This window comes from Nicotiana tomentosiformis, chromosome 12 (assembly GCF_000390325.3).
Source record: "Nicotiana tomentosiformis chromosome 12, ASM39032v3, whole genome shotgun sequence".
Lineage (NCBI taxonomy): Eukaryota > Viridiplantae > Streptophyta > Magnoliopsida > Solanales > Solanaceae > Nicotiana > Nicotiana tomentosiformis.
Genome location: NC_090823.1, coordinates 98,127,190 through 98,199,278, shown reverse-complemented (window position 1 = coordinate 98,199,278; position 72,089 = coordinate 98,127,190). Strand labels below are relative to the sequence as shown.

The 72,089-nt window shown below is 38.0% G+C and overlaps 3 protein-coding genes across 3 annotated transcripts; all 3 read right to left on the bottom strand.

The window, feature by feature from the left end:
- Positions 1–19,739: 19,739 nt before the first annotated feature.
- On the bottom strand, positions 19,740–20,183 carry LOC138903095 (uncharacterized). The gene has a single exon (XM_070191009.1). It carries the CDS (start codon positions 20,181–20,183, stop codon positions 19,740–19,742), a length of 444 nt encoding a protein of 147 aa, XP_070047110.1.
- Positions 20,184–27,475: 7,292 nt separating this feature from the next.
- Positions 27,476–32,831, bottom strand: LOC104091128 (synaptotagmin-1-like). The gene is made up of 13 exons (XM_009596408.4): positions 32,587–32,831; positions 32,349–32,508; positions 30,857–30,955; positions 30,711–30,761; positions 30,511–30,634; positions 30,015–30,133; positions 29,808–29,909; positions 29,516–29,590; positions 29,374–29,450; positions 29,004–29,250; positions 28,552–28,902; positions 27,947–28,078; positions 27,476–27,830 (listed from the first exon to the last, which is right to left on the bottom strand). The coding sequence occupies exons 2-13, from the start codon at positions 32,457–32,459 to the stop codon at positions 27,699–27,701; spliced, it is 1,620 nt and encodes a 539-aa protein (XP_009594703.1). The 5' UTR covers positions 32,460–32,508; positions 32,587–32,831; the 3' UTR covers positions 27,476–27,698.
- A 2,653-nt stretch (positions 32,832–35,484) lies between these two features.
- LOC104091127 (vacuolar protein sorting-associated protein 35B-like) lies at positions 35,485–54,431 on the bottom strand. The gene is made up of 22 exons (XM_009596407.4): positions 54,225–54,431; positions 54,038–54,134; positions 52,982–53,105; positions 50,398–50,583; positions 50,009–50,096; positions 49,758–49,814; positions 49,572–49,661; positions 49,371–49,493; positions 44,037–44,111; positions 43,893–43,952; positions 43,598–43,714; positions 43,068–43,307; positions 42,916–42,981; positions 42,639–42,728; positions 40,705–40,794; positions 39,893–39,982; positions 39,398–39,466; positions 36,916–36,996; positions 36,705–36,812; positions 36,518–36,621; positions 36,202–36,315; positions 35,485–36,106 (listed from the first exon to the last, which is right to left on the bottom strand). Exons 1-22 carry the CDS (start codon positions 54,318–54,320, stop codon positions 35,896–35,898), a joined length of 2,376 nt encoding a protein of 791 aa, XP_009594702.1. The 5' UTR covers positions 54,321–54,431; the 3' UTR covers positions 35,485–35,895.
- Between the last annotated feature and the right edge of the window lie 17,658 nt (positions 54,432–72,089).

Genomic DNA, 72,089 nt, shown 5'->3' with positions numbered 1-72,089 from the left:
CTCCCTTGTCTTAGCACTGCTCGGGGTCTATTTGAGACCTTTGTGATCTCTGACACACTAGGATTTGGGGTCTTTTAGCCACTTTCTTTACTACTTAGACCTGAGCTATCTATGACACTCAGCTCTTTCTTCCTACTGTCTACTGAATATGTAAACCGGTTGGCTTAAGTGATTCAATGTTTGGGTAATATTGGTCAATCTATGGCTGTTTGGTTTGGCTTGAGTTCTCCTATGGCATCTGGGTTGTGCTGAGGAATATAGTTCCCTGTTGGGAATCTGGGTATGCTATGTGAGAGTTATTGAAGGCCCAGGCAATGCTGGGTATTTCCTTTTGGGCCCGCTGTGGCCTACTGTCATTTCTTGTATAATATTTTGTAATTACATTTATCATTGGGTCTGTAATAACTCTGTAATGAACAATCGGGGTGATAGTGAAACTAGGGAACGGGTATACTCTGATATTTGCATGCAAGGATAGAAAACATAACCATAGGATTCATGTGATTTACTTGTTATCCGACTTGCTGTTTATGCCATTTAAATTCTACTGGTAGAAATCATGCAATTAGGAAACTCACACACTCACATAACTTGTCTACCATCAAAGCACGTGTGTAAACCCTCTATTTATTCTACTGCTATGTGCTACTAGACAACATACAGGAAATAAATGCCAGTGAACTTTCTTTCGATTTGTATGATTATAGCATATTCATTAGATACCCTGCCTATAGGATCTCACTAGCTTATGTTCTATTTTCACCTAGAAATCATGCCTATAGTACCTTGACTAATCAATTAGCTACTGTTATTGTTATTGCTCTGCCTAGATAACCTGCTCATAGAGGTAAAGTGTTATAAAATCAAGGTTCGATTGTCAATTGTTAGAGATCTGGCCTATAGGATACTGTCATTCGCTTAATATTATTTATCCCCTTGTCAAGGCTGGGTTCCCAAAACTATTTTCATTTGCTTAACTATGCCACTATTAGATATCATGTTTGCAGTATAATGTCACCTTTCTAAAATTGGTATATAAAACCAGCGTTAACAGCAAATGGTTTACTGCTTCCTCGTCTAAGCCACTAGAAGCAGTAATGTCATATATGCACATTTGAATCATAGGTCACATAGAAACCATGTCTATAGGGCTTAATGATTTCTAATTGGCTTCAGTTCTGAAACTGTCCGATGCTCAATGTGAGGACCTATTTTACGTGCATTTGTTGTCTAAGTGTGGAGGCTAACTTGAGCTTTTAACTGCTCTCATTTGAAGTCCAATTTATTTTGTATGTCGCCTAGTTTTATCATTTTGAGAAGCCTAAGTTAAGTCTAGCACCACCCTAATTAGAGGTCCAAAGCCTCCTAGACCATAGGTATGGGACGAGTAATGCACGCATAGGGCACGACATAGAATTGGATTAGAGCGCTTAGGTAAACAACTTTAACATAGTAATCGGGTAGCAGGAGCTGATAGTCTGTGCCTGCTGAATAATATGAGTAACTCCCTACCTCAAGGGAGTTGCGAAGTATTATTTATGTTGCACGGGGTGATTCTTTAGGCTAAAAAACTTAGGACCTCCCTCCCCCTCTTTTATATGTAGTTATTAGATCCAAATAGTTGTATCCCTATATTCGTACTAAGATCTGTACTAATCATGTTGTAATGAAATTCTTTGACCTTAACATTCGCTTTGTTTATTTGATCACTTAGCCTAATTGTAATCCACATAATCTTAAGTTCAGCCGGGACCCACAGTTGTGGACCTCGAAGAGTGCCTAACACCTTCTCTTTGAGGTAATTTGAGCCCTTACCCGATCTTTGGTGACGCTGACTAGTCAAACAGAGTCATTTGCATAATAGGTGCCCTAACGCACCTTAAAAACCTTTTGGTGGCGACTCTTATTCTTTTAATACTTTACCTCCCACTCAAAAGAGTTGCATAATGTCGAAAGCTCGCTTTCGCAACAAAACGGGTCGCGACACGCCCTTTATTGCCTTATGTTTTGGAACACTCCTTTTGAGTCAGATTTCATCTCGGGAGATCAAACTTCCAGCATTCCTGCAATTTGCACAATTTTATTAGTTTCAGGAACACAATTCAATACTTTCGGACTAAAACAAAAGCTAATAAGTACTAATAAGCAGTCAAAATCCCCACTTATCAAATATGAGTCAACAAATAGTCAATATTGGTTGCCAGCATGTGACCAGTGTTGGATGAGCCCCAACGACAGATTAGCCGAAGACAAAGGTTCAAAGTATTGACACCGGGTAGCATACAATGAGCGATCGTTACAGAGAATATCTGTATTTATAACCAATTATTATGCAACCATCAATGACAGTTTTATTCTCATTCAAGATGAGCTTGATTTGGGAGTCTTGTCTCCCTAAATATAGTTATAAATAGGAGATTTCACATCCATTATAGACACGAAATATTATGTATAAAAATCTATACTCTGCTCTCATTTTATAATATTATTCTCAGTCTTTGTTCTTGAATATTATTCTCACTTTTGCCACCGGAAAGACTAAGTTCATAGCCAAGTTCATATTTTCTTTAATTTCATTTCATAATCTTATTTTTGTTCTTATTTATTTACTATTTTTGAGTCAAATCGATTCACTTTTCTATAAATCACGCTATAAATTCAACTGTACCGTTTTACGGGTAAATAGTTTGGCGCCCACATGGGGGATAGACAATTGTGTAATTTCTTTGATCCGTTCGTTTGTTACCAACCAGTTTTGATTCATTCCTTAGTAAATTTTTTTTAGATATGGCAGCTAATGATGTCAACAATGTCCACAATGTTGGAGCACACAATGAACGGGAAGATGACTTCCAGTGTGATGATTCAACTAGTGAAACCCGCAATGAAGGAGATGAGGTGACCCCAGTACGATTACTCGGGTATCGTACCACAGTTCGTACATCAACTGGGGCAACTCCCTACCTACTGGTTTATGGTACTGAAGTCGTTATTCCCGCCAAAGTGGAAATTCCTTCTTTAAGAATCATACAAGAAGCAGAGCTCAGTGATGCAGAATGGGTACGAAGTCGGTATGAACAACTAGCTCTCATTGATGGAAAAAGAATGAACGTGGTATGTCATGGTCAACTCTACCAGAACAAAATGGCAAGAGCTTTCAGCAAAAAGGTCAGGTCGAAGCAATTCACGTCGGGGCAGTTGGTACTAAAGCGAATCTTCCCACATCAAGACGAAGCAAAGGGGAAATTCTCACCCAACTGGAAAGGCCTTTACATGGTTCACCGGGTATTGATAGGAGCACTTATACTTGCAGAGATGGATGGAGAGATTTGGCCAAAACCTATCAATTCGAACGTAGTCAATAGATACTATGTTTAAGATTATGTTTGCACTTTCTATTTGATGTAACTAAACTACGCTTGACTTGATTCCCGTTTAAGAGGGGATACATAGGTAGCCATGTGGGTTGGTCACATCACAACAAAATCTTCATTTTCCCTATGGTCAGAAATTAGGGCAAGGCCCTAAGTTTGCCCGATCTCATCACGTTTGGAACCGCCAAGAAATATGTTGCCAGAAGTATGCGTTTAAACTGGGGCAGAATTTTGAGGAGGATCCTCAAAATTCCGAAGCAAGGAGGTTGCAACGTCTCAAAATGCATCACAGTCACCAGTTCATCAAAATCATTTGATCTTACATATTATCACATATTTCAAACAACTACATTTTCTGCAAATAATTTGTCAAATACATGCATGTGTTCGAAAATTTTGTTTCTATGGCAACCAGATGTTACCCAGGGTGACTCAAGCAGGGCCTCAAGGCAAAAGGCGAATCAAGGAAATCGAGAGCACGAACCAACCTTTTCCCCACAAAACTCATGACTTTTCTTTGGATGCAGGCATAATGAACATAATAGGAACGTCCGCAAATATATACATACAACAGGATCACTATCTTCACAACAACAAGAATTGCCAAACGCAAACACATCAAGCTAAGAAATGCTTTATCCTCTCTCACTTAGTCATTGCTTTTTCTCGCATAGGGCTAAGAGATGCCCTCATCATTGCATAAGGCTAAGCACTGGCTTTCTTTGCATGAGACTAAGTATTGTCTCTATACCTTGCATGAGGCTAAGCATTGCCTCCATTATTGCATAAGGCTAAGCACTGCCTTTCTTTGCATAAGACTAAGCATTGTCTTCATACTTTGCATGAGTCTAAGCATTGCCTCCATTACTACATAAGGCTAAGCAATGCCTTTCTTTGCATGAGATTAAGCATTGTCTCTATACCTTGCATGAGGCTAAGCATTGCCTCCATTACTGCATAAGGCTAAGCACTGCCTTTCTTTTCATGAGACTAAGCATTGTCTCTATACCTTGCATGAGGCTAAGCATTGCCTCCATTACTGCATAAGGCTAAGCACTGCCTTTCTTTGCATGAGACTAAGCATTGTCTACATACCTTGCATGAGGCTAAGCATTGCCTCCATTATTGCATGAGGCTAAGCATTGCCTCCATTGTTGCATAAGGCTAAGCACTGCCTTTCCTTGCATAAGACTATGCACTGTCTCCATTCTTTGCATGAGACTAAGCACTGTCTCCACTATTGCATACGGCTAAACATTGCCTTCTTTGCATGAGACTAAACATTGTCTCCATCCTTTGCATGAGACAAAACATTGTTTACATCCTCTGCATGAGACTAAGCATTGTCTCCACATTGTATATGGCTAAGAACTACCTTTCTTTGCATGAAACTAAACACTGTCTCCACTACACTGCATAAGACTAAGCACTGTCTCCCTTCTTCGCATAGGGCTAAGCACTGCCCTCATCTCATACAAGACTACGCCTTGTCTTGTCTCGTCCTTGCATATGACTAAGAATCACCTGTTTTCTCCATCAAATGATCGATATCGCCACATCATTGCATTTCATGGGCAGAAACATCGCCACATTATCCGAAGGCGTCATAGTCTAAAGGCACCATCCTCATAGCCTGAAGACACCATTCCATGGCCTGAGGACCTCTCGAAACTGCACATCATTATTCAAAGGCGTCATAGTCTGGAGGCATCATCCTCATAGCCCGAGGATACCATTTTATGGCCTATGAATCCCTTATCATACGCTTCATAGCCCAAGACAGTATGGTCTAAGGACATCATCCTCATCGTCCGAAGACAACCCTCATGGTCCGAAGGAAATTTGCATCATGTTTAAATTTTTGCAACAACCTATATATATATTTGCGGGCATCGTGTTTTAAGTTTTGTAGTAACTCAGGAGGTAACTGTTCTACAAACAGGAGCAATTTTTGCTCTGCTTTCCGTTCATAACGTTCACATCCCTGACTATCTCAAATGTAACCGATGATCAGCAATTGATTACCTTTTGTCCTATAACCATTCAAATATTGGCCTTATACATCCGTAATATTCAAATTGCATCCATAGCTCCACCTAAAACTATTCGTTACCTGCAACACTACCCTCTTGTAATAACTCCATCGATTTCGTTCGCCGTTGGATCCAAAACTACACACGCCCTGATTCCCGTAACACCAGGGATATGTAGGCAACTCAAGAACCAGGGTCTCCCCCCCCCCCCCCCACATTTTCAAAACATATCATTCCTCACTCATTTCGGACAAAATTGGTCATCATTTTCTTTACCCGATAACTCTTTCATCATTCTCGGGTAAAGAGGGGCAAGTGTTGATACCCAATTTTGCCCTCATATTTTTTTAAAATAGTATATATACTTTCAAAACATCATTTTTCATCATTACCTAATTTACAAGGGTTATATAAGTATTTTCTATAATTTTTAAAGCTTTAAAAATTGATTTTTTCTTGCATTTTAATTTTTCAAATTATTTATTACTACTTCAAATTATTTTGTGATGACTTAATCATCCAAATCTATTATTTACACCCATGTGTATGTTTTAAAATATTTTTACTTTATTTCACATAATTATATTTGTATTTTTGAGCTATTTACGTAATTTTGTAATAACAACCTATATTCTATACATGATCGTATTTATAATATTATTTATACTAAAATAGTATTTCTTATATTTTTATAATATTAAGCTATTATTTTTAAGTATTTTACTACATAAATAATATTTTTTAATATCTACTAATCATTTTTTATAATTTAATTTTGGATGAATTTCGTGTATTTAATTTGTAGCCCAATTTTGAGCTAATTTTCGAACCAAACAAACCCAAATCACTGGCACATAGATCCCAAATCCATGGCCCAATACCTTTAGCCCAAAACTAAACGACCCTTTTAACCTAACCCGATTGCGACCCGCTAAACTAACCCGCCCCGCTCGATTTTTAATCTTGGCCGTTGATCTCTCAAAATCAACGGCCCACAACTACCCTACCACTTTTAATTACCCAACCCCAAACCTTAATCCTCATTTTCCTAAGATCGTCACCCCTGTTTCCCTCGTCTCTCCTCCTCCCTCCTTCACAAACCCTAGCCGCCTTCACCAACCTTCTCTGAATCCGATTAATTCTTGGATTCCTACCAAGATTCACTTACCTTTTAAGGATTATCTCATTGTTTCTTACAAGACTATGGTATTACATAGTACTTGCCCTATTTTTGGTAAGTACCAATCTTCCGAATCAAGAGAAATCAAACTCGCTCCTCAAGATTCAGACGATTTTTCGTCTATATACATTCATGGCAAGACTATATGGTTTTGATTTACCAAGATTCTTCAGCCAATCTGAGATTCTGGGCAGAACTAGGGTTTGCCCAATTTTTCTCCTAAATCGACTCTAAATCGATTCTGCATGCTCTCCTTTCCTTATTTTGTGTTTGATTGATTATGTTTCCATGTTTGTTCGTTTAATTTTGCTACTATATAAACCCTTCCCCAATCCCCCTAAAACGGACCTCATTACTGCGATTACTCTCACTATTCTTCTCTTTCACTCACTCACTTACTCCGTTATACTCGAATATTTTCTAAAATTGTTGAATTCTTGGGCGGCTGAAAGCCAAGGCCATAATACCATTAAACGACCTCCTCCGGTGCAAGCACTACTCGGAGCCCTTCTCGAGGCTCTTGTGAACTCTGAAGCATCGGGGATTTGGGGTTTCATTGTCCTCTTTCAATTATTGCTACTAAATCACTACTGATATTCTAAGTTTCTCACTCTTTTGCTCGCTTAACTTTGCTACTGGTTAGTGTCCCAAACTCTTATAATTTTAACTGTTTCCCTTTCTATTTGTCTATGAAATGTGTGTTCTATGTGCCAACACTGTTTGAACTTTTAGACAAGCATGCCATAAGCTTCTTTGTTATTTGAGAATTCCCAGCACTTTATTGTAGTATGCTTTCTGTAATTCTATTATCTCAATGATATTCTGCATTTCCATGTTCTCTAGTATCGAACATGATAGGTTTCAACATGTGTAGTATACCTTCACTCTGTGTAATTAATTCAAATGGTTTATGGCCTGCTTAGGTTCTATCTGATTGGTCATGCTCATGTTAGCCTTGATGTCGTGTTTTTGGCTTGTTATGAGTTCACATTCATGCCTTGGATTTCTGGGAATTTGTAGAAACTGCCTGCTTATAGTCTGCTTTAATGAACCTCTTCCTACTAGATCCTTCATGTGTAATTTTTTGTTTCATGCGAACTGATCCTTGACTCTCCCATATTATAGCATGGTCTTGATTTCTAGCCAAGCATGTTGGTTTGCGATTTGTAACTCTGATAATTGTGTTCTTTGACCTGTCAATCCTGCATTCTTAGCATTTGATTCTAGAATAAATACCAATGTGTAGTTTTTATCTCATGTAGGGTTGACTGGCATGAAGTCTGCTTGTCCTGTTAGCCTATAATTGACATGTGAGTTCTTTAGAATCTTTGTGCTATAGTTAATGTCCATCATGTTAAGTTTCATGATCAACTAAGTGATATGTTTGCCAAATTGTGCCCACTAGCATGTTGTTATGCTGTTTGCCACCACATTATCTCAAGGTTTTCATGTTAAAACCTTACTATAGAGACCGCACTACACCTGCTTCCTATTCATGATTTTGTTAAACTATCACCTAAAGGTCCTTAGATTGTTTCTGGTTCATGCTTTACTTTGAAACTCTTTGAAATGGTTTACAGTACTATGATGGTCAATCTTATCACTATCAAACTCTGTTTCTGGAATTACAAAATATAAGTTTGCCTCATATGTATCTTGTGTGCTTTTTCATTTAGTATGATCCCATTTATATGTCTTGGCTAGATGGTTAAAGCTTTTAAAAGCCAAGTGTTTAGGTTTTTTTATGAGTATTGTGTCACTTGCATAGCTCAATTTAGCATCCGTTTGGGTAAGTAAGTTATCCATTGGGCCTAGAAATGGGCCATGTGTGTTGTTGAACCTGGGGCACTGGATTCAGGTGCACTCTGATTGACTTGTGAGCCTGTGGTTTGGGCCTGTTGTTTGTCCGGAGAGTAAGACTATTGATGGCCTAGGATAACCCTGGTTTACTTTTGTGTTAGGCCTGTAATTGCAATTTAGTGGGCCTGTATTCGTTCCATCCCATGTTTTGTCATTTTCCAGTCAGTATTATTTCATTCTTGGGCATGTAATAATTTGTAAACAAGCAATTAAGGTACTAGAGAAATTGGGAAAATAGGTATATTCTAATATTTGCATTAAAAGGGTAGAAAACCTGCCTATAGGGTCTATGTATTATGTGTGGTTGTTTCGTTCAGCATGCTTTGTTTGTTATTTTGTTTGGTATGTGATACACTCATAGAAATCATGCCTATAGGAAATCACATACTTCACTTAACTTGTCTAATACTTGTACACCACTCAAAGCATGTTAGTTTAAGCATTTGATGTACTTGTTTCTCATTGCGCACATTTAGACAACATGCTTATAGGAGGTATAACGTATGCTTTGATGATCTAGATACTATAACTATAGGACTTTAAATAATCAATTGGTCAATTGCTTCCATTACTTTCAAGTGTACTGCCCATCTAGAAATCAAGACTATAGGATTCTAATCTTTTAATCAATTATTTTTGTTGATCTTATTATACTGCCACACTTAGACGACATGCCTATAGGGATAAAGTATATAAAATCAATTTCAATTGTCTAGAAATCCTGCCTATAGGACACTATCATCTACCTGTAAAACATGTCTATAAAATCAGTGTCTTAAACCCTGAGTTTTCGAACAGCCTTGCTGCATCATCGCAGGAACAATGTACATGTCATGCCTATAGATTGGTAATATCTTTAATCTGCCCATACGATAGTCCAAAAACTGCAGCACTACCTGTATAATGCTGGGGTCCAGAATCACATTGAAATCATGCTTATAGGACTTAACGGCTATAATGCATCTTAATCCTGAAAATTGTCTATTGCTGAATCTGCCCACGTGCATTTGTTGTTTATGTGTGGAGGCTAACTTGGGCCTCTAATTGTCTTTATGTAAAGTCTTGATTGTTTTGAATGTCGCCTAGTTTTTTATCATGTTGAGCAACCTAGGAGAAGTCTAGAACCACCCAAAATAGAGGTCCAAAGCCTCCTGGACCATAGGTATGGGACGGGTAGTGCACGCATAGGGTACGACCTAGAATTAAATTAGAGCGCCTTTAGGTAAACAACTTTAACATAGTATTTGGGTAGCAGGAGATGATAGTTTGTGCCCGCCGAATAATATGAACAACCCCTACCTAAAAGGAGTTGCGAAGTATTATTTATGTTACACGGGGTGATCCTTTAGGCTAAAAAACTTAGGACCCCCCTCCCGTTTCTTTATTTGTTATTTACACTTAGTCATTTAACACAGATCAATGTAGTTGTATCTGTATAGTCATTAAGATTTGTGTCGATTCTCACATGCCCTAATAAGACTCTTCGATTTTTAAATTTTCCTTTATTTATTTGATCACCTGGTCTAATTACATAATCCACATAGTTTAAACTTCGGTCGGGACCCACAGTTGTGGACCTCGAAGAGTGCCTAACACCTTCTCTTTGAGGTAATTTGAGCCCTTATCAGATCTTTGGTGACACGGACTAGACAAACAGAGTTATTTGCAAATAGGTGCCCTAACGCACCTCAAAATCATTAGGTGGCGACTCTTCTATTTTAACACCCATTTAAAAGAGTTGTCATACGTCAAAACCCGCTTTCGCGAGAAAATAGAGTGCGACAGTAATAAAGGATTCCGGTCATCAGATAGGTTCAGTTCCGATCATTACAGGAGTAGCAGATCATTACAGGAGAAAGAGGTGTCGGGTTCCCGAGATTCACCGTATCCCAGTTTGTCCGATTACACTTTTAATATCAGCCTGGTGGAATTAGTGTCGGGCATGAGAAATATTAAAGAAGATAGGTTCCCGAAACTATTCAATCCAATACTATCCAAAGGGATCCTAATCTATGGTGTTAATTCCATGGAATCCATAGCCACAGGACTAGGGACTGTCGACATCTTCGAGAAGAGGTGGCAAAGTTATTGAAAAATGGTCACCTCAGAGATTTTTTAAGCGATCGCGCCAAGAACAACTCTCGGAGAAACTGGTATAATGTAGAATAATCAAATCCAGTAGTAGGGTCACCTTGGATGACAATCAACATGATCTTCATAGGAGACGAGGTAAATGGGGTGACATTTTCGGCAGCAAAGAAGATGAAGATATCAGTAACTCATGGCGAGAGGATCCGAGAGATCTTAGAAGATGACATCACCTTCACAGAAGAGGAGGCTCATGGACTTCTTCTACCACATAATGATGCTTTGTTAATTTTTCGTAATAATTTAGATTTTAAAATTAAACATGTGTTGGTGGATCGAGGAAGCTCAGCCACATCATACAATGGAGAGCTTTGGAGCAAGCGAAGCTGATCAAAAACATAGTTCCGGCAACAAATCTCTTGGCCGGGTTCAACTTAACAAGTGCTGCAATCTAGGAGAAATTTTGATGCCTGCACATGCCGAAAGATTAATGAATACCGCTTTGTTCGAAGTGGTAAATGGCGACATGAGCTATAATGTAATCCTTGGAAGGCCATGGATACATGAGATGAAAGTTGTACCCTCAACCTACCACCAAATGTTAAAATTTCCAACACTAGAAGGGATCAAGCGGATCAGAGAAGATCAACCGGCTGCAAGGGAGATGAATGCAGTAACTGTTTCTAGTAGGAAAGGAACAGAAACTAGCAAATAGCAACTGCAGGAACCGATTCCCTCTTCCATCTCAATTGAAGATGATAAAGACGAGAAGTCATCAGAATTATATCAGGTACCGAGGTCTTTTCAGGTACCAAAAGAGACGGATGCGACCAAGTCAACCGCATACGATCTCGAGCAAGTGGCCTTGTTTGAAGAGTTTTTGGAAAGAAAATTCCACTAGGAACAGGGTTAAGTCCCGAACTCAGGTTAAAATTTATGGATTTTCTTAAATCTAACGTTGATTGTTTTGCATGGTCGCATTTAGATATGACAAGTATTCCATTGGAGGTGGCGGTCCACAAACTGAGTCTGGATCCTAACTTCCCTCCAGTAAGGCAGAAGAAACGGCCGACAGCAGAGGTCAGAAACATGTTATGTTAATGAAGAGATAACTCGGTTACTTAATATAGGTTCAATTCGGGAGGTAAGTTACCCCGATTGGCTAGCTAACGTAGTGGTAGTACCTAAAAAAATTTAAGAAGTGTGTAGATTATAAAGATTTAAATAAGGCATGCCCTAAAGACTATTTGTCATTGCCAAACATTGATAAAATGATTGATGCTACGGCCAGGCATGAGTTAATGAGTTTTCTTGATGCTTATTCTAGGTATAATCAAATTAGGATGGACCCGAAAGATCAAGAAAAGACTTATTTTATCACAAATTTTGGCACATAATTCTATAATGTGATGCCTTTTGGGCTTAAAAATGCCGGAGCCACTTATCAGAGTCTTGTTAATAAGATGTTTGAAAAAATAGATAGGTAATACAATGAAAGTTTATATTGACGACATGTTAGCTAAGTCTCTTAATGTAGGGAGATCATCTGAAACATCTCCAAGAGACGTTTGACATTCTGAGAAAGTACAACATGAAGTTCAACCCGGAGAAGTGTGCCTTCGGAGTGGGTTCCGGAAAGTTCTTTGGGTTTCTGGTCTCTCAAAGAAGAATCGAAGTTAACCCCGATAAGATCAAAGCCATCGAGGATATCCTGGATCAGTTGACAAGCGTGAAGGAAGTACATAGGTTGACCAGTAGATTGGCGGCTCTAAGCAGGTTCATCTTGAGCTTTTCGAAAAAGTGACATCACTTCTTTTCACTTTTGAAAAAGAAGAACAATTTCGTATGGACTCCGGAATGCCAACAGGCACTGAAGGACCAAAAAGGTACTTGTCTAGCCCTCCGTTGTTGTAAAAACCGGGAGAAGGTAAGCAACTGTTGATTTATCTGGCGGTCTCGGAAGTAGCGATGTTTTGGTCCGGGAAGAAGTAGGTACGCAATTTCCCATTTGTTATGTTTCGGAAGCATAGACACGATATCCGCACCTTGAAAAGCTGGCCTTAGCTCTCGTAGTTGCCTCTCGAAAGTTTAGGTCTTAATTTCAATGTCATCCAACAGTCGTTGTGACAACCTTTCCCTTAAGGAATGTCCTTCATAAGTGTGAATTGTCTGGTCATTTGGCTAAGTGGGCAGTCAAAGTTAGTGAATTTGACATTGAATACAAGCCCAGGACTGCAATCAAGTCACAAGTTTTGGCCAACTTCGTGGCCGATTTCAGTCCGAGATTAATTCGTTTAGCTGCTAAAGAAGCGGTGTTGGTGTCGGGAACGGTATCAAGAATTTGGACCTTGTTTACAAATGGAGCTTCCAACATAAAAGGGTATGGTCTTGGGGTAGTATTAATCATTCATTCGAGGAAAACCCTGAGACAGGCTATTAGAACTGTGCCATGAACTAACAATGAAGTCGAGTATGAGAATTTGGTTGCAAGAATCGAACTAGCCCGGGGACTAGGTTCCGAGATCAACAAAGTAAAGTACGACTCCCAGCTGGTGGTAAATAAAGTATACGGAATTTTTGACACCAAGGAGGAGCATGCAACAATACTTGAATAAGTTTCATGTATTATTTTCACGGTTCAAAGAGTGGTCAATCATCCACATTCCAAGGGAGAAAAATGTGGAGGCAGCCGCATTAGCCAATTTAGGTTCATCCACGAAAATGAAAGAATCTGATTCCGGTGCAGTAGTTCAATTGCTGCATTCGGTGTTGGATGTGGACGGAAACTGTGAAGTTAATTCAACCAACTTGACCTAGGATTGGAGGAACGAGTTTATTGAGTATTTAAGGCATGGAAAATTGCTTGAATACCCGAAAGAATCTTGGGCACTACGGACCAAGGCGGCCCGTTATTGTCTTATTGACGGACAGTTATATAGGAGGTCTTTCCAAAGACCATTGGCTTGGTGTTTAGGGAAATTGGAGGCTAACTACGTGATAAGGGAAGTTCATGAAGGGGTATGCGAGAACCATTCTGGTGCAGACTCATTGTTTCTCAAGTTAGCCAGAGCTGGCTACTATTGGCCCCGGATTGAGCAAGACGCAAAGAGATTTGTACAAAAGTGTGATAAATGTCAACGTCTTGCATAGTTAATGCATCAACCAGTGGAACTTTTGTATTAGGTGGTGTCACTATGGCCATTCATGAAATAGGGGATGGACATAGTCGGTCCCTTACCACAAGGACCCGGTAAGGTAAAATTTTCTTTGGTTTTAACTGATTATCTTACTAAATGGGTTGAATCGGGTGCTTACCAAAAGATCGGAGAACGAGAATTGATCGATTTCATATGGGATCACATTTTTTGACGATTCAGAATACCAATAGAAATTACTTGTGACAATGGTCCATATTTTATAGGTTCTAAAGTCACAAAGTTTCTGGAAGGATTAAAGATCAGACGAATTACATTTTCACCATATCACCTAAGTGTTAATGGAAAGGCGGAGTCGACCAACAAGGTAATTATTCAAAACCTTAAAAAAGTCAAAAGATGCTAAAGTCAAGTGGCCAGATGAGACATTGGGTGTGTCGTGGGCATATCAGACCGCGACGAGGTTAAGCACGGGGTGAAACACCCTTTTCACTTGTATATGGTTCAGAGGCTTTGATACCGGTGGAAGTAAGGGAATCGATCTTAAGGTTTTTCTGAACAAACAAAGAAACAAATAATGAAGCATTGCTGGTTAAACTAGATTTGCTTGAAGAACACCGAAATCTGGAAAATATGTGAGGATGGTGGCACAAAAGCAAAGGATGAAAAGATATTATAATCGTAGGACAAATCTCCGATATTTTAAAGTTGGGGATTTGATTCGGAGGAAGGTTACTCAAAGCACTCGGGAAGTTAACGTCGGGAAGCTGGGACCAACATGGGAAGGACCTTACTGAGTTTCAGCTATAATCGGTAAAGGTTCATATGAATTGGAAAATCAAGATGGAGTTAAATTGTTCAAGAAATTTGAACATGACTCACTTCAAAAGGTATTACTGCTGAAGATCCTTGCTGGTACTGAAAGTATGTGCTGCACTTTTTTCCCTTCGACCAGTTTTTGTCCCAACTGGATTTTTCTGGCTAGGTTTTTAATGAGGCAGCGATGTAATGCATACAACGGAGAAAGGATCATCGGCAAATTCTAAAATTCCAGTGTTCGAATTCTCATACTTAGCATCCGAACACTGGGGGGAACTGATTCATGTCAAGGCATTAGATTCTTTCAATTCTGGGTCCAAAGCAGTCTCGAAGGTTTACAAAATGGTGTCACCTAACTTCCAATATTGAGAAGAATGCTCTATATGATACGCAATTTGTAGATAATCATTTGCCTTCACTAGTGAATCAACAACCATAAGTTCTATTGCCTTCACTTTAGCATGAGCATAAACATTTTTGTGGAGATCAGCTCATGTGGCAAACAACTTGTGGATGGTTAAATAATCTTCGGCTTGATATCATATCTCATCTCCCAAAACTCTCATTTTAATGAGACATCAATGAAAATCATACATAAAAGAAAGTGTTACGAAGATCGGGGACTATTAGAACCAGGATCAATGTCTTATCGGGATCAGGGACTGCATGATCAGCCTCGTAGAAATAAGTTATACAAGTGAGCCACATGTATTGGTAGCTCTATTTACTTAAGCAAAAGAATGTTTATGTAAATGTACTTTTAAAGATAGAGGGAATAAATCGAAGTCCTTTTATTTTTATCTTATTTCTTATCCAAATGATAACTTATTTTATTGTTTGAAAGTTAACAAAAATTTCAAATGCTTGTGGCGGAATGAACAGGAGACGTCCTCTTCAAGATCAATATAAACATAAGGGCCCTCTCTTATGAAACCCTCATAGTAAAGGGTAGATTCCGGAAGTATTTATGAACGGAATCAAAAGCTATCGGATGTGAAAAGATTTCCGAAGCTTTCGGTTAAATGAAAAAGAATATTTTTTGCACAATACTTAAGCAAAAAGGTTTCTTTTATTGATTAAAATGCTGAACTTAGTATAAAGTTTTGACATAATTACAAAAAGTAAAGGGGAAATATATACATTAATTCTTGCTTCCAGAACCCGAAGGGAGAGAAGAGTCTTTGTTTTCTTTATTAGGAGAAGGTTGTTCGGCTTCCGGTTCGAGGCCTTCATCTTCTTCAGTCTTTCCTTAGGTTCCTGAATACTCAGAATTAGTATTCGAAGAGTCGAAAGCAACGGGCTGTGTAGGGAGGTTCTCATGAGCGATTGTCTCCAACTCCCGGGCCTTGGCAATGCGTTCGTCAATGTTTGCAATTCCTTCTTCGGATTCCTCCAAAGTCTTCCTCTTCGTATGATATATGGCGTAAGTATTCTTTAAGAGGATATAGTCCTCCCGATCTTGGAGTTTGGCTCGAAGTTTTGCAATCTTCGCTTGGAGCTTTTCATTTTCAGCTTTAACAATGCTGATTTGGGATCAAGCTCAACGTTGGTGGTCGAGTGAAGTTGATTCTGCTCCATGACTCATTTTAGAATTTCTTTAATTTTTTCTCTCCTCTCCTCGACAACGTTGGCCTCCTCGGTTTTGGAGCGTAAGCTAGCCTCCAAGTTATTAATTTGCTCCATGAAGCCAGACTCATGCTCGGCAACAGCAGTTACAGTATCATGAAGTTCGGCCCAATTAGCCTTAACATCTTTAAGGTCTTCATGTAATTGGGCGGCTTCTTGGTTGTGGACCATCCTATCTTGTTCGGACTGCTACAACCGGGCCTCAAGGTCATCCGTTTGAGCAATATTTCCCTCCAGCACTGGGAGGCGCTTGGCAAGCTGATTCATTTCTGCCAAAAGTTGATATCGTTCTGAAGTAAGCTCTTGTTTGTACAGAATCAACCTTTGCAGGCCCTCGGAAGCAAGAAGGGGCTTAAAAAGGTTAGAACTAAAGTTATTACTGCAAAGTATAAATTGAAATAGGATAGAAGGAAGTTAGATTACTACCTACACCGAGCAATGCATGATATTATTTATTAGACAATCCCCAGAAAGAGAGTCCATTTTTCTCTAATCTTTTTCTTAGGCCAGCGGCTTCAGATAATTGGCAAGCTCCATAGCTTGCACTCACTCGAAATCGAAAGAATGACACTTTGTTTTCTATGAGGGTCTTGAGTGGGTGCTGAGTAGGTACTTCCCAGATTTCTATGGTCGGGTGACCACGGAAAAGGAGCACTCTCTATTTGTTCAGCCTAGGCCACTGGAGAAGAAGCATCAGGTAAAGATGGAGGGGTGATTATTGTCGTCTCAAAAGTTGGTGGTGGAGGAAGGCCAAGAATTAAACTCATTTGACCAGAAGCAACTATGGGAATCCGAAAATGAGATGAAGCATTTTCAGCCATTTCCATTTCCCCCAGAGTTCCTGAACTCCCTCTAGTAGTGGAGTTGTCAGTTGAGCTGATGATAATCTTTTTCTTCTTTGAAAGGGAACCTCTTCATCATCGGCTCCCTCTTCATCATCAAGGACCATTGTGGTCGGTCCGGTTGGTGTTTCTTTTATTCTCTTCTCCTGAGTCCTAGTCGAGAAGGGAAGTTTCCTCTTTTGTTTCTTGTTGTTGGGATGAGGAATCCGGGAGGAGGTATCTTTACCGGAAGTTCGAGTAGATTCGAGAGCTCTCCTCCGGCTAGGGACATTCTGCAGTAACTATTCGACTTCCTCAGGGTTATCGGGAACCTCGCTGTCGGGGCAAATGACGGATCCCTTTAGAAGTCCTATGTGATACAAGAAGACAGTTAAATTGCTTCTAAGATATATTGAAAGATTGAAAGAAAGGAAGAAGAATTCTTGTTTACCATGGTTTTTGGCTTTCCATCCATATTTGGGAGCCATTTCTTTCCATCTTCAGGACTCTGGTGTAGTAATATCCAGAATTTTTTGTACCCATTGGGCCAGATCTTGAACCCGTGGAGGCTTCCAGTGAGTAGCTGGAGTAAGGAGAATGTAAAGTTAGTAGCGAAGGAAGGTCTTTCTAAACATGAAAATAAAAGGGTATCCGAAGACTTACGGAAAAGATTCCATGATTCGGGAAGAGCAGGTGATGTGGTCAGGATGATGTCCCTGATAGCAATGATAACAAACCATTCCATCCATCCACGGTCATTACCATTATCGACCTGGTGATAAGGGCATGATGACTGCGTTTGCTAAGTTTTAGCACACCCCCATGGAAGATCTTTGGGGAGTAGAGATTCATCATGTGTGCGAGAGTCGAGATTTCCCCGATCTCATAACACAACTGGTGGAGGCAAGCCACCGTTTGACACACGAAAGGGCCTACATGTGCCAAACATATTTGGTACCAGTGGCAAAACTCTAAGATTATCGGGTCGACTCTTTCACCCACTCTCAAAGTGAAAGGACCCAAAGTGAAGGGGTATGTATAAACATACATGAACCCTGGTTTATAGAAGGCAACCATTTCTACACTGGGTGTAAGGATTTAAATATTGTCCCAGTGACAATCCTCTTTCATGACAGGAATGTTAGGAGGATGGATGAAAGAAATATACCTATTAACAGGCCATCTTCTGTAACTTTTGGAATTTACAGGTTCTTTTTTTTCCTAAAGGTCGGATTTCATGCTAAGGTAAAGAGGTATGATGGTGTTTACGGTTGGAGGTTCAGATTCGACATCAACCTACTTGGTTCTAATAGAGAAAGTTGAAGTTTGCAATAGGGTTCCAAGATAAATCAGAGAATAAGAAGTTGTAAAAAGTAACGAATAAAAATGAGGAGAAGTGGAGAAGTTATAGACGGCAAAAATCGTGTGTCATGATTACCTCGAGAACTGGCAAAAATATTTGCCAAATCGTGGGGTAACACGTGTTCGGATTATTAAATACGAAGAGACGTGCATCCTTTCAAATATCAGGAATTGTTCAAAAACTTGCCCGCTAAGGAAAGATATTTTCTCTACTTCCCGGTGATACTAAAGTATTGTCACCAAAAAGTAGGGGGACTATCTGTATACGGTAAAATTTATTAGTGACACTTGGACGAATGAAGAGATGACACGTCGAGCTGAAGACATGTAGAATGTGAGTCAACAAATAGTAAATACTGGTTGCCAGCATGTGACCAGTGCTGGATGAGTCCCGAAGACAGAGTAGCCGACAACAAAGGTTCAAAGTATTGACACTGGGTAGCATTCAGTGAACGGCCGATACAGAAAATATCTGCATTTATAACCAACCATTATGCAACCATCAATAACGATTTTATTCTTATTCAAGAGGAGCTTGATTGGGGGTCTTGTCTCCCTGAATAAAGCTATAAATATGAGAATTAACATCCATTGTAGACACGAAACATTATGTACACAAAAAAGCTATACTCTGCTCATTTTATAATATTATTCTCATTCTTTGTTTTTGAATATTGTTCTCACTTTTGCCACCGGAAAGGCTAAGTTCATAGCCAGGCTCATATTTCCTTTAATTTCATTTCATAATCTTATTTTTGTTATTATTTATTTACTATTTTTGAATCAAATCGATTCACTTATTTATAACTCACGCTATAAATTCAACTATATTATTTTACGGGTAAACAACGGTGTCATAAATGTAGCCTCCTTCATATGATCTAATTTCAAAGGGTATTGTTATGTTAGGGTGGACGTTGAGCCACCAATGGAAGAAGAAGGTTTGAGCCAAGGCAGCTTCGAGGATAGCAATATTTTTACATTAAGAGAAAGTAATAATGGTATTTTGCTTCTTACTTTATGGGGAAAACCTGATGAGTTTGTGAAACGTCAATGAAGGTATTAAAGCATATTACTCAATTAATTGAAGGTTAAATGCTCAATATGATATCATGAGGAGTAAAACTAGAATTAGACAATAATTATGGGATCAGAGTTATAATTTATCTCTAATTTACTACATTTAACTCGTTAATATTTGTTATAACGAGAGGAATACTCCATAAAAAGCAAGAAGATAATACAAATTGGAGAGGATGCAGTATTTAGGTGTAAAAAAAATTTTGGTAATTAATTAGGCTTTTTATTAATCACCAAAGCAATTATAAATTATTAGCTTAGCACAACTCAGCCAGCTAATCTCAAAAAGGAAAACATAATCAAAGATCCCACCTTTCCTATACAGCAGTGCTATGTATAGATTAAGGAAGAAACTTAGAAACTAGCTTTTGCATTAAATATTTCAGAGCCCCAGTAGCCCTGCAGCTACAAACACATGCTATCTCTTTTGCCACTCCTTCACAATCTCTGTCCACCCCTTCAAAAACTCTTGAATTTCTCTCCTTCCATACGGTATATATAACTTCAGCATATATCATCTTAATAAGTTTTGCCTTTGTTGTCTTCCCTTGTATACTTTTAATAATCTCATGGAATTGTAGTTCCCAGTTACTGCCACCATAGAGTTGTTGTTGTGCCCACTTGCTGACTCTGTTCCAAATTGCTTGAGCATATCTGCGTTCAGCAAATAAATAGTTTCTTGTTTCATTGTGAGATTGACACAGTGCACACATAGCTTGTACATTAAGGCCCCAACTCAGTAATCTATCCACAGTTAGAAGTTTGTCCTGGCATTGCAGCCACATTGTGAATAAGGCTTTTGGTCTTGCAGGGTTCTAGAATATTAGTTTTCTCCATCTTACCTTTGGGTATTCTGGCATCAGTTGTAAGTATATTTTTTAATGACACTCTTATGTTCAGCAATAGTTCTGATCAGTTTCCTGATGGTATCTCTTGCCCCCAGGATTTTCCTAACCATCCAACTGGAGGTTTGTGGAATGGTCATAGTTCTCATACTCTGATCCTTGATGTAGTAGGCATGGATCCATTTTATCCAAAGTTTATCCCGCTTATGAGTCAAATCCCAGTGTGTCTTTGCAATTGCAACATTATTTCATACCTGGAGATTATGCAAGTTAAGCCCCCTGTAGACTTAGGCAGGCAGATCTTCTCCCAAGCAATAAGAGCCTTCTTTGTGATTCTATTACCTCCATACCACAGGTAGATTCTGCACTAGGCTTCAACTATTTGTATCACCTTAGCTGGTAAAATGAAGAGTTGATTCCAATAAGATTGGATCCCAAATAACACTATTTGAGTCAGTTGAATTCTCCCACCATATGATAGCTTCTTTGCAGTCCGTGAAGAGATTTTTGCCACTATTTTTGCTATGAGAGGTTTCCACTGTACCATGGTGAGCTTCTTAGTGTCTAGAGGCACCTCTAGGTATTTAAAAGGAAGTTCACCTAGTGAGTAACCTAACAGTTGAACTATAGCCTCTTTCTCCCTCTATGTCATTCCCCCACAATAGACTGCACTTTTGGTTAAGTTAGCTTGCAAGCCTGAGGCTGATGAAAATGTAGTAAAACATGCATGAAGTCTCTGAATAGATTCAATGTCTCTTCTGGAAAACAACAACAGGTCGTCAGCAAAGCTTATATGAGTGATCCCCAGCCTTCTACACCTTAGGTGAAATTTATAGCTTTTCTCATGTTGCAGGTCTTTAAGTAGTCGGCTCAAGTACTCCATGGCAATGGCAAAGAGAAAAGGAGACATGGGATCTCCTTGTCTCAATCCTTTGGCTACATTAAATGGTACAACTGATTCTCCATTAAGTAGAATAGAGTAATTAACTGTTTTGATGCAGTTCATTACCCATTTGATGAACTTCTCTAGAAACCTCAGCCCTTCCATAACTTGTTCTCGGTAAATCCATTCCAATGAATCATAAACTTTTTATAGATCTACCTTTATCATATATCTGGGGGAGATATGCTTTCTACCATAGGATTTGATAAGTTCATGTGCCAGAATGATTTTGTCTGCTATTTTCCTTCCCGGGATAAGCCATGCCTGAACCTCTGAGATGATGTAGGCCATAACTTTCTGTAACCTGCTGGTGATGACCTTAGTAATAATCTTATATAACACTGTATAACAAACTATGGGCCTATAGTCGTTGACTGTATCTGGAACCTTAGGCATCAGAGTGAGTGTAGTGCAGTTCATAGCTTTATACAAGGTTCTTGTGGTGAAGAAATCTTGCACAACTTCACAAACTTCATTCTTAACAGTGGATCATGTCTGCTTGAAAAAGACAGCATTGAAGCCATCAATTCTGGAGCCTTATCATTTCCAATTGAGCTCAATCCTTCATAGATTTCCTCCTTTGTAATTGGGGCACAAAGTTCTAGTTTTTGTGTATGTGATAGGCAAGGGCCATTTATCATTACCAATCTATTCGTTGCTGGCAGTTTTGATGCAATAGTTCCCATCAAAGATTTATAGAAGCTAACAAATTCTTCTTTGATAGCTTCAGGATCCTGAAGATTGACCCCCAACAATGACTTGATCTCAGTTATTTGCTTCTTCTGTTGCTTCTCTTTTATTACAGCTGAAAAGTACTTAGTATTTGAATCCCCTAGTTTGATCTAGGTGGCTCTTAACTTTTGCTGTAGTGCACTTTCCTCTATCAAAGACCATTTTTCCAGTTGGGTCAGATAGTTTTTCTCCTGATCAGTCAATGCATCAGAGTAAGTGTTCCCCAGTTCTTCCTGAATCCTTTTCAAGTTTAGTCTTGCTTGACTAATCTTCTATGTGATCCCCATGAACTCTTCTAAGTTCAACTATTTAAGTGCAGGCCTCAAGCCTTTCAATTTAAGCCAGACATTCTTGATTCTCTCTGTAGCATTGTTTCTGCCCCCTTTGTTTTCACAATTTACTTGAATCTAGGATGTTCTATCCAGACATTGAAGAATTTAAAAGGAGCTTTCTTCTGGCTTCTCTCATTGGGATGAGAATGGGTATGTGATCAGATATTAAGGGTTCTCCATATATTGCAGTCAAGTGCCCATATTGAAGCATCCATTCATCATTGGCAATTGCTCTATCAATCCTGCTACAAACTCTATCAGTTCCTCTTTGTTTGTTTGTCCAAGTGTAATATTCCCCTTTCCAAGGAATCTCATTTAGCAGCAATGTGTTGTAGCAGTCAAAGAAATCTTTTAACTTAGCTAATGACACATATTTTCTAGATAGCCCGTCACTTGGGGTGTAGGATTGCATTGAAGTCCCCACTGATTAGTCAAGGTTTAATGATCATAGGTGTCATTTCTTTCAACTGATCCCACAGTGCTTTCCTTTCTTCTGCTGTATTAAAACCATATACTACTGTAAGCATACAATCTATTCCATTTTGCCTTATTGTTATCATACAATGAATGAATTGACTTGCACTAGCTAGATGATGTATGTTATAGGCTTTAGCATCCCATACTACCCATATTCTTCCATTCCTTGCATCTTTGTAGTTGTTTATCCTCTTCCAACCAGGAACAATCTTGTTGGCAATCTGTGGTGCATTGTTTTCCTTCGCTCTAGTTTCTAGGAGACCAGCTATTTTTATATGATTTTCTTTGAGGCACAGCTTTAGTTCCTTCTGATGTACCTCTTATTTATTCCTCTTATATTCTAGATAATCCAAGTTATTGGGCATGTTGTATCTCCCCTCCTGTATCAGGGAGTTTATGGACTTCTTCTCTGTGTCCTCCTTCATGTAGCACTTGAAACCCATTCTTTGTTGAAACAGCTACATCTAGGCTTGGCCAAATTAAGTTGTTTGTTTGTTGTTCTGGACTTTTACTCCCACTTGCTGTTGGATTATCAACTTGTTTATGAAGTTGTAGGGTTCCTTTTGATTTAACCTGCATCCATTCTCCTCATATAGCCTCTTTCCCCTCATTACTAGGTTGTTGATCATTTTGGTATGTTGTAGGGTGTTGTATCAGCTGCCCAGTTGGCCTCCATGTGGGAACTAGCCCTAGTCTCCTTTTTCTTTGCAACTGGACTGCCTTCTCCTCATGTGGTTCTTTGGCACAATCATGTCCTAATTTTAAGCACTTGTCACAGAAAGCAGGTTTCCACTCAAATTCAATAGCCTACTGAAATTGCCTACCAGAGGGATCATTCACTGTTATTTCACTGGGCAGTTCCTTTGTGTCATTAACTTCAATGAGAATTCTAACATAAGAGACCCTAGTCTGCTTGGTGATGCATCTATCAGCAAATAAAGGGTTGCCTAGTGTGCTTGCCATCCTGCTCAATGAGTTACTCCCCCAGCAGTTCATAGGGAGCTTAGGGAACTTAACCCGCAGAGGAATTTTCGTCACGAACTCAGCTTTAAAGTCAAAATCAGGAGTCCATTATTTGATAACAATTGGTATGTTGCTTATGATGTATGGGCCTCCATATAGAATGTCCTGCAGATCCTTAATACTCTGAAATCTAACAATATAATAATTGTCTTCGTGTAGATAAATTTCAGGTTCTGCCACAGCATTCCAATATTGTGCAATATATCTACACATATATATATAGCCTGGTTTTTCCCCAATCACATAAACAATGAGTGATTTTCTCCATTTTTCAGTTTTAGTTTCAACCTCTACTTTATCTAGGTTAACCACAAATTGACCATCCACAATTTCAGGCGGATATAGTTTAGGTCCATACCATATTCAGCTGTTCGATTCTCAGCAAATAAGGTTGTCCATGGAGCTTCAAGTAGAGCTTCCTGTGCGGGAGTAGGCAGGTCAGCTTTCTATTTGCCTTTATCCAATGAAATCATTGGACTATCCTGTGGTTCCTCCATTGCAGCCGTTGCCCTATGTTTCCCATTTGACTGAGCGATGCTCTTAACTGAATTTGCTGAATTTGGTGACTCAATCGTTTGATTTGGACTCAAATTAAGCCTCTTCGATGCCGTTACTTTTGTATTCTGCGAACCCAAATCGAGTGACCTAGTTGGAAGGTTCCCAATCGGAGTCACTACTTTTTGTGTACTTCCTTATTCAAGAGTATCTGCAATCACACTTGCACTAACGGATCTTCCTACGGTGACGAGCGATTGGTTTTTGAATGGTCTTCCTCTCTTCCTAGCCATGGCGACCACGAATCGGTGCAGGTTAGCACAACCTGCACCGAGAGCAAAGCTAGAGAGAGAAATTTATATTAGTACAAGGAGGAGACATATTGCAAGTGAAAACTCCCTTTGTTCAGTAGCTGTTGAAAGTTTAGGTGTAAAAGTTAGACCCTCAAAATATTAAGTTTCTTAAATGGTATTTTTCTCTCTCTATGTGCACGAGTATATTTGTGCAAAGCTTATTTAGGGTGTGTTTGGTATGAAGTCCAATTTTCCCATGTTTGGTTGGCTTAAATATTTTGGATCATTTTTCTCTAATTGGAGAAAAATATTTTCTCTATCAAAAGAAGGAAAAATATTTTCCAAAACTCTTTTTCAACCTTTTTCACCCTATTTCCCATCCCCACCAACCCCCTCCCCCCAATCATCCCACCCCCAAACCATTCCTACCCCGACCACCCAACCCCTACCCCTTACCACATCCCACCCACCCCAACCTCGCCCACCATCCACCCTAAATAGAAATATTATTAAGAGTACTTTCTTTTAGTATTGTAAATAGAGTACTTTTTTTTTATTTCAACAAAATGAGTATCTTTTCATGATGTAGAAAATTTATTTTCGTTCATTTCAACAAATCGAGTACTTTTTTTTCATGATGTCGAAAAAGTATTTTCTTTCATTTCAATAAAACGAGTATTTTCTTTTTATGACGCAGAAAAAATATTTTCTTTCATTTCAACAAACTAAGTATTTTCTTTTCCAGATATAGAAAAAGTATTTTTTTTCAACAAAATGAGTACTCTCTTTTCATGATGTAGAAAAGTATTTTTTTTCATTTCAACAAAACGAGTACTTTCTTTTCATAATGTAGAAAAAGTATTTTTTTTCATTTCAACAAACTAAGTATTTCTTTTTCTTGGTGTAGAAAAAATATTTTCTTTCGTTTTAACAAAATAAGTACTTTCTTTCATTATTTAGGAAAAATATTTTTTTTCATTTCAACAAAACGAGTACTTTTTTTTTCATGATATAAAAAAAGTATTTTCTTTTTCTAATGTAGAAAAAATATTTTCTTTTATTTCAACAAATTAAGTACTTTCTTTTCATGATGTAGAAAAATATTTTCTTTCATTTCAACAAAACGAGTACTTTCTTTTCATAATGTAAAAAGAATATTTTCTTTCATTTCAACAAAACAAATACTGTCTTTTCATGATATAGAAAAAATATTTTCTTTCATTTCAACAAACAAAGTATTTTCTTTTCCTGATGTAGAAAAAATATTTTTTTTTATTTCAACAAAATGAATACTTTCTTTTCATGATTAGAAAAAATATTTTCTTTTATTTTAACAATATAAGTATTTCGTTTCCTGATGTAAAAAAATATTTTTTTTATTTCAACAAAACGAGTACTTTCTTTTCAGGATGTAGAAAAAATATTTTTTTTCATTTCAACAAAATAAATACTTTCTTTTCATGATGTAGAAAAAAGTATTTTCTTTTATTTCAATAAATTAAATACTTTCTTTTCATAATGTAGAAAAAATATTTTCTTTCATTTCAATAAACTAAGTATTTTTTTTTCTTGATGTAGAAAAAATATTTTCTTTCATTTTAACAAAATAAGTACTTTCTTTTTATTATTTAGGAAAAATATTTTCTTTCATTTAAACAAAACGAGTACTTTCTTTTCATGATATAGAAAAATTATTTTCTTTTCCTGATGTAGAAAAAATATTTTCTTTTATTTCAACAAACTGAGTACTTTCTTTTCATGATGTAGAAAAATATTTTCTTTCATTTCAACAAAATGAGTACTTTCTTTTCATGATGTAGAAAAAGTATTTTCTTTCATTTCAACAAAACGAATACTGTCTTTTCATGATGTAGAAAAAATATTTTATTTTATTTCAACAAACTAAGTATTTCCTTTTCCTGATGTAGAAAAAATATTTTTTTATTTCAACAAAATGGGTACTTTCTTTTCATGGTTAGAAAAAATAATTTCTTTTATTTCAACAAAATGAGTACTTGTTTTTCATGATGTAGATAAGTATTTTCTTTCATTTCAACAAAATAAATACTTTCTTTTCATAACGTAGAAAAAAGTATTTTCTTTCATTTCAATAAATTAAGTATTTTCTTTTCATGTTGTACAAAAACAAATTCATTCATTCAACAAAGAAATATTTTCTTTTTAGTTATTGAATTCAAATTTCAACGTAGTTCTTGTGTGAAAAAGTAAAATGGCACATTAATTCCTTTGGATTTGTGTGAATTTAGAAAAGAACAATTAAATTCTTGAAGAAAATAGAGTTCCGGAGTAGGAAGGGGGCATTCGGGGGGGAGGAGTACAAAAAATATGAGGATTTTGGGGAAGGTGGGGTTGAGGAGAGTAGCATAAAAAATTATTTTTCTAAAAATATTTTATACTCTCTAACCAAACACTAGAAAATATTTTCCAGAAAAAGATTTTCACTCACCACCAAACAAGGGAAAATAAGTGATAAAACCACTCATTATCTATGAAACTATTTTCCATGGAAAACATTTTCCAATATACCAAACAACCCTTAATGTAGTAATCTTTTGTGCTTGAGAAGAGTCTTCCTCGCAAGGGAATAAGTTTAACACTCTATTAACATAGTGGGAAATACTTTTGCATTATCATGTTACTTTAAAACCAATTATAGATTATATTTTGATAGCAAACATGAATTGAAAATATACGAAATTTGGTAAATGACATGGTATAATGTGTAAAACCAAACTCATGATGTAAATTTTATACCATCAGCGTGTATAATATAAGTTAAATCCCATACATAAGTACTTTAGCCTGTCATTCTTCATATAGAGATATATACCAAGAGGTAAGGCATTATGGTCCGTCTCCATGTAGTTATTTTTTGTTTATCATCAATATACATGTAGTGTTATATCCCAAAACTCATTGCCGCGCAAAGTATCATGAATTTAATAAATAAATATCTCGATTTTCTAAGGAATTAAGCTACAACCACACCAAAAATCTATGATCGTGTACAAGGAAACTCTACGAATAAAAGAGAAATTAAAAGAGACTTGTGTCCACGAAACAAAAAAGAACTTATTGGTGGAGTATCTTCTTAAAAATCATTTACAAAAAGATGAGGATTTGGCAATTGGCAGTACCCTCAAGATGCAGTTCTCCATTGTAGCTCGATCTGAAGTCGACCATTTTTTGAGTCAATAAGATGGTATCTCTCATTAATTCTCTTGTTATTCACAACATCCGCGAGGTACACATCCACGTAACCCAAAGCTTCCTAAAAGTAAAGAAACATAAAAAGATGTTAAATTAAACTTCTATACGCTGACAGTGTAAAAGTTATGCCTGAGAAGGATTTAATGCATGTATAGTTATAATGAGAGCTCAATGTACCTTGGGATGTCGAAGACCCATTCTTTTTGAAGTACTAACAACTTCTACATGAATCCTATCATTTACAGGTGGTTCCTCCAATACAAACTGAAACTCCTCTTCCCACCTTGGATCTCTGTTTTTCTTTATAACCTTTGCAAGTTTCACCAAATAAATAGTGGATTAAGGTATAATGAAAGCAACAAATGACATTGTTCACTTATCGACATGAAAAATGTGATTGAGAGAACTAAAAATGGATAACCAAAATGCATGTTAAGTGCTTAGAAAACAGTAAGGTGGTCTTTGCATCACTTGAGATGTGCATAAAGTTAGTTGCCCATATATTAAAAAATATTGAATTTTCACTGGCATTGCTACATTATAATTCGAGCAATATGTTAGTTGCTGCAAGTTATTTTCCTCGTTCATCTTTTACTTGTCTCCTTAACATTCATAAAAGATTGATTAGACCACACAATTCTAATGCTCTAGCTATAGGGCCTTTATCAAAGGTGAATTCAGGATTTAGACTCAGTGGGTTCATCTTATTAAACTTTTGCATATGTATGCATAGTTCGAGGTGAAAACAAAGTGTACATTTTAAATTTTTCATGAAAAGATACCTTAGTTCTTCTCTCTTCCCCTCTGAAGAGCAGACGAACAGATGGATTTGTGTGGTGCTTCCCTTCAAGATCTTGACCTTCATGGACAATAACTACGAGCATACCTCCGCCCTCAGGTGTTCCATCAGGAGCCTTCTCTACCGTACCTGATTCATCAGCGCCATTTGCGAGCTCTTCATCGTTAAAAGCTTTGTACATCACTTCAAGTACAAGCTGTCCTCTTGATTTTTCATTTTGAACATCATCTGGTTTTAAGTTTTTCAGAAGATCTAGTGTCAATACTTTTGGTTCATCTGGAGTAAGATCTTTCAATGGCACAATATTCACACCCATTTTTTCATGTGAGCCAACCTAACCAAAAAAAAACATAAGATCTCCAATGATTCAGGACTGCAGAAGAAATGTTTTTAGAAAAACAATATGATCAACATGGCAAAATCAATAAGATATACCTGCTCCCAGTCATAAACAGAAAATTTTAAAACTTGAGTTTGTGGATCCTTAACCACGAAACTAAATTCCTCGTTCCATTCGGGGTTCAAGTTTTTGTGCTTCACTGATGTTTTCTTTGATGATAGTTTGTCATCCATAATTTTTAGTTTCACAAAGGGGTCTGAGAGCCCCAAAAGATCTGTCTTTTTAAGCTTCATTGCCCTCACAACTGTCACATTAAAAATTCCAACTGGCCTCTTCATTGCTCTGTCAAAAGAACAAAACAGAATTACTACTTATCAAGAAAAGACACCAAAATGAAGCATATCGACTGAAATGCCAATTGAGATTTACTTTGCACTATTAGATAAATGAAAAAAAAAGACTTACTTTGAAGGATCCAATATTTGGACCTCAAGTGTTTTTGGCCATAGATACATACTTGCAACTTGATCTTTGATAATCTCCTGAGGAATTAAAAAAACTTTTAAGTGACTGAGACAGGAAGATTAGAAGAGATAAAGGACCTTACTTGAACAAATCTGTACAGGCCAGGAATGGACATTGCATCTGCACCGAGAAGTTTTAGTCCAAAATCGACATGAGGCTGCAAGCATATTACACAAGGTGAAGCTACCAAATAAGGCTGCAATATTTCTCACCAGGTAAAAGTAATTGACATATTGCCATCTCTAATGGATGTGCGCAATCTCAAGAGAGATGAAAATTTATGCAACACCTTCAGGAAATCAAATTTGATTAACCCTTTTACTCATACTGAAAGTTATTATATCCTCCAGAAAATTTGGTGAATGAGCACTCACCTTCTCCATAAGCGATACATATATCTTCGCGAAACAAGGAAAGGTCGGAACCAGTGGCTTCAAGGTGATTCGAGGTAAGGCAAATATTTGCAAGTCAACCACCTGAGACAATCTCGAGTGTCAGCACACATGAATTGTTTTATTTCGGGAACAAGTTTGTAACATCACCGTATTTGTTGCTAAGAGTAGTTAACTTAAAAGCATTACCTGAGCAGTGGCTTTCAACCCAAATGCCTTCACTGCAACAGTGATGTTTGGATTAGCTGCCCACTTAATGACTGGTTCCATAATCAGCTCTTTCTCCTCTGTGATATAGACCTTCATTCCTGGCATATTGGTGCAACAGGTTACTCATATGAAACATACTATATTTATGGGCAGAAGAATACAAAGTCCATAAAGTAAAGAGATAAAAGGGAAGTGACTGCACAAGAGGGGGGCGGTTATAAAGGCAAGAGAACAGAGAAACTTCAAATCAATTAAGACTCGATATGGTTGACATTAAAGATTAGTCTTTGAGATTCAGCCATCAGAAGAAGAAAAAAAGGTGTAGATTTAGGTCTCCAAAAAGATTCAACTATAAAATGGGGAATCATAACTTTCTTTATTGAAAAACCAATTTAGATAGTCACATTCCTGATTTAATTCTAAGTCCTTTTGGTGGTATATATGTATAAACCAAGTGAAAGAGGAAAAAGCTAACCTGGAAATGTAGGTGGAAGGGTGCCCAAGGTAAATGATTGAAATTCAACTGACTCAATTTTGTACTGTGGAATCTGCTCAGCTATGATGGGATCTACTATACCTTTTGCTGTTTTACAAATAGCCTGAGAAATCCTGAACGTCAATATTCAGCTCAATTAAAGGGAAAAGTGTAATGTGGTATATACAAGTAAACATTACCTTGTCTAAATAAGGCCACATGAGTTCGATCATTTTATTAAGCCAATCAAGCTGCAGAAATGCAGTCACAGAAAAAAGTTGTTATGCAAAGAAAGAGTTGATAACTCAAAAGCTTTTGTGCAAGTAGAAATAAAATAACAACATACACGATCATAATCTGGATTTTTAACCCAAAGTGGTATCTCAGGGAGCAGTCGTTGCAGGCTTTCAGTATCTTGCTCCGCCAAGGGCCGAATATCAGGATGCTGAAAAGAGTAAAGCCCAAATAAGATGAAACTTGTTCAAGAACTATTTTTTTCATCTAAAGCATTTTGCTTTTCAGATGCTGTTAATGATGAGATGAAGTAATATGAAACAAATTTAGTCATTGCCTTTATTCTGGGAGCGAATTTTGTAACCGAAACTGAAATCTTATCACCATATCTGCTAAACGAGCAAGGTCATCTTCACTTAAACTGCACCTCTAAGTAGGCAATGGTTTTTTTCCAGCTTCAAAATATCTAGTACTCCATCCATTTGAATTTATATGACCCCTTTCTATTTTGTTACATTTCAAAATGTTTGATACCGTTCCATTGATAATGCAGTCTATATGGACTTCCAAAATATTCAAGGATTCAAATTTACTTAGTATTTTCTCTATAAAATGAATTTTGTACGTGAATATTGAAATGTAATGGGTCCTAATGGAGCGAAATGGATAGTAAAGATTTACATAATCGATCCCAACTTAACTAGCTTGAGACTAAGGCACTACTGCTGTTTTGTTGTTGAAACTAATTTTTCAAGTGTTAATTCATTATATTTTTTCACTACTACTAATATATACAACACAGCACTCCAATCAACACTTACACTCGCCCTCATGTTTAATTATTTCATAAAATAAAAAGGGAGTATTTGTTAAGATGATGTTGTTACTGCTTCTTTTTTCATCTTTCTTTGAGCCGAGGGTCTATCGGAAATAGCCTCTATAAATTCTCAAGGTAGGGGTAAGGTCTGCGTACACACACTACCCTCCCTAGACTCCACCTGTGGGATTTCAATAAGATTTTTGTTGTTGTCAGGGAGATTTAAGATAAAATCAGTTCCATGAATCTTTCAGATTAGTATTTGCAGCCAAACATAGATAGAAAGACATAAACACACACAAAAAAAAAGAACTCAAGCCATGCTAATTGCACATAAGAGGTTTTCAAACTCCTTCAAAAATGAAAAAATGTACTACTCTAAACATACATATCTTCAAAATCCCCCTGAAAATAGGGAGCTATAACTGATCTTTTCTGACATGTTTTCTATACACAATAGGTGCATATGCACCCACTCACTATCTCGGGCACGGGATATACATATAAACACACACATACATACTAGTTTAACTTGTATACATCAGCAATGTAAGAATAATTTTACACTATTAGGTCATCTTTACCTGTTGTAATAGGTAACCTAACTTATTTTCAAGAACAAGAATACAAATCTCACTTTTTATCACGGATTATCTGTAATTAAATATCTTCTGGATGACCTAAATTATTTTAATATAGTTGTATATAGTAAAATTTAAGGCAGAAATAAGCATGCAGAGAGCATATTATGAGAAGAGAGAGAGAGAGGGGAAAGAAGAAAGCTGACCTTGACATCAGTTGGTAGAACGTAGATGAAGAGGAAATACCCGATCACTAGCCCTATCACGATCCCCATTCCAAATCCGAAGAACCCCAATATTGTGCTTATGAATCCCATCTCAACGAACAAACTCAAGATCACCTCAATTAATTGCCTCTTAAATCTTCTGCAAGGAAACACAACAGTCATTTTTGTTTTTACATTCCTACGTATAATGAAAGCAAAGATCTTTAGAATTAGTTACCAGAATTAAGGGAAAGTCTCACCACCAAATATTAGTATTTCTGAGATTTAGAGGTACATAACATGGAATTGAAGATGAAAGATATTATTTACATAATCAAGATTCAGAAGAAGAATAGCAATAAAAGAGCATTAAAGAAATGGTGTTTCATGCATTGAACAACCACCACTCGAAAAGTCTGTGTAATGTAACGGCTTTTAGGAGGGAAGCAATTTAAGCCCGTGTGGCATTCCAAACAAGTCGGTAACGCTTTACTCTGTTTCTCTTTCCCTTTTGGAACTCAAACCCTTGGAAAAACTATATACTAGTTACTTTGAATGGATCCATCAATTGTAGCAAATTTTTTTATTTTTTTTTGGGTTTTCACCGTGTGGCTCGACTAATCCGTATTCGTGTCGAAAGTCCCACTGTTAATTCCTAGCAAAAAAGACTTCTTTCATATGTCTCGAATCCGAGAACTTTGATTTATGGATTGATAAATAGTTACCACACCAAATATGACACCCCATTCTGTCTAAATTGTGAGAGTATGAATAAATGCATCAGCTTTTCCTAATGCAAATAAAATTAACAATAATATAAAAATACTCCTATGGAGTATAGATTATGATAATATATCTTAATACATGTAAAAAATATTTATGTTTTAAATCATAGTTGAAGAAACAACTACAGGATTTGATTTCTTAATAGTATCATTCGTTCTAAAGCGGAATAGGTAAAGAAAACAACCATTTTCTCCATCCCAAAATGACTTATTTGCTTCCCGAGTGAATTTTGGTTCGTGTAAACTTGCAACTCATTGTAATTTTGTGTAGTTTTCGAACAACTGAACATCTCATTTTAAAAATATGAATTTAATCTAGTTAGTTTGCCTTGAAAATAAGTCAAATTAATCTGTTTTCAAACTACTATTCTATCCCAGCCTCGGTAGGGTAAATATATGAACTCTCACTATATATTTAGCTTTTTTCTTAACCAAGTCGAATCAATCAGCTGAGAACCGTAAATCGCAAATTAATGTGAATTAATGTGCTTTTTTTTAAAGAAATTTTGCTATTACAAGTTTGTTTAGAAAAAAGTAAAGGAATGAATATTGAGAATTGAACTCATATCTATTCTGTGTTCTCACATATATCATTAGACTATAAATATAAATATTGGTGACAAAATGAGTGTTCCATTTTGTTGCCACAATCTCTTTTTCATTCGGCATTTTACATTTTAAAAGAATCATTGGCGATTCCAAAGAACGGTTGAAATAATAGTGAGAGTTTTAACGTAATCGATCGAATTTCGTATATTCTTATTTGAGAGACAGGCTAGAAATAGGTGGTTAAAGGGAGACAAAAAGAAGGATACATATCGAGTAAGCCTACTTGACAATGTAAAAGGAGGTTGCTACAAACCAAAAAAGAAATGATATCATTTTCTTTATCTTTACTATACATAAGGATCATCGATAGGCATGCCTTTTCTTACTCCTATGCTTAGTGCTTATCTCAATCTTGATTTTCTCTGATTGCTCTAGGACCTGAAGAGAGGAAAATCTTGGGGCATACCACATGCAATCCCTTTGAACTTGTTTAATTAAGAATTTGAGTCTTGTACTTGCTTAAGGATATGCATTATTTCTCATATTTATATTTACCGTTGAGCTTTGGTATCCCTTAACTTATATGTTCCTCTGTTTAGCTTCATTAACTTTCACTCACTTGGTGGTTTGTATCCAAAAAAAAAAAAAAAAAGAAGAGGAAAAAATGTGAGCTTTCTACAATCAATCACACAGTATAAAGAATAAGGAAGCTGAATACAAAAATTATGAGGTTCAACTAATATGCTTAGGTACCAGAAAATCACTTTTAACTTTTCAAAACGTCATTTTGTGTATAGTTTATTCACTCAAACTGCCTCCAAAAAAAAAAAGGATAAAAGAAGAAGTGAGTCTTGGGCTCCAGGCACGGACCTACCAGTTCTAGTCCTCCGCTACAAACAAAGAACTGAATATCCACTTGGATCACGCTTTAGATTTCGGGTCTTTATGATTAGGGGCCGACAAAAATTATCTGAAATTCACACTTACATGAACCAAGAAAATGGTAGGCCCATGGGCGAAAGCCACATGCTCATAAAGGTGATCAAAAAATTATAATGTGTATATAGGTAAAATATTATGTTTTAGGGGTATATAACACATATTGAACACCATTTGTCGAGAACCCTTTTTCACTTCTTTCAAATTTGAACACCCTTGGGGAAATTACTAGCTTCGCCACTGGATAGGCCCGGGCAAAATTGAGGAGTTATTGAGTTGAAGTCAGCATCACTTGAGGGTCGAAACAACATCGAGTACTGTGCTTGAACATGGCACTGGCCTCACAAGGTCCTTCAGTACCTTTCCCTGAGACTTGGGTCAATTAGCCAATGGGTTGCTGTTTGAGTCCCTCAGGTGATTTTATTTTGACTATCATTATGCAGGCTAGAATGTAAAATGTGCAAATCATACGCCTGTTGCTTAACCTGTGGAACTAATGTTAATGTGAATAATCTCACTGCTTGTTAGATTTAGGCAAATTTGTAATTAATTAATAAAATAGGATAAAAACTACAAGTTTCTATACACGTTGAGAAACACAATGAAGTTCACGACAACCACACCTTATGCTAAATCAACAATTTCAGACGAGAAATGGTCGTTTTTACTCTTTTTACATGGATTTGTAGGAAAATTTATGGTTAGCTGCTCAGTCCCATGATCATTATCAGATCAAAATATCCTCTACTAATCAATTTAGGGACTAAGGGAGAGAAACAAAAGGCCTTCCTGTAGTATCAAGTATCCGTACAGTAACGCCTTCCTACAAATAGTAAAACCTTTATTACTATTTCACAGCCTGGTTCCACCCAAAAAGTTAATACCATATCAAAGCAATAGCATCCATTTTAAGTGCAGAAAATACCTCTTTATTCATTTAGAGACAACCCTGTACAATAAGTTTAAATCAAAAGGAAGTCCTAATATACACTCCAAACGACTGAGATCTCCTTCCATGCACCAACCTAAAGAAATCAGGCAACCTCCTGTAGGGTAAAGAATAGCTGACTGCAAAAGGAGAATTTTACATTGAACCGTCTAGTAGTAAGATTGTAGGAAATTGTTGTATTTATTGCTGATAGAATAATTGATGGTCAGCAGCACTGCAGAGACGCTCATTTTGGTAGTTCAGATACCACTAAATCCTCCACCTTTAGAGCTTAGGTACTGTGTTTAGCACAACAAATCTGACATGCCACAAGAAAGTGAAAGTATCACACCTTAATTGGATTATATTTCTCTCCCATTAGCCCTCCTTTTTGTCTCTGAAACTGAACATAACGCAATGTGCTGGTGAAGAAAGCGTCGGAAGCAGAATCTGGGGTCGTGGCGTCACTCTGCATCTCAGTTTTAATCAACTCTATAAGGCTCTGAATTGCACCAGGTGTTATTTGAGGGTTCCCCTTCTCAAAAAAATAGAGGTACCTGAGGCCAGAAGTAGATTCAATACAATATAAAACCTAAGCCTGCAATCTAGAACCCAAGTTTCAGTTTACAACATTAGTGTTCTGATTACTAACTTGTTAAGTATTTCAACAAAAAGTGTGACAGGTCCACTGCTACCCCTTGTAACATTTGCCTGTTGCTGTGCTGCATTAGCAATCCGCAACGAACGCTTTAGGCAAAGCAAGACCCTGTGATACCAAAGGCAGCACGTCATATATTTCAGGGTAACAAAATAAAAGGGAAATCCATAAATTAAAGCAAAATGCAGGACTAAAACTCCTGAATGGACAAAGCTATGGAAAAGAAAAGTTCGAGTGTACTTAGAAGAATCAATTGAATATGCAAATAACCCAATTAAAAATGAGAAATTTGCGGAGCACTCTTGCCTACCTTTCTCCATCTTTAATACCATCTTGATCATCAACCCAAAAGAGATGTGAACAAGCGTAAACTGCTCTACATTGATCATGTTTCTTTAGAAGTTTTGCTGAATACTTTACATCAAAAAATGTGTTCCCATTGTTAGATGACAAATAAGTAGACAGACGGGCCCAAAGAGATTAGAGGTAGAAATTACCCCCGTGGCCTTATGAGTTAAGGTATCCCTGTTCTCAACACCAAACACAGTCATCTTCTGAAGAGTTCCAATTATCAAGTGTATTGCAGTCACTTGCGCTTTTGAATCCTAATACCAAGTGCAAGAATTTCAAGTAGAACTTTGAGCAGATGACAAGGTAAATGCGAAGAAGCATATAATATAAACACATTGTTTATGGTTGAGCAATTACCGCAACTTCTTCTTCATATAGTACAAAAGCTTGTGTAAAAAATTCATATGCAATCGGTTCAAGATCACAATCATTGGCAGCCTGAGGAACAAAAGCAAGTTTCATAAATAAATAAAAAACTAAATGGATCGAGTTAAGTTTTGATGCTCGCCTAGAGATAGCGAAGAGACTCTTTCACGTGAAACAAATAAAATAGATGGGCTCACACAAACATGTATAGATCACAGGTGCTGTTGGAAGGCCTTTCTCAGTGAACATCATATTGCAGAGAAAGACAATTTCCCTTCTCTTTCTTTTTTTGTGATGAAGAAAAGACAATTTCCTTTTTTTTAATTAAAGCAGAAAAAGACAATTACCTAGTGGAATCTTTTGAATTGCCTAGGAAATTGCAAAGAAAGACAGTTTCCTAGGCAATTCAAATAGATTCCACTAGGTAGTTCTCGTGCCATGCTTACAGACTTGATCTGATTCTGAGGATAAAAGTGAGGTGAAGAGGAAGAAAAGAGAACACGAAATAGGTCTAATCCATCAACACATATCCACTTTTTGCTCTAAATGTACTCCCAAGCTTTTCGCCATGATTGTCTCTCTTCCAATCATTGCCCATCCACCCAGTGAAGGGGTGAGGTTGTTGAAAATTCAAATCACAGAATAATCTTACGGCATAATTTAGAATTTTAAGATGTTCCATGATATGGACGTCTGAAAGTTCTTGTAAATGTTGGACATATTCTAAAACAGAACAGTCTTTCATTTTATAGTCAAAAGACTGAATACATATGCGGCCCCTTAAACTTGCCCGTATTTTTCATTTAGACACCTATACTAAAAGTTGTTCCAATTGAACACCTGAACCTGTTCACAAGTGTGCCCATTGAAACACATATTTAACAATTTTACACAAACCAAAGTGTGTGCATGCTACTTGCTGTTGACGTAGCAAATACGACCGATCAGAAAACGACATGTCAACAAAGTATAGAAAAATCAAAATCTCAAGAAAGAAAAAAGAGAAAGAAAGAAAGAAACATTGACCGGAAAAGAGGACTTCCGCCGAATGTGCTATCTTCTCCAATTGACTATCTCTCATTTTGTGGTCTTTCTTCTTCCACTTAACATGAAAAATCAAATCTGCTGGGTCAAGAAGACGAAGAAAGTTAATCGGAATAAATTGCCACCACCCTCCAATCCCTTTTTAATTCTTCAACCACCTCTTAAACCGTAGCTAAACCAACAACCATTCCTCTGTTGCTTCCACCAGCTCTCCCATTTTCGATTCTTCGACCAACTGGTGGATAAGGATTACTTGTAGCAGCTGGCTTTGACGGCATATAGCTACGGGAGTTTTTGGGGAATGTGGTGGAGATGGAAGCATAGTGGTGGAGCGGTGTCATGGTATTGGTGGCTGTTTCAGGTGGTTCTTAAGCTGGCTGGTGCACGGTGGCCCTTTTGGTGGTTCAGAAATGGTGGAGGTAGTGGCTATGGTGGAGGTGGGCAAAGAGATGGTGGTGGGATGGTGTCAAATTCTCTCATATGTCTTGAAATATTGGAATTTATAAATTGCATCTTTTCAAGATTTTTCTTGCACTCGCTAACTTCAGATTCTCACATATCCAACTAGTAGTGCTGCTATTAATTTGATTCCAACTTCTTCTTTACTTGATCAGTAGAAACCACACTGAAGTATCCTATTGCTCACTTCAGTTTGACTTATGCTATGTTAAAAAAATTCTATTCCATCTCTAATCCATGATATTGAGCTTGTTCAGGTGGCTTGGTTTCCATTCCTCGTGGCCATAACACTAGGCTTAATTACTTTCTAAAGCAAATCCCTAAGGTCTCCGAAAAGTAAAGAGGGTACGTTGACCGGCGTAGAGTGGTGGCAGCAGATAGGAAGCAAATGACATAGGAAAAAAATTTAAAAAGATAAACTTAAGTCTTTTCACTCTCTCAAAAGGAGGTGTGATACACTCTCCATGCCATGTCAGCAGCATGTGTTCAATAGACACATTATCAACTAACATCAGGTGTTTAATAGGTCACACCCCTAGTTGAGGTGTCTAAACGAAAAATTCGGGCAAGTTTCAGGGACCACATATGTATTCAACCTAGTCTAAAATTAGTCATTTAAGGCAAATTGAAAGGTTTGTTTTTTAGATTTTCACGAACCCTTCAATTTCTGTTGGATGAAATATTAGTCTACTTCTTATCTGTTTGATGGCTTATTTTAGTCTCTATATAAATACTATTCTACTTACAATAGCAGAATTTGTATAGAGGCAGAGAGATTGTAAAACCTTATGTTTTTATATTGTTTATTTCTAATTAAAGTAGTTATCCTGGACTTCTAACAGTTAATAGATAGAAAAAGTTTATTATCTATACTTTTAGTAAGTGGTTTACTTATTGGCCTCTTAGAGGGGTTTCCTCAATAGCATCATACACAACATTTCCAGAGCATATAAAATGATCAATTGTTCACCTCTGCACACTGCAAGTACAACCTCAATGCCAGTTCTGACGATGGAACTGATGAAAGAGCCTCGATAGTCTGCATACAGGATTAGCTCAATCAGCAAAATGTAGCACACAAGGGGTTATCTGGTAGTTAATAAACAAATGACAGGAAATCAAAAGGAAGCAATTGTATCCTAATACCATGAATGAAACTGAACACAAAAGATCAACAAAGTTTACACCTGGAAGATCACCGATATGAGGAGTGGAGTGGAGAGGAATTACCAGTCTGCAGTCATGACTTATAAAACCTTCTCTCAGAAGACAAATTAAAGAAAAAAGCACTCTAGTGTACTGCATCACCAGTACAGAGATCATCCGGGAGAGGACATTTGTGTCACATCTCATAACCATGGTGAGAAATAAATCAACAATGAATCAAAATCAAAGGCTACATAAGAATGCCACAGACTGATTATAACGACAATTACAAGTGGCAATATCCAATAGCTGATATTACCTCATTCATTAACTGAAAAATTTTCTTTGGTGTAGCTGGAACCTCTTCTCCAGCCATATCTCCATCCTGACCTTGCAGTCTCCTAACCAACTTCCATTCGATCGAGAAAATATTTCAAAATTATGTTTCAGGGCAGATGGAAAGAAGAAAGTAGCACTGTACAAACTCTACTGGAAGCATTTGAAACATTCAATTATATGTTAAGTCTTCAGATTTCATTACAAGTTACGCTTTGAAGAGAAACACATTATCTCTATAAGAAACAAATAGACTCGCAGACGAGTGGAGTGGAAGGGGCAAATGCAGTATCCTGCTTACCTGCCCATGCTAGAACAGTTCTTGCAGATCGAATATCTGTATCCAATTCCAAAGACAACTAGAAATTTTTTTGGCAAGTGCGCCGGATGAGGATTTGTCGTAAAATTGAGATTATTTCGTTTCCTTCAAACCGAGAGAGAGAGAGAGAGAGAGAGAGAGAGAGAGAGAGAGAGAGAGGAGTCATATTCAGCACCAGCAGAAACTGGCCTATAGATGCTAAATATCATCTATTTATTTATCTATTTTGATAAGAAAATAATCTATTTATTTACTTTATTTGCAAAACAATGCACAAAAATACTGCTGATGGGATGGTATGCATTGGTAAATGGTATTACAATTATTCATTACCTTTTTCTTATAGAATTAATGTCAGAAGATCAGGGGATTCTACTAAACGCATACTGCATACAGACATCAGCATAAATCGCTAACTACCAGGAGGAGAAGGGGGGAGGGGGGGAGAGAGAGCATAAGTGCTGAAAACAACAAACCTTCAGTGCAGAAAAGACTAGAGGAGGAACTGTAAAAGTTAGGCGCTTTGGACCTCCAGCCATTATATGCTTCCTAACAGTGCATATTATCTGATTTACAAAGGGGAAAAAAAGAATATTATGAGCTTCCGTTTGTAGCATTCACCTGATTTATTAGTACTTTTTTTATTGGAAAAGTTTGTTAATCATTATTGGTGTTAGGTTATTATATGAGAGAATCACTTTTAGAACAGATAACCACATGTGAGTACGACGAACTGACTGTTCTCAAATCATTTATCTAAAGCACCGAGTACTGACACAATCAATAGTGCTAAGTATGAACCAACGAACTTTACTTTTGAACCTCCAGCAAATCCATGATTTCCAAACTCTTCGTCCTTCTTGCTCCTACTACGTAGAGTATCTATCTAATATCTATCTAACCTTGCTGGAACGAATCTAAGTAACCCACAGCACCAATATTTTCCATTGGAATATCCTTGCGAACTTAAATCATATACCATGATAGCATCCCCTTATCAAACATCACTAGTCCAATATCATAATAATGATAGTCTGGTTTAGAATATTAAAAGGTCAAAAGAAATGTGAAAACAACTGTGTGTTGGATATATTACTGGAAGATAGTTTTATCTGATTCCACCCAAAGGAGTTTGACTTGGATAAACAAAACCAAAAAAAACAACTTAGTTGACCTACAATCACATACCTAATATGTAATATCGTTCTATCATAACCGGCAGAGTCACGCATGCCATCTTAATGAAATGGCTTTTTTCCAGCTAATTGCCTCCAGGAATGATTGAGGTCTATGATCTAGAAATCATTTTCTCTATATATATCAACATCAGTAGTGGGAGTAATCCCAAAGCTCCTCACAGAAATTAGGTAACAATACAAGGAAAGAGAGGATAGATCAAAAGAAATGTGAAAACAACTGTATGTTGGATATATTACTGGAAGATAGTTTTATCTGATTCCACCCAAAGGAGTTTTACTTGGAAAAACAAAACCAAAAAAAAAACAACTTAGTTAACCTACAATCACATACCTAATATGTAATATCGTTCTATCATAACCGGCAGAGTCACGCATGCCATCTTAATTAAATGGCTTTTTTCCAGCTAATTGCCTCCAGGAATGATTGAGGTCTATGATCTAGAAATCATTTTCTCTATATATATCAACATCAGTAGTGGGAGTAATCCCAAAGCTCCTCACAGAAATTAAGTAACAATACAAGGAAAGAGAGGATAGATCATGCTATCATCCTAGAAACAGAAGTTCTATTTGGAGCTACAGAAGTCTAGAGTATTAACAATGTACTACAATCTCCTACATTTAAGTGCTTTAGTTTCAGCATTGTTACATGTTTCATAAAATTAGAGAAAGAAAATGCATTAGAAAAATAGTTAAGTTGTTTGTCTACAAAAGAGGAAGTTAAGGGTATTTGGCAACAAATAATAATATTAGAACTCTCTTAAAGCTTATCAACTTTTACCATTTAGGTGAGTGTCCTTTCAATTCTGTCAAATGAATAGCCATTTTAACAATTCCTTTCAACTCAAGCTTCCATCAACCTTCAGTACTTGTCCATCCATCTAGTCTAGAGTAAAAAGAATAGTTTGAACACAAATGAATAACATCAACTGGTATATGGCAGAGCACATTTTTCTTTCAATAGTGACCTTTCAGTTTCATTATCAAAATCAAACTACATACGATTGTATAAGTGTTTCCCTAAACTCAGGCTGTGATAAAGGTAGGGTTCAACAGTATACAAGAAGCAGATAACTCAGTTTGTTGGATGATTTCCAGAACTTAAAAAAGTACTAAATGAAGCACCAATCTTAAGGAGATCTAGTGCAAATCCCTAGAAAGTTGATCAATAATAATTTTCTACAGAAAAACTTCTCCAATAAATTAATTACCTTTAACATTTCCTCAGGTTCATCATTATATAGCATGTGTATAAGACGAGCAACAGAATTCTGTTCCTCCTTGAAATCCTCCTCATCGAGCTTTTGGCCAAAACCACAACAAACAGGAAAAGAAGTCATTCCACTGGTAGAAACTATCCGGAAAAACTCACATGTATAAGTACTGAGTAAAAGTCAAAAGGAAATGGAAATCATCAATAGGAGTCGGAATAAAGTATAACAAATTCAGACAATGAAGTAATCAAAATTGATGATGTTATCTGTCTACCTCATCAGTAGCAGTTCCATCCAAGTCCTTGATAAGCCCTTTTATCAATTCAAACAAAACCTCAACCTAGGAAAAGACGTAAATCAATTAAAGAGAGAACCAAAATAATCGAACTAGCGATCAATCACTCACTACACATTGCGGATTATTACCTTGTCAGCAGTTGATACACAGGTGTCATTCTTCATGATGCTCTCAATGATTATCTTCGCCATGATCTTATTTGTTCCAGCATCAAGGGGATCCATGACACGTGGATAATTTGAAAGAGTTAGAACTGTCACAATGTCAGTGTATTTCTCCAATGGTGCACTCAGGAGAGCAACAACTTGTTTTGTCGCTTTACTATCCTCAAGCTTTGCTTTACTAGAAAGTTTCCTGACACATGCTCCCTACCAACAATCAGGAAAGTAAATCAAGCAGAGAAATGTCATCCCATACTTCTCCCCCCTTTAGCTACCAACTCTGCTGGGATTTCCTAATCTACTGTGTTCAACGTTCCTACTGACCACTAAATTGATCAAGGAAATAACTACCCTCCTCTCACCAAAAAAAGTGACCAAATGTTACGCAGCAACTGGCTTCATTGAGCTCAGAGAATAACAACAGCAGTTTCGATGTTATAACCTCCAAAATTCCATATTGGCTTGTAACTTTGATTACCAAATTGACAAGAACATACCAGTACTTGATCCACGTAGTCTAGTCGATCAGGATGAACACGGAGAGTGAAGGTCAGTAGAGATACATACAAGGAAATGGCTCCAACAACTGGCATATCAGTTTGTGCATCAATGACCTGCATATTAAGGAACCTGTTAACTAGTTGAGATGCTAATGTCAGGTGTTCTAAATCATACATCCTGGTCCTGCTACAGACTGAAGTTTGCCTATAAATAAAAATCCAACTACAAGCTACAAAACTGGAGAGTAGTCAACTTTGTTCAGAAATCAGACGTTAAAGCATCCAGATTTACCTTCCCGATGGCACTGCTTAGCTTGGCAAATGCTTCAACTTGAAGGAAGTCAGGTAACACCTAAATAATCAAAACTTACACCTAAATAAGAGAAGAAATCAAGAAAATCTCAAGGCAGAAGCCATTAAACAATTATTTACTTACTTCGGGACTTGAATCAGCATAGTTTGACAATCTCTCCATCAATCGTGACAGCACAGTCTTAACGTCAACAGCAGGCTAAATGAAAAAAATGAAATAAAGACCTTTTTATTTTCAAATCTATCATCGAAATTAACGAAGTAATATAATGCATCTGCTGTGGATTGTTCTTTCTTCCTTCTTGTCTGGGCAAGGGGATGACAATGATCCAGTGAGCCCTATATATATAATACATGTTCCACTCCTACATATGGGACTAGGATTATTAACATATAACTATTTAACACTCCCCTCAAGCCGGAGCATACAAATCATATTTACCGAGCTTGTTACATATGTAACTAATACGAGGACCAATGAGGGACCTGGTGAAAATATCTGCAAGCTGACTTCACAAACTTTGTAACAATGTCTCCTAATAGTATCTTTTCTCCGACGAAGTGACAGTGAATCACAATGTGTTTAGTTCTCCCATAAAACACCGGATTTGACGCAATATGAAAGGCAGCTTAATTATCACACACAAGTTCCATCTGGCTGATTTCACCAAATTTCAACTCCTTGAGAAACTGTTTGATCCAAACTAGTTCACATGTTGCCATAGCCATTGCTCGATATTCTGCTTCTGCACTAGACCGAGCAACCACATTTTGTTTCTTGCTCTTCCAAGACACCAAATTACCTCCTACCAAAACACAATATCCAGACGTAGAATGTCTATCAGAAGGCGATCCTACTCAATCGGCATCTAAGTACCCAACGATCTGCTCATGGCCTTGATCCTCAAACAATAACTATTTGCCTGGAGCTGACTTTACATACCGAAGAATGCGGACGACTGCATCCCAATGACAATCACAGAGAGAATCCATAAACTGACTTACAACACTCACAGGAAAAGAAATGTCAGGTCCAGTCACAGTGAGGTAATTTAATTCACCAACCAGCCGCCTATATCTTGCAGGGTCGCTAAGCGGCTCCCCCTGTCCTGGCAGAAGTTTAGAAGTCGGATCCATCGGAGTGTCAACAGGTCTACAGCCTGTCATTCATGTCTGCTCAAGAATGTCTAAGGCATACTTTCGTTGTGAGATCACAATACCTAAGCTAGACTGAGCGACCTCAATACCTAGAAAATACTTTAATCTGTCTAGATCCTTAGTCTGAAAGTGTTGAAAGAGATGTTGCTTCAACTAAGTAATACCATCTTAATCATTGCCGGTAATAACAATATCGTCAACATAAACCACCAGATAAATATAGAGATTTGAAGCAGAATGCCGATAAAACACAGAGTGATCAGCTTCACTATGAGTCATGCTAAACTCCTGGATAACTATGCTGAACTTACCAAACCATGCTCGAGGAGACTACTTTAGACCATAAAGTGACTGGCTCAAGCGACATACGAGGCCACTAGACTCCCTCTAAGAAACAAAACCAGGTGGTTGCTCTATATAAACTTCATCCTCAAGATCACCGTGAAGAAAAACATTTTAAATGTCCAACTGATAGAGAGGTCAATGGCGAATAGCAGCCATGGATAGAAAAATGCGGACTGATGCTATTTTAGCCACGGGAGAGAAAGTATCACTATAGTCGAGCCCAAATATCTGAGTATATCTTTTGGCAATAAGACGGGCCTTAAGTCGATCAACCTGGCCATCCGGACCAACTTTGACTACATAAACCCAACGACAACCAACAGTAGATAGTACCTGAAGGAAGAGGAACAAGCTCCCAAGTACCACTCAAATGTAAAGCAGACATTTCATCAATCATAGTATGTCGCCATCCTGAATGAGACAGTGCTTTACAAGTAGACTTAGGGATGGAAACAGAGGACAAAGAAGATACAAACGCATAATGGGGTGATGATAGACGATGATTACTTAAACCAACATAATGAGGATTAGGATTAAGTGTGGCCCGTATACCTTTCCGACGTGTAATCGGTTGACTAAGAGGAGACAAGTCCGCAGTAGGAGTAGGGTCAGGTGCAGGACGTGAATTAGCTGGGCCTGATGCTGGACGCGGACGCCGATGATAAGTCAAAAGTGGTGTTCCTCTAGCTGGGGGATCTACGAGGAGCGACACTAAATTCCTCAATGGTCGGTATGGGTAAGACTTCTGTGGCGGAAGATGTAGGAATTATAGTAAACTCCTCAAGAGTCGGTATACGTAAGACCTCTGATATATCAAGGTGATCAGAAGAGGTAAAGTAAGTTCAAGACTAAAAAAATGTGACACCGACTGTCATAAGGTACCTACGAAGATCAGGTGAGTAGCAACGATATCTCTTTTAAACTCAAGAATAACCAAGGAAGACACACTTGAGAGCACGGGAGCTAACTTATCTTTTCCAGAAGCTAAGTTATGAACGAAACAGATGCTCCCAAACACACGAGCGGGAAGAGAGTATAGGGGTGACTGAGGAAACAAGACTGAATACAAAATCTGACTAGGGATGGAAGATGAAGGCATCTGATTAATCAGATAACAATGAAATCCTAAGGTTGAACTGACTCTACTAGGACCCCATATATCAGAATAAACTAAAGAAAAAACACTCTACACGACTCTCAATATTACGTGAAAAAGTGGCTCGGGTATGTTTCCCAAGTTGACACGACTCACAATCTAATGTAGACAAACTAGGCACCATCTTTTGAAGCTTCGATAAACTTGGATAAACGTCTGTGAATTAGGTCGGGAGAATCTGTAACTAGACATGTTGTGGAAGGATTGAGTGAGTCAAGGTAGTAAAGGCCTAGTGATTCACGCCTTGTGCCAATCATCTGTCCCGTACTGCGATCCTGCATAACAAAAGAGTCATCAATAAAGTATATACCACAATGGAGGGCACGAGTCAACTGACTAACCGATGCAAGATTAAAAAGACAACCAGGGACATTAAGAACATAATCTAAAGTGACAGAGAATAAGGGATTAGCTTGTCCAACTCCTTTTGCTTTTGTTTGGAGTCCATTAGCTAAAGTAACACTATGATCAGAGGCGCCTGAGTCCATGACCCACGGTCCAAGAGTAGTAGACTGGGAAACACAAGCAAAGGAATTATCAGCAATAGGAGTATTGGTCTGAGCAACTGAGGCTACTTGTGGAGGTGTCTGCTTACTTGCTCGATACTGAAGGAACTCATTATATTCCCCTTCAGATAAAGAAAACTTCTGGCTACCTGCAATCTCTATTTGAGCAACATGAGCATTTTTAGGTGGTCGACCATGCAAAGAGTAACACACCTCACGGGTGTGTCTAAGCCTACTAGAATAAGAACACTTGGGTCGAGACCTTCCAAAACGACCTCCACCTCGTCTATTCTCCATAGTCTGAGATACCCAATTTTCCACTGTCTGGGATGCGAGAACAGAGGAGTCAACTGTCTGCGATGAGATCACTGTGTGACTAAGCACTGCAGCAAGGCGAAGTAATCGAGAGAATAATTCATCAACTGTAGGGACAGTCGGGCTAGCCAAAATCTGGTCACACACTGAATCAAGGTCATTAGGAAGTCCAGTGAGTGTAAGAACTAGAAACATCTTTTGTCGTTGCTCTTGTTGCTTTTCAACACTAGCAAAGACTGACATCAACTTCTCAAATTCCTCCATGATTGCTTGTACTTGTCCCAAGTAAGTCGATATATCCAATTCATGTTTCTTCAAATTTGTCATCCACGATATCACATCATAGAAACGAGATATGTCATTAGTGTATAAAGTACGAGCCTTTTCCCAAACTAAATGGCATGCCTGGAATGGATGAAACAAAGGCATCAACTTGGAATCAATAGATCGCCACAAGATACTACATAATTGATCATAGATCTTTTCCCACTATGCTTTGGCCTTTTCATCTCCCTCGCTAGCCTTTTTGGTTAAGTGATCTTGAACACCTTGACCTTTACACCACAACTCCACAGAGGAAGCCCAAGATAAATAATTTGAACTTCCAGGTAGGGGTTCAGAAGTAATCATAAAGGCTGAATTTCCAACTCCACTGCTTTTGGAACCAAAAACATCAAGTCCGAGAGACATGGTTGGATCAAATAAGTACGAAGTTACAAAAATTGGTGGCAAAGTTGGTCCAAAATTGTGTTAAGTCACAAAAATAGTTAAGAAGCAGCAGAAAAAATACACCGTAGCCACCGGAAACTGGAACAGTCGCCGGAATCTGCATATAGTCGGCGGAAATTTAAAAAGTTGCCGAAATGTGATGAAACTGGAATGGGTAGAGTCGGAAAAGCCTTGCGAACAAGCTGTCTCAAAGAAAGTTGGCCAATAAATGGCTGGAAGAGGTCCCACGTGTCGGCGCGTGGACCACATCTCGCCGGAAAAATTCTGCTCCGATGGGCGAGTGAGAGCGCATGAGAGCTCTGCTGCCGAAGATATTTGTTGGGGTTTGGTCGCCGAGGGTTGGGGGACCTTGTGGTAGTGTTAGTTTTTGCACAACACCGACGGAAATTAGCTTGACGTAAATCTGCCCTAGAAAGACGTCGGAAATTGACGCACGGCGACTGTCTGAATTTCCCGGATGTGTCTCACTCACGCTTTGATACCAAGTGAGAAATAATACACTGAAAATTTATTAATAATGATACAATGAGCCATATATATAATACATATTCTACTCCTACTATATATGGGACTAGGATTATTTACATATAACTATTTAACAATAATATATAAGCATCCACATGCTTCTACAACATCAACCACCAGAAGATTTGAACAAACTGTTAAAATTACTACCAAGACCCCTAAAAGTTTAAGCTCCATACCTACAGAACGCACTAAACTTTGTAGATCACAGAAACTAATTCTATTTGCACACATTCTCCTCCGAGAAGGAAAAATTAAGCCGAGAACTACAAGCCGCTTTCCAACGTAATACAGTTATTCTAGTTATTCTAGTGAATGAGGAACTTATCTTGTCCACTTAGGTTAGAGCAGGAAGAAAAACAAAAAGCCCTTCCCCCTTCCCCGCTCTTGTAAGACAAATAAGAACAGCTGTAAAACATTAACTAAAAACAAGTTTGAGCCACCAGCATACACCATGTATTAATCTTATTCTTCTTTCACAACAGTAAAAGAACTGAAAGGCAGTCAAAATAGGTTAAGATGGACAAAGATAGAAAGTGATGTAACAGAAATGCTGTCTATTTGTGTTTGTCCTTTTTCATTTCCTTTAGTGAGATATGTTTTAGATATATAGTTTACATTTGCAAGAAGAATGGATATGAAGATGCAATGAAGAGGAGTAGCAAAGGACAGGACACAAAAACTTATCCTGCCAAAGAAGTTGTGTATAATTTTGGTGACTTACTTGGAGTTGCGGACAAGCACCCAATAAGGTTTCAAGTGTCTGCAAGTGGTACTCATCTGGAAAGACCTGAATTATGCAGTCCATCAGATAATACTGGGCAATCTCATCCTTACAATTGACAACCTGCAGGAATATTTAGCTACATCTTTACAGTGAATTGCCACAAGAAAATGAGAAAAGTTTTAATCATGTTAAATTTACCTGCTCCAAAACTCTGGGCAGAACCACATCCTTGTACATTTCAAGATCAACACCCTCTATCTGACTAAGAACGTGCAAATTCTTCCCAACCTAAAATATAAGAGGTACAGCTGAATATCGTATTTCTGAACCAAGCCATAAGGATCTTGAAAGGAGAATGTAAATGATTGAACACATTGGTATTACAAGATCACGAAGCTCGCTCCTTTCTTTTTCCAGTTTCTCTTTCAACCTGACAGGTCCCTGCAGACCATAAAGCGCGAAGAATACCTCAACTCAGGATCACCAAAGCAAATGAATGTATCACAAGCACTATAACACCTGCATGGCCAAAACATGCCTTCATGACTCATTTTACCTTCCTACCGTGCAAATGCACAGATGCCATGCATGTCAAAAGTAAAAGCAAAGCAATAGTTCAGAAGATCCCAACGTACATGATGCTGCATTCTAACCCAAAGTTTATTCATCTCTGTGAAGTTCTGCAGCACAAAATCTACAGCATCCATGACAGTATCACCTTCTCTGCATAAAGAACAGTGTGAAGCATCTCAGAAGATCATCCGCTAGGTCAAACTAGAAATGTGAAAAAAAAAATACTCAATTAAACAAAAGACAAGGATCTTAGAGAGATGGTTACAATACATTGGCTCTACCCGCAAACTTAAATAGGTAGATAACAATATACATAACCAATGTGTGTGCATGCAGCTCTTGCGTGTTTGTTTCAAGCAAGTGAACAAAGATGTACTTATGCAGAGCTGACGTGATACGATGTGCAACCTAATCATCACGCAATCCAAGTTTGAGTAATCAACAGATTTACCCTTCATACTCAGAACCTAAGTCTGGCAATTTGTCTCTGCTAATTTGAGCAAGATAACTCCTCAAGAAGAGACCACGTGTCGGATGCTGAACACCACGACACATTTCAACAAGATCCTTGAGAATATCCTTAGCAGGAGCCTCTTTTGATTTGATGTAAACAGATCCTACTGTACATAGGAGATACCTGAAATATTACAAGATAAACTTCCATCAGATATCTTTTTTTATATAAGGTAAACTTTCATCAGACATCTGATTCTTCAAGAATAACAAGGGCATACGAGAGAGGAAACAAAGAAGAAAAGGAAGAAAAATCGAGCCGCTATCACTCGACTCCAAAACAGATATTAACTCGTGGCATGAGCAATTCACAACCACACAGGAGATGGAAAAACAGATTTACCGATATAGCTGTTGCCTACCTAGATGTCAGGGGTGACCTCATTAAAAACTGGGTGATGTGGGCATTGCCTTCACTTGGAATTTCAGAATTAAAATAATGGTGTTTGGGAAAATTCTTGGTAGCTACATAACCTTAATATACCCACTGCCCTGTATCAAAAGGACATGTCGAGGACTGAAAATGGTTCATAAGGAGTATTCAATTCATAAGGACCTTGTGTGAACGCGGGATGCTTCGTGCACCGGGCTGCTCTTTATATAACATATTCCCACTGCCCTGTATCAATGGGACATTTTCTAAAATGTAAATGGTTTCATATAAAGTTATCAATTCCACTCCTTCGGATCAGATTCCAAGAAAACCCTGCCTTAGCTAACCACCTCTCCAACTCAGATCAGATAAGGTCTCCAGCTCTCCTCTCAGATCAGATCAATCTAAGGCTCTCCCTTCTTTGCTGCTCACCTTTCTCTCTTCTCTCTTATTTCATTTTTCTGAGTTTTTCCTTCTTAGACACTCGCACCAACTATTCTTCATCAACATCAGGTTAGAATACAATTATTTCTTCTAATTTATTAAATAGGTGATTTAGGGTTTTATTGCTTAATTTTGTGTTTTTGTTTCTTTTTGCATCTATGATAACACAAATGATTTTGCTTTTAAATTAGCCTTTTGCTTGTGAAGTTTTGCATTCTTCTATTGTTAGTATTATTTGCAAGTTTTGCTAAAGAACACATGTTCCACTTTTTAAGCATTGAGAATTGCTATTAGTTAAAAAAAAAAGTGTCTATTTACTCTTTCATAGTCCTTTAATCAGCTTCTTACGTGCAAACCAGTGGTTGTATATACTCTTGAGGAATAAAGAAAAAGGAAATGAAAAACTGTTGACTGGTAATTTTTTTTTTTTGAAAAGGTAAACAATTTTATTGATATTGGGTTCGAGCGGTGGAAACAGTCTCTTGCAGAAATGCAGGGTAAGGTTACGTACAATAGACCCTTGTGGTCCGGCCCTTCCCCGAACTCTGCGCATAGCGGGAGCTTAGTGCACCGGTTGCCCTTTTTATTGGGGAAAAAAATCCCATATACAAGAAGTACACCAAAAGTAGATAATCTACATCAAAACATGATGCTCTACAAAAAATACTTGGTCATCAATAGGTTGGGTAATCTAACTTCATATGTAAAGCAAATTGCAAAGAGAAAAGTACCGATTGGTTAATCAAAAGACTAGAATGAAAACGGAAAATCATTTAATAGAAAATGGGGAAGAATGACAATTGTTGAAGAGGGAATCAAAATTATCTGTATGGTTTTAAACTTTCCATCCCCAATTACTTGAGTTTGGACATGTATTAGGTTAAGCTGAATACCGTACCATGTTTTTGTTTTAGAAGTTAATCAATATGGTAAGTGCATCAGCACCTCTTAAGATTACTCTGAAATGCTTGATATTTATATGTTTGGTGGCATCAACATATGTTAGTTTCGCTAGAAGTTCATGAAAGTGGTTCTCTCGAGCCCGTGCTTCTGTATGATCTGTGAATACAATAGGTTCAGTTTTTTCGACTAGCATGAAAGATTCTCTTTCATGGGAACTAAAGGTGCTTAAGTGTGTTGCCTCAAAACATCTCTCTCTGGAAAATTCTCTGGCTTCTCTGGTAAGTGTTTCTTCTTTCTGTTTGTTTTTTGTAGGTGATTGTAAAATATTTTTTATCCTAATTAAAATATCAGAACCGACCTAGCTTTTTTTGTTTGGTGATTGGTTAATCTATCTACGAACCAAAAAGGTGCCCGTACTGACTGAATGCACACGATACTCCTACTAAAACTCTGCGGCAGATCTTATGTTAAAGACAGATGTATCCACTGGCGTCACATCCTAAAGTCTGCCACTGCCCCATGCATAGTCAGAGATCATCAACTCTATAAGAAACTGAACATTCTCAATAACACTAAATACAACAATAAAGAGAACGCACATAAAAGGAGAATGACATCAAATTTATTTCACAATATTAAATTTCAAGTTGAGCATAAAAAATCATATTTGGATAACCAAGTTTACTTCTTAACTATGTTCGTTTGATTCTAAGATACTATGGAACAATATAAGTAGCCAATTAGCACACAGCAAAACCTAGCAACTGAGAATTTAACACTGAAAATTTCATCTGAGACTTACAACCGAGGCAATATATTTCCAGCATGTTGAACGAGTTCATATAAGTCAATAACTGAACAACCATGTCTATCTTCTTCTCTGAAGAACATCTCCAGCTTCCTCAATTCATCAAAAGCTCGCATATCTACCACAAAGAGCACAAAGCCAGAGAACAAACATGAAGTAACGAACATAGACTTTCTCTGATCCAAGATGTTTGACAATTTTTATTTTCCAACATTCAAACTGCGTAAACTAACCAACATCTTTTTTAAAAAAAAATCACCATTTTGATATGAGGAGAATTGCAACTTAAGTAACTCTTCTTATAGTTCCAAAATATCTAAGTTTTTATTTATTTTTAATAGAATTGAACTAATCTAGTCCAGTAACCTAAGTTAGTCAAGTTAACTTTCTTAAGTGAAATATGCAACTTATAGTACTTTTCGTGTACTTTCCAAATATTTAAATTTAAATTGTTTTTGAAATGAATTAACTAAGTCCGATTTAGCTACAAATATCTAAAATTTGATTTACAAAAACTGAATTAATATAGTCTGATTTAGCTAGAAAGTTAGTAAAATTGGCTCTCCATAAGCAAAACTGCCAAACAAATTAGAATAAAGAGAGTACAAGTTTATAAAATCGGTTAAAAAAATGAATTAGTATGATCTGATTTAGCTCGGCAGTTGGTCAATTTGACTTTCCATAAGAAAAAACTGCAACTTACAGTACATTTCGTGTAGTAATTTTTTTTTTAATAATGTTAAATTTTTATTTTTTTTAAATGATTTAACTTAGTCCAATTTAGCTGCACATATCTAAAATATAACTTTAAAAAACTAAATTACGTCAGATTAAGCTAGAAAACTAGTAAAATTTACTCTCCATAAGCAAATGCCAAACATGTTAAAATGAAGAGATGTAGCTCGAAACTGAATTAATTCAGTAAAAATGAATTAATATGAATCACATTTAGCTCGAAATTAGTCAAATTGACTTTTCCTAAGCAAAAACTGCCAAACAAATTGAAAAGAAAAAAGTCCATCAAAAAAGATGTGTTGACTAGAAATTTACAGAGCTCGTAGTATTTGTGCGGCGAAAGTTTCGAAGTCCGAAGCTCAGATAATAGTAAAGCAGAATACTTCAATGCTTCTCGAAGATTATTCGAATCCTGAAGGAAAATCAGAGTGTTAATTTGTCAATTTTGAGAAGTTTAGGGTTTTGGATTAAATTTTTAGAGGAAACAAAATGAAAATTTTACCAAAGCACGAGACATGTAAAATGCGTTGTGTTGAATAGCGGCGATGCCTTCCGCTAGCCATTTCTCTTCGTCTTCGATTCCTTCGGTTGCTATCATTTTGCTCTTTTTCTCTTCTTCTTTGTTGTTTGTTATTTGTGTTCAGTTTCAAATTGATTCAGTTTTGTGTGACAACGTGAATTTGTTTACCTGGCAACTCATCGACCCGGGTGCCTTCCAAAACCGTATACTTATTGGTGTCTAATATTATTTTATTTTTGGAAATATATTTGAATGGGAAGATCGGTTCGATAGATCATCACAAATGTGACATAAAATGACACATTTTTTTTATTAGTTCGTTTCAAAAATAATGATATATTTCTATAATTAAAAATAATTTAACTTTAAATTTTTTATTTAACTCATTTTACCTTTAATGAGAAGTTTTTATAATCACGCAAATATCATGGCTCTACAAAGTTTTTACCTTTAAGCTTTTATGACCACAAATTTCAAAAAAAATCTTTTTTTCTTAAACTTGCCGAATCAAAATACCCCATCTAGTAAAGAGATGTTTTATAGAATCAATTTTGTTTATTCAAATTGTATTGATTATAAGGGATTATTTTATTTTTTTAATTACATAAAACTTGCAAATATTACAACGTAAAAGGCATACTAAAATGGTTGGAAAAAATTATAGTTAAAGAAAAATCAGCTTAATTCCCGTGATGGTATAGAACAATTGTTCAATTCTCCTAATAATATAGTGTATCTCCCTTGTCATTTTAGTTTATGCGTCTACTTCCTTTTGAGCATGTTTCAAAAAAATTGTCAAACCTTTCGTATTATTAAGTTTTTAATTCCAATATTCTTATTATTCTCAATGATATTCCTTTATATGAATAACGTGGCATTTTAAAATCACACGATTCAAAGAGTCATTTTTTATATATTATACACATTATTAGCTAAAAACCGCAAGATTTACACGTTTTCCTATATTCTTAAACTTTATGTCCAATCAAACTAATACACATAAAATAAAACTAGATGTGCATTTGAAAATGAAATATTAGACGGTGCAAGAGTAATAACTATGAATCTTGGTTGTATAATGATAGTGAATCTTTTATATCCATTTTATTCTATATATTTCCACTTTATTTCCAATATTTATAACCAGTTAGTAGATATATTGTCTTTTAGCAAACTAGGAGTTTAACACACTAAATTTGAAGTAAGCTAGTAGCATAATTATTATTGTGATCTTTCTTGTGCAAAATATTGTCAAGATAATAACTCGAAAACTATCAAGTAAGTCAATTTTGGTTATTTTAGAGGGGCTCAAGTTCCTAAGTTTGGCAATCATTTGCGACAATTGAGCTCTCGGAGATCTTTGCTACATTGAGAGTACAAATGATGATAATTATAAAGTTAAACAATAATTTGAAAACTACTTAGTAATAGACCGATTAAAGTCTCTTGCATATGGGTAAAGCAACATGTGATCCATTCATCAAGAGCATACTTTGCTTTCCTCTAAAGAGAGGGAAAGAAAAAAAAAAAACTTCATCCACAAAAAATATTCAATAAAATTGCTCCAATTAAGATAGACCAGCACAAAGATTCATGGTGTTGTTGATTGAGAAAAATCAAAAGAATGCGATTCCTCAATGTGCCTGAATCTCAATTCAATTTATAGGTGCTTCTAGAGGGATTTAGCTCAAATTTACTCTTCTACTGATCCAACTTATACCTATTTCCTCTTGCTTTATTCAGTCGGGCCTTTACCTCATAAAAAATTCGGTTTAGGAAGCTAGCGGACGCTCTCGCTCAAATACACATGTAGAGAAAAAGTACCAATGAAAGTGAACCTTTTATTATTTTGTGACTTTTGTCTTTAAACCGATTAGAATGAAGACAATAACTCCTTCTACGTACAAAGTAGAGAGATCCTGAATTAAGATATGATTCCATTTTAAAAAACTCAAAACGGAATTGTGAAGAGAAATGCATATAGTTCAGCATCACCAAGGTATTGCGCACGTGGCAATAATGCAAAGGTGCCACAAGACATGTTGTTGATGATTTCACCTTTTTCCTTCACTCTCATGCACTTATGCTTTCTCTGGAACATCCAATGTTAATCGTCAATATCATAATTTAAGATTTGTTGGGACGCAATTTGCAATCAAATTCTTGTACTCTAGTTCTATCTCATTCTCATGCAATTTGGAGCACGTGAGAGTTGTTGTCTTGTCTTCTATAATATGTTTTGTCTGCCCAGATGATGATGTACACTGCTCTGAAAATGACATGAAAAGAAATAATTGATTATTAATTTTCGACAAGGGAAAGGCTCTTTCTGCAGAAGTGCAGATAGAAACTTTCGCCTCTTATTTTGGCAGATTTAATTTTGTAAAACAATCTTCTTTGGTAGATTTGTCACATTGTCCATATTTTTGTGAGGACAATCGAATGCAGATAAAGGTACATATTTGTCAAGCAAAGAAATACAAAGTAAGATCCAGAAGCAAGCATCATCAAGCACACCTAAAGAACCAATACATCACTTGTTAAAAAAAGAACCCAATTCACGCATTAACGCCACTTGAAAGTGAGATAGATCTTTTTCTTTTATTGTTATTATGGGTATTTTCAGATGAGCAACTTGGTTTTTGTGAGCAGACATGCTGGCCATATTCCTCGTAGAGATTGTTGTTCTCCAACAGCTCAAATTCATACTTTACATCTTTCTGCAAGTACCTGGTTTTTAATTCCTATTATCTTCTTCAAAAATCAACCTCGTGTATCAACAATAACTTGATTTATGCTTTGTCTTTTCCTTCTTATCTATCTTCCCCTCCATCTTTTCCTTTTTCTTCTCTTTCTTCCTTTCTGATTTGACTCTTTCCCTATCCCTCTGGAGCTCTAGAGCAGCAGGATAAAAATTTTATATTTGAACGGCAAGAGACGACCAATACAACATGACAACGATAATGAACAATAAGGATCTTCAATCATGCTAAGATTAGTCACTTTTTCCTATTGCAGTAAATAGGTACAAGCTTAGCACTCAAAATAATAATTTTGTGTTCACAAAAACATGAATCCTAAATGATGATCATGTAATGCACTAAGTGAACCAACTCTTCACCCAATCTCGCCCCTAAAACTATAGGAAGAAGTTGCACAATTGCTTCTATTAGAAAGTACAACTTGAAAAATATTATAATACCCAACCCACGTGCAAGAGCTTAAAAAAGCATGTACTTTACCAAGGTACAAATTACTAAGCAGACCTTAAATGACCAACCACTGAAAATACAAGAAAAGTAACAACAACAACATCAACAACCCAGTATAATCCCATTAGTAGGGTCTGGGGAGGGTAGTGTGTACGCAGACCTTACCCCTACCATGAGGTAGAGATGATGTTTCCAATAGACCCTCGACATCCTTCCCTCCAAGAATTTCCCACCTTGCTCTTGGGGTGACTCGAACTCACAACCTCTTGGTTGGAAGTGGAGGTTGCTTACCATCAGAGCAACCTCTCTTGTCGAAAATACAAGAAAAGTGCGATAAACAAAACGAGGAAAAGCTTTTGCTTCAAAAAGATTGTCACTACATAGCAAAAAGCTAACCAAATTTGCTTAAGTTTAAAAGGGCTTAAACAATATTTTTGAAACCAACCTTTTGAAAGGTGACTATTGAAAAAATAATTCACTAAGGCGTGCTTTGGTACAATGGTAGAATTAGCTATCTCGCCTTCCATATGGGGTAGCTAATCCCACCAATTTAGTGTAAACCTTATCCCGGATTAACTAATATTTATAACCAAACATATGATAAATACAATCTCAAATTCTATCACGGGATTATTATCCTTATATCTTGTACCAAACGACCCTAAGGGCGATATTAAGAATTTTGATGACAACCCAAAATTTGTGTTGACAAAAAATACCAGTTATACAAGTATCTTGAGTTGGTTTCACGAATGAGAGGTGAGAACCTCCCCCCCCCCCCTTTAAACCATCGTTGAGCATCTTGCCAAGAAAAGTTGATTACATAGTGTAAACAAGAAACACATCCATTAGAAAATTCTTAACACAAATGAAATAGTTGGCCTAATTGGAAGGTAGAGCAATGTCTTACACAATTTTAGATTGAATCAAAGGTTAAATGTAGGAAAATATTTGCACACAGGCCTAATTGTAGCTTGAGCAAGTCTCCAGAACTATCAAACAAATATCCTAGTTCATTCACCAAAACAATCAACTATGCTTAATCCTAAATAGTTCGGATCCACTATATTAGTTATCTAAATCCATGACACTCTTCACAGGTCCATTTCATTTCAATTTTTAGCAGATACTTATCCATTCACCCGCATCTTTCAAATTTTAATTGTTGTACGTTCATTTTAGATTGAACAACCATATCTGCTAGTCAAAACCTATTAAGAAATTAGACGCAAATTAACCTTAATTGTAAATCCTAATAAAAGTAACCACTTGAACTTTCCAAAAATTTACACAAATTGTCCTTTACTTTTAGGTACTTACAAAACCTCAGCTCAAATTGTTACACCAGCCACCGTAATATACACTTCCTCTTGGTAACTGCACTACTTAGTATAACTTCAGTTTGTTTCAGTTCACTCAAACAAAAGCTATTCATTCGTTAGAACTTAAGCAAATTCTAACACCATTTTAAGCTTAGTACCAAAGGTTGAACAACTAGTCCTACTAGTAAAAAAACTATCCAAAATTTAACTCAATTTCACTCCAGTTCTAAATCCTAATATAAGTTAGAAAAATATACTAAATATCATTCTTTAATGCTAGGTATTTATAGCAGAAAAATCAAACCAATGAGATTATCCAACATTAACTGCACTGGAAGAGGTTTCCAGTTCTCCATTCTACATCATCCAACGCCATACAACATCTCAATCCACTCATTAATCTGTCCGCGCTGCAAATTATACTACTTTACCCACAAGTCAAAAGTTATACACTAAGAATAGCCGGTCTGAAGCCCAACCACATGGAAGTAAGAAAAATCTACAAAATTCGCGATTTATAGATCCTCAATTGAAATATTAGACATGATAACATTAGTCAAGGTAAATCCGCTTTATGTACTTTTTATTCATTAATTACATGGACGAAACCCTAATTTTGATGTTCATAGAAGACAAAACCCATGGAAAACTATTTTGTTCTCAGATAAAAAGATCTCATTCTGACTTAATGAATTAAAAGAGACGTAAATCTAAGTGCTCTTTGTTTTCTCAACAAACTTTAATTGATTCGATCAATGATGTAGTGGTTAGATTTGGAAACCAAAAAAGAGAGAAGAAGCTACTGCTAAGATACTAAACTAAGGCAAAAATAGATAATTCTTATTCATGTCCGTAAATGGCGAATTACAAGGGAATATATTATTCTCTATCATCACTAGAGGACAAAATGTCATAACTATTCTAATATGACCTATCGAGTCAAAGATGTACCAATTAAGGGACTAATTTGTAAGCAGCGAGAACATATGTCAAAACTTATAGAGGACTAAAGTGCCTATATACTAAACTAGTATCTCTACTGAACTAATAGCCACTTTAACGGTCACATACTACTCCGAGAGCTATACGTACCGTTACCCAATTTTACCCTCATATTTTATAAAATATTCTATATACTTTTAAAATATCATTTTACATTATTACCTAATTTACAAGAGTCATATAAGTATTTTCTATAAAAAAAAATTTAAAAATTTTAAAGCTTTAAAATTAATTTTCTATAATTATATTTATTTATTATTATTTTATGTCAAAATAGCATCTTCATATTTTTTTATAACTCTGGTTTGTAAGTGCTTAATGTCTTAAATAAGATTTTATTTATTAAATAGCCATTTTTTTTATAATTTATTTCGTGTATTTTAAATTATAGCCCAATATAGGGCTAATTTTCAGACCAATTGAGGTCCAAAAGAACAAGCCCATTCCCAATCAACCTTCAGAAGCCCAAAACCAAATGACCCAATAGGTCTACCCCAATCCATGACCCGTTACACCCGACCCAGCTCTTTTAAATCTTAGTCGTTGATCAAAAACGATCAACGACTCAAAACACTTCCCTCTTCCTCCTTATATCTTCTCCACCTAAACCCTAGCCCATTCTCAACCCCGCAACCTCCCTCAAACACTCCCTTTTCGTCTTGCAAAGCTAAACTGTGATGGCCCGTTAGGTCATCTTAGGTTTCAAAATCTAATTCTGTGTTTCGAGGCATCAAATACCTTATTTTAGCTTTTCTTGAATTTTGTGCGCAGTTCAGGTGTTCTTCCGAAAGGCTTATATGTTAAAAACTGATAAAAATAAGAATTTTGCCTTAGAAGTTTATTTAAGTTGACTTCGGTCAACGTTTTGAGTAAACAGACCCGAATCTATATTTTGACGATCCCGGTGGGTCCGTATCATAATTTGGGACTTGGGCGTATGCCCGAAATCGAATTCGGAGGTCCCTAACCCGAGTTATTGATTTTTGTTGAAAATTGAAAGTTTGAAAGATTTATGATATTTAAGAATCGACTGATGTTTCGATTTATTGATATCGGGTCCGTATTTTGGTTCCGAAGCCTGGTACAAGTCCACTATAATATTTATGACTTGTCTCTCGAATTTGATGAGAAACGAAGTTGATTTGACGTTATTCGGACGTTCGGTTGTGAAAATAGAAGTTTTAAAGCCTTTTTGAAAAGTTTCTTTGATTTGGTGTCCGATTCGTAGTTCTAAGCATTATTTTGATATTTTGATTGCACGAACGAGTTCGTATGATATTTTAGGACTTGTGTGCATATTTGGTTTGGAGCCCCGAGGGCTCGGGTGAGTTTCGGATAGGCTACGGGGTGAATTGGACTTAGAAAAATCTGGTGTTTTGCTGCAACTGGTGTTCTGGTGCGTTGTGCTTCGCGATCGTGAAAGAGATCTGGGTTGGGGAGGATTTTTCACTATGCGAATGCGAGACCATGGTCGCGAACGCAGAGCATTGGGGGGGTTTGCACTACGCGAACGTGACCTGTCATACGCGAACGCGTAGATTTAGCTAGGCTGGGCAGAGGGCTTAAGGTAACTCTATGCGAATGCAAGCCCTGTCTCATGAACGCGAAGGTGAGGCGGGCTATACCTTCGCGAACGCGTGGTGTCTCCCGCGATCGTGTAAGCCACTAGGGCTCTGCTCTTCGTGAACACGTCAGTGTTCATGCGAACGCGATGAACACTGACGCCTAGTGATAAAATAGTCCCAATTACGGGATTCTTGCCATTCTTTCAAAAATTTCAAAACTAAAAGACCTAGAGGCGATTCTTCCATAAGATTTTCTTTCCAATTCATTGGTAAGTGATTCTAACCTACTTTCTTTCAATTACCCATTACATTTCATGAGTTTTCAACCTAAAATCTAGGTTTTTCATGGTGGAAATTGGGGGGTTGGGTAAAATTAGGGATTTTTGCATAATTGGAATTTAGACCTCGAATTGAGGTCGGATTTCGAAATAAATTATATAATCGGACTCGGAGTGAATGAGTGAATGGATTTTGGTCCGAACCTCAGGTTTTGACCAAGTGGGCCCGTGGTCGATTTTTTACTTTTTGGGGAAAAGTTTGGAGAATCTAAATTTATGCATTGTAATTGATTTCTTTAGCAATATTTGATATTATTGAGTCTTTTGTGGATAGATATGAGTGGTTTGGAGGTGGATTCTAGAGGAAAAGCCGTAATTGAGCATTGAGTGGCCTTTGAAGCGAGGTAAGTGTCATGGTTAACCTTGACTTGAGGGAATATGACTTGTTTGTCTATTTGCTACATGTTTAAATATTGGGGAACAATTTATATGTGAGGTGACGAGTACTTATGCATTGTAGTCGGGTTAAAGCATGCGGGTGGGGCTTGGTTTCTTGCAATTATAGCTTCATTTGTTCATGTTATCCATGTTTAGACTAGTATTGTTAAATTGATCGTTCTTATCATGTTTACAGATCTCCTGGTGATAATTGAGTATTGATTCCGAAGTTGAGGTTGATATTGTGAAACCAAATATTGAAGTAAGGTTTGTACTTATTATTCTATCTCCCTATTGTTATTTGTTCATTGCATTATGGTAAGGGAGAGTGTTAATGCATGAAGGGTGATATTGTGCCATATTGTGAATGTTAATACACGAAGGGTGATGCCGTGCCATATTGTGAGTATTAATGCATGAAGGGTGATGCCGTGCCATGTTATGAGAGTTAATGCATGAACGGTGATGTCGTGTCATTTCTATTGATTTTATGGTGAGGTTGAGAGTAAAAATACGAAGGGTGATGCCGTGCATTTTTCCTTTACTGTGTTTACTTGTTCTTATTGGTTCATAGTATATTGGTTGTTCAAGCTACCATTCTGTTGTAGTTCTCTATCTCATATTCCCCTCAGCATGTTCCCCCTCTCGATATTTCCTGTCAAGTTTTTCCTTGCTGTTATTTGTACATATACTGTTAAATTGCACAGGTTTGTTATGTAGGTGTCTTGTCATAGCCTCATCACTACTTCGTCGAGGTTAGGATAAACACTTACCAGTACATGGGGTCGGTTTTACTGATACTTCACTTTGCATTTCCTGTGCAGATTTTGGTATTGGTCCCAGCTGATCGAGAGGCGTAGCAACTCGGACTGGTTCATCAGAGACTCAAGGTAGATCTGTTGGCGTTCACAGACCTTGAAGTCCCCGTCTATCTTTTCTATTTTTTTTACTGTTTCTTTCGTTCAAACAGTTGTATTTCTTTCAGACTTTTACTTGTAGTAAATACTAGAAGTTCGTAAATTGTGACTCTAGATCCGGGTAGTAGTATATATATATTGAGGCTATTATATATTTCCGCACTCATTTTAAACTCTTTATAGCTTATTTGCTATTATTTACTGAAATGTATAAGAAGTGGCTTAAGTTGGTATTGAAATGTAAGAATTCCGGGTCGTAATAAGTTGGTATTAGAGCACTAGGTTGCCTAGATCTCACGATTTATGAGCAGGCTTAGTAGAGTCTGGAGGATTGGTACAGAGACGTCTGTACTTATCTTTAGAGGCTATGGATTTTAGGAATAATTTCACTTCTATTATTCTTTGTCGTGCGATTTTGTTCTCTCATTACTAATTGAATTCTTCTACTCTTGTTCTCTCGCAGATGGCGAGAACACGTACCGCATCCTCAGCTAAGCAGCAGCTAGAGCCCCTAGTGGCAGCTCCTACGGGGGGCAGAGGTCGAGGCCGAGGCCATGCCAGGGGCCGAGGCAGGGGCAGGGCTCAGCCCAGAGCTCGAGTAGCAGCACCAGCAACAGAGCCTCATGTGGAGTTTGATCAGGTCCCGGAGGGGTTCATCGCCACCCCAGTGCTTCAAGATGCTTTGGTCTGTTTGGTGGGCCTTATGGAGAGTGTGGCCCAGCCCGGCATATTTCCCATGGCACCAGCCGTCTCTCAGGCTAGGGGAGGAGTACAAACTCCCACTACTCCTGCTCCGGAGTAGATGGCTCCCCAATATCAGGCTCCAGCAGCCCCGCCAGTTGGAGTAGTTCAGCCGGTTGTTGCGGCACAGGCCGGTGATGGACCAACTATGTCTTCTGAGGGCTTATTCAGGTTGGACAAGTTCACCAAGCTTTTTCCGGTTCACTTCAGTGGTGCACCTTTTGAGGACCCACAATATTATCTTGACCGCTGCCATTAGGTATTACAGAACATGGGTATAGTTAAGACTAATATGGTCAATTTTGCTGTGTTTCAGATGACGGGGTCCTCCAAGAGATGGTGGAAGGATTTTGTATTGACCAGACCAGCGGGGTTTCCTGCTCTTACTTGGGACCAGTTCTCTCAGATATTTCTTGAGAAGTTCCTTCCTGTCACACTGAGAGAGGATTTTCGCAAGCAGTTCGAGCATCTCCAGCAGGGCAGTATGTTCGTCACTCAGTATGAGACCCATTTTGTAGATCTGGCCCATCATGTTATTCTTCTGCTTCCTACCGAGAGAGAGAGAGAGATGGTGAGGAGGTTTATTGAGGGACTCACTCACCCCATCAGGCTATAGATGCAAGGAGACTGGAAGTGATATTTCCTTTCAAGCGGCTGCTAATGTTACGAGGAGGATCGAGATGGTTCTTGCACAGGGGGGATGTCAAGGGTCTGACAAGAGGCCTCGTCATTCCGGTGGGTTTAGCGATGTCTCGTCTGGAGGCAGGGGTACTTTTGGTAGAGGCCATCCTCCTAGGCCGTTTCATTCAGCACTCCACGTATCCCACGGTGCTTCAGGTGGACGTGTCCCTCATATGCCTTATTCCGACCAACTAGCCTACAGTGCACCACCAGCTCCTATTAGTGCACCTCCGCTCCAGAGTTTTCAGGGTGGTTACTCAGGTCGACAGGGTCAGTTTCAGGGTCAGCAGTCATAGCAGCCGAGGTCCTATTATACTTGTGGTTATCCGAGGCACATTGCTAGATTTTGCCCTCATGCATCGAGCAGTTCACAACATCAGTGTTCTCGTGCCATGGTCCCGGCACCGGGTGCTTCAGCGCGTGCTTAGCCAACTAGAGGTAGGGGTCAGGCAACCAGAGGTGGTGGTCAGGCCATTAGAGGTGGATGTCAGACGCTAGAGGTGGAGGCCAGTCAGTTAGGGGCCGTCTTAGAGATGTAGTCTAGAGTGGTGGGGCCCAACCCCGATGCTATGCTTTTCCAGCCAGGCCCGAGGCTGAGTCATCTGTTGTTATCACAGGTACTGTTTTAGTTTGCAGTAGAGATGCTTCAGTTCTATTTGATCCGGGTTCTACTTACTCCTATGTGTCATCCTATTTTGCTTCATATTTGGTTGTGCCTCGTGATTCTTTGAGTGCTCATGTGTATGTATCCACACCTGTGGGAGATTCTATCGTTGTAGACTGCGTTTATCGTTCGTGTGTGGTCACCATTGGGAATCTTGAGACTAGTGTAGATCTTCTACTTCTCGATATGGTAGATTTCGATGTTATCTTGGGTATGGATTGGTTGTCACCTTATCACACTATATTGGATTGTCACTCTAAGACAGTGACCTTAGCCTTGCCGGGGTTGCCTCGATTAGAGTGGAGAGGGACTCCTAGCCATTCTACCAGTAGGGTTATCTCTTATATGAAGGCTCGACGTAAGGTCGAGAAAAGGGTGTCTAGCTTATTTGGCTTATGTCCGCGATTCTAGTGCGAAGGTTCCTACTATGGATTAAGTACCAATTGTCTGTGAGTTTCCAGAGGTATTTCCTGTAGAACTGCCGGGTATGCCACCTGACAGGGATATCGACTTTTGTATTGACTTGGTTTCGAGCACTTAACCCATCACTATTCTGCCATACCGTATGGCCCTGCCCAGAGTTGAAAGAATTGAAGGAACAGTTGCAAGATCTACTTGATAAGGCTTCATTAGACCTAGTGTCTCGCCCTGGGGTGCGCCCGTGTTATTTGTAAAGAAGAAAGATGGATCGATGAGAATGTGCACAGATTACTGGTAGTTGAACAAAGTCATCATCAAGAACAAGTATCCATTGCCGATGATTGATGACCTATTTGATCAGCTTCAGGGTTCCAAGGTGTTTTTGAAGATTGATTTGAGGTCGGCTACCATCATTTGAGGATTAGGTCATCTGATGTCCCTAAGACAGCTTTTCGGACTCGGTACATGCATTATGAGTTTCTAGTGATGTTCTTTGGGTTGACAAATGCCCCAGCAGCATTATGGATTTGATGAACCGAGTGTTCAAGCCCTACTTAGACTCCTTTGTGATTGTGTGTATTGATGATATCTTGATCTACTCTCGCAATTGAGGGGAGCACGAGGAGGATCTTCGGATTGTACTTCAGACTCTAAGAGACAACCAGTTATATGCTAAGTTTTCAAAGTGTGAGTTTTGGTTGGATTTGGTCACTTTCTTGGGGCACGTTGTATCAACAGAGGGCATTCAAGTAGACCCTAAGAAGATTGAAGCAGTTCAGAACTGGCCTAGACCCACTTCAGCCACGGAGATCCGGAATTTCTTGGGATTGTCGGGTTATTACCATCGGTTTGTGGAGGGGTTCTCATCTATAGCAGCCCCGCTGACAGGTTGACCCAGAAGGGTGCCCCGTTTAGATGGTCAGACGAGTGTGAGGCGAGCTTTCAGAAGCTCAAGACTACTTTGACTACAACGCCGATGTTGGTGTTACCCACAAGTTTAGGATCTTATACGGTATATTGTGTTGCATCCTATATTGGGCTTGATGTAGTATTGATGCAGGATGGCATGGTGATTGCATATGCGTCGCGACAGTTGAAGATTCATGAGAAGAATTACCCTATCCATGACTTAGAGTTGGCTGTTCATGTGCTAAAGATTTGGAGGCACTATCTTTACGGTGTGGCGTATGAGGTTTTCACGGATCATCAGAGCCTACAATATTTGTTCAAGCAAAAAGAGCTCAATTTGAGGCAGAAGAGGTGGTTGGAGCTATTGAAAGACTATGATATCACCATCTTGTACCATCCCGGGAAGGCCAATGTGGTGGCTGATGCCTTGAGTAGAAAGTCAGTGAGTATGGGCAACCTTGCGTACATTCCAGGCGGTGAGAGACCGCTTGCATTAGATGTTCTGGCCTTGGCCAATCAGTTTGTGAGATTGGATGTTTCTGAGCCCAGTCATGTTCTAGCTTGTACAGTCGCTCGGTCTTCCTTATTTGAGCGCATCAGGGAGCGGTAGTATGACGACCCTCATTTGCTTGTCCTTAAGGACACAGTGCAGCACGGTGGTGCCAAGCAGGTTACTGTTGGAGATGATAGAGTTTTGAGGATGTAGGGCCATGTTCGTGTGCCTAATATGGATGGACTTCGTGAGTTGATTCTTGAGGAGGCCCATAGATCCCGGTATTCTATTCATCTGGGCGCCGCCAAGATGTATCAGGACTTACGGCAACATTATTGGTGGAGGAGGATGAAGAAGGATATAGTTGCATATGTAGCTCGGTGTCTAAATTGTCAGCAGGTAAAGTGTGAGCATCAGAGACCTGGTGGTTTGCTTCAAAAGTTGGAGATTTCTGAGTGGAAGTGGGAGCGTATCACTATGGATTTTTTGTTATTGGACTCCCACAGACTCAGAGAAAGTTCGATGCAGTTTTGGTCATTGTGGACAGGCTGATTAAGTCAGCGCATTTCATTCCTGTGGCAGTTACCTATTCTTCGGAGCGGTTGGTAGAGATTTACATTCACGAGATCGTTCGTCTTCACGGTGTGCCCGTGTCTATTATTTTTGATCGAGGTACGAAGTTCGCCTCGCACTTCTAGAGGGCAGTACAATATGAGTTAGGCACGCAGGTTGAGTTGAGCATAACATTTCATCCTCAGATGGACGAACAGTCTGAGTGCACTATTCAGATCTTGGAGGATATGCTCCACGCATGTGTTATAGACTTCGGAGGATCGTGGGATCAGTACTTGCCCCTTGCAGAGTTCGCCTACAACAACAGCTACCCATCGAGCATTCAGATGGCTCCCTATATGGTATTATACAGTAGGCAGTGCCGGTCGCCAGTTGGGTGGTTCGAGTCAGGGGAGGCTCAGTTGTTGGGTACAGACCTAGTACAGGATGTCTTGGATAAGGTCAAGATTATTTAGGATCGACTTCGCACAGCTCAGTCCAGGCAGAAGAGTTATGCCAACCGCAGAGTTCGTGATGTTGCATTCATAGTCGAGGAGAGAGTGTTGCTCTGGGTATCAGCCATGAAGGGTGTAATGAAGTTCGGAAAGAAGGGCAAGTTGAGCCCTAGGTATATCGGACCTTTTGAGATTCTGGAGAGAGTGGGAGATGTGGCTTACAGGCTTGCCTTGCCACCGGGGTTATCGGCAGTTCATCCGGTGTTCCACGTGTCCATGCTTCGGAAGTATCACGGTGATCCATCCCACGTATTGGATTTCAGCTCTGTCTAGTTGGACAGGATTTGACTTACGAGGAGAAGCCGGTGGCTATTCTAGCCCGACAGGTTCGATAGCTGAGGTCTAAGAGTTATCCTTCAATTCGAGTGCAATGGAGACGTCATCCCGTCGAGGCAGCTACTTGGGAGTCCGAGTCAGACATGCATAGTAGATATCCACACCTTTTTACCAGTCCAAGTACTTTTCTATGTCCATTCGAGGACGAACGGTTATTTTAGAGGTGGAGAATGTGATGACCCGATAGGTCATCTTAGGTTTAAGAACCTAATTCTGTGTTTCGAGGCCTCAAATACCTCATTTTAGCCTTCCTCGAATTTTGTGCGCAGTTCGGGTGTTCTTCCGAAAGGCTTATATGTTAAAAACTGATAAAAAAAAGAATTTTGCCTTAGAAGTTCATTTACGTTAACTTTGGTCAATATTTTGAGTAAACGGACCTGGATCTATATTTTTTACGGTCCCGGTGGCTCCGTATCGTAATTTGGGACCTGGGCGTATGCCTGGAATCGAATTCGGAGGTCCATAGCCCGAGTTATTGATTTTTGTTGAAAATTGAAAGTTTGAAAGATTTATGATATTTAAGAATCGATTGATATTTGGATTTATTGATATCGGGTTCGTATTTTGGTTCCCGAGCCCAGTACAGGTCCAATATAATATTTATGACTTGTCTGTCGAATTTGGTGAGAAACGGATCTGATTTGATGTGATTCGGACGTTCGATTGTGAAAATAGAAGTGTTAAAGCCTTCTTGAAAATTTCTTTGATTTGGTGTCCGATTCATAGATCTAGGCGTTATTTTAGTGTTTTGATCACGCGAGCGAGTTCGTATGATGTTTTAGGACTTGTGTGTATGTTTGGTTTGGAGCCCCGAGGAATTGGGCGAGTTTCAGATAGGCTACCGGGTGAATTGGACTTAGAAAAATCTAGTGTTTTGCTGCAACTGGTGTTCTGGTGCGTTGTGCTTCGCGATTGCGAAGCCATTCTTGCGATCGCGAAGGGGATCTGGGTTAGGGGAGGATTTTTCACTACATGAACGCGAGACCATGGTCGCGAACGCGAAGCATTGGGGGGTTTCCTCTACGCGAACACGACCCATCATACGCGAACGCGTAGCTTTAGCTAGGCTGGGCAGGGGGCTTAAGGTGACTCTATGCGAACACTAGCCTTGTCTCGTGAACGCGAAGGTGAGGCGGGCTATACCTTCTCGAATGCATGGTGTCTCCCGCAATCGCGTAATCCACTAGGGCTCTACTCTTTTCTAATGCATCAGTGTTCACGCGAACACGATGAACACTGACGCCCAGTGATAAAACAGTCCCAATTACGGGATTCTTGCCATTCTTTCAAAAATTTCAAAACTAAAATACCTAGAGGCGATTCTTCCATAAGGTTTTCTTCCCAATTAGTTGGTAAGTGATTCCAACCTACTTTCTTTTAATTACCCATTACATTTCATGAGTTTTCAACCCAAAATCTAGATTTTTCATGGTGAAAACTAGGGGTTTGGGTAGAATTAGGGATTTTTGCTTAATTAGAATTTAGACCTCGAATTGAGGTCGGATTTTGAAATAAATTATATAATCGGGCTCGGGGGAGAATGAGTGAATGAATTTTGGTCCGAACCTCAGGTTGTGAGCAAGCGGGCCCGGGGTCGATTTTTGACTTTTTGGGAGAAAGTTTGGGGAATCTAAATTTATGCATTGTAATTGATTTCTTTAGCAATATTTGATATTATTGAGAAGTTTGTGGATAAATACGAGTAGTTTGGAGGTGGATTCTAGAGGAAAAACAATAATTGAGTATTGAGTGGCCTTTGGAGCGAGGTGAGTGTCGTGGTTAACCTTGACTTGAGGGAATATGACTTGTTTGTCTATTTGCTACATGTTTAAATATTGGGGAACAACGTATATGTAGGTGACGAGTACTTATGCGTTGTGGTGGGGTTTGGTTTCTTGCAATTATAGCTTCCTTTATTCAAGTTATCCATGTTTAGACTAGTAATATTAAATTGACCGTTCTTATCATGTTTACGGATCTCCTGGTGATAATTAAGTATTGATTCCGAAGTTGAGGTTAATATTGGGGAACCAAATGTTGAAGTAAGGTTTGTACTTGTTATTCTATATCCATTTTGTTATTTGTTCATTGCATTATGGTAAGGAAGAGTGCTAATGCACGTAGGGTGATACCGCACCATATTGTAAGTGTTAATGCACGAAGGGTGATACCGTGCAATATTGTGAGTGTTAATGCACGAAGGGTGATGCCGTGCCATGTTATGAGAGTTAATGCACGAAGGGTGATGTCGTGCCGTTTCTATTGATTTTATGGCGAGGTTGAGAGTAAAAGTACGAAGGTTGATGCCGTGCATTTTTCCTTTACTGTGTTTACTTGTTCTTATTTGTTTATAGTTTATTGGCTATTCAAGTTACCATTCTGTTGTAGTTCTCTATCTCGTATTCCCCTCAGCATGTTCCCCCTCCCGATATTTCCTGTCAAGTTTTGCCTTGTTGTTATTTGTACATATACTGTTGAATTGCACATGTTTGTTATGTAGGTTTCTTGTCATAGCCTCATCACTACTTCGTCGAGATTAGGCTCGACACTTACCAGTACATGGGGTCGGTTGTACTGATACTGTACTCTGCACTTCTTGTGCAGATTTTGGTATTGGTCTCAGCTGATCGAGAGGCGTAGCAGCTCAGACAGGTTCATCGGAGACTCAAGGTAGATCTGTAGGCGTTCGCTGACCTTGAAGTCCTTGTCTATCTTTTATGTTTTTTTACTGTTTCTTTTGTTCAAAAGTTTTATTTCTTTCAGACTTTTACTTGTAGTAAATCCTAGAAGTTTGCGAATTATGACTCCAGATCCGGGTAGTAGTATATATATATTGAGGCTATTATATATTTCCGCACTCATTTTAAACTCGTTATAGCTTATTTGCTGTTATTTACTGAAATGTATAAGAAGTGGCTTAATTATTCTTTAACGTTGGCTTGCCTAGTAAGTAAAATATTAGGCGCCATCACCATCTCGACGGTGGGAATTTCGGGTCGTGACATAAACCCTAGAGGCCAGAATTTTCACGCCCTTTTCTCTTTATTTCCCCTTCGAACCAGAGATCTTATTACCTTTTCTGAATGTTTACCACTCCAATATGGTAATAATAAGTATTTTTCCGTCTATGAAATGTGTATTTTATATATATCGGGTCCAAATGGGCCCGATCTTGAAGATTTTGTGGGATTCCGGCTAGGTGCATCGTAGGATACATAGTATCTCTCCGATTGGGAACATCTCCATCGATTCCGGCTTGATTAGGGTTTGCCTTACTCGCTGCCCTAATCCGATTTGAAATCGGTTTGCATGTGGTCTTTTCCTGATTTTGTGCGACTGGTTTTCTTTTCTTATTCTGCATGAATGGTCTTCTTTCCATTTTTGTTTACCTGTTTTACTACTATATATACCCCCTTCCTCGTTTCCCCTCTAGGACTTAACAACTATTACTTAACTACTGTTCTCTCAACTTTCATTCTCCTATACTTTTTGCACTCTTGGCTCTTGGCCGGCTGAAAGCCAAGTCCACCAGAATTCTCTCTATCGACCTCCCTAGTGCGAGCACTGCTCGGGGCTCATTTGAAGCTCTATGAACTCTGATGCACTAGGATTTGGGTCTTTTGGTTGTTCTCTTCGTTGCTGATATTCAGGATGTTACTGGCACTTAGTCTTCTTTTTCTATTTTGTTTGTTGAATCTGCAAACTAGTGAGTATCTCGACTCCCTCAATTCTATCTTCGTTTGCTTGTGTTCAGTGCTCTGCATATCCATGTCGTTTGAATTTTGTGAACCAATATGACTTC

Excerpts from the sequence above, each read along its gene's own strand:
- LOC138903095 (XM_070191009.1), bottom strand. The coding sequence starts at position 20,183 with ATGTGGCTGCAATGCCAGGACAAACTTCTAACTGTGGATAGATTACTG.
- LOC104091128 (XM_009596408.4), bottom strand. The coding sequence starts at position 32,459 with ATGGGATTCATAAGCACAATATTGGGGTTCTTCGGATTTGGAATGGGG. Across the intron at positions 29,910-30,014 it reads GGTTGAAAGCCACTGCTCAG|GTGGTTGACTTGCAAATATT; the intron begins GTAATGCTTTTA and ends AGATTGTCTCAG. Across the intron at positions 28,903-29,003 it reads CTGTTTATGACTGGGAGCAG|GTTGGCTCACATGAAAAAAT; the intron begins GTATATCTTATT and ends TTTTTTGGTTAG.
- LOC104091127 (XM_009596407.4), bottom strand. The coding sequence starts at position 54,320 with ATGATAGCAACCGAAGGAATCGAAGACGAAGAGAAATGGCTAGCGGAA. Across the intron at positions 49,662-49,757 it reads GGAGCGAGCTTCGTGATCTT|GTTGGGAAGAATTTGCACGT; the intron begins GTAATACCAATG and ends CTTATATTTTAG. Across the intron at positions 36,316-36,517 it reads GGTATTAAAGATGGAGAAAG|GGTCTTGCTTTGCCTAAAGC; the intron begins GTAGGCAAGAGT and ends TTGGTATCACAG.